We start from the raw sequence: 68,498 nt of genomic DNA, 5'->3' as shown, positions 1-68,498 counted from the left end.
ACTTTTTATAGTCTGAAATTTTACTGGCCATTGATGATTCCTCTGACTCTGGAGTGCAACTAGCAATTAGTACTTTCACATTGAGGCACTTCAGACCTATTTAGTGGTTGCCATTCCATATTTTTCTTACCTGTCAATGCATCGATTTGTTCCAAAACCTCTTCAGTTTGAGATTGACCTTCATCTGGGGCTCCCTGACCTTATTCTTAATGAACTGTAGCCATGCCGTATTTTTCCTATGGCTTATCTTTGCTGAGTTCTAACTCTTCACTGTCTCACTTGAAGTTGCACTGAATTTCCGATAGGCATTATGTTTTGGATGTGTATGAAAGTGTTTTTTTTTTTTTTATTAGCAATTTACCTCTTGAGCTGGTATTTGATCCAGCTCACTGGAGATTTACTTCTCATATGACAGAGACCATATTTTCTGGTTTGCTCATTTGAACATGACTGCTGTCAAATTTTAGTAGTTCCCCTCACTGGCTTTTTTAATTGAGCTGTGTTTTTGTGTGTGTATGTGTGTTTTTGTTTGCTTTTTTATTTGTTTTGCGAGGATTTTCAGCAGGACAGCAGGCAGTTTTCAGTGTTTGATAAGGTATCTCAAAAAGTGTCTTTGTGGCTTATAAGTTTTCAATCTTTTTTTTTTTTTTTTTTTTTTTTTTTTTTTTTTTTTTTTTCGTTTTTGGTGTCTACATTTGAGGAATTCTCCCTTTTGAAGTTCAGCTTGATTGAAGTGGACTTCCAGGGCCTTTTTCCTTCCTGGCTGGATATTAAATTTCAGTACATGCAACTGCTATATCCTTTTCACCACTAACCTCTTCACTTTCCACACAGGGTATAAATTACCCATCTCTCTCTTTCTTTTGCAAGATATGTTCTTAACATTTCTCTCCTTTAATTTCTCAGTATCTAGCCACCTTTTCCTTCATGTACTGCAGCTCCTATGTATCTAACTGAACATTCAGCAATTGCTTTGAACTTCATGGAATCTACTTCAAACATGAACAAAAGGGCTTTCAGATGAAAGCTTGTTAGTTCTTTCCCCAAAATTTATTAGATTGGGCTACTATAGCACAGGGCCTTTATCCAAAAACCTTGTCTTGTACTGTTATTGAAGGGATGTTGGGGCACTGCAGGCCTCCCTGGGGCCAGCATGCCAAGGCCTCAGCTGCCAGAAGCCAGGCCCCATGGCATTCAGCTCACCAAGGGAAACATGGGAGCTCTGGCTTTGCTCGAGTGCAGACCCTGAAACAGATCCTTGTTTATGCCTTCACTCGTTGGTACCTCCAATGCCAGGAGAGCAGCACTGGCTGTAATGTAGGTGGTATCCTGATGCCACCAGTGACTGTGTCACACTAGCTCCAGGCCATAGGTCAGTCTCTGTGCTTGACAACCCCCTCAAAGGCTGGGCAGTGATATCTCTGCCTACTGTAGTTATAGGCTCTCCATACACCATATGAAGATCTAATTTGTAGTCCCCTCAGAGGTGGCTCCCTACAACAGGTTGGCTTGTTTTGGGGGTACTGGTGAGGTGGACCATGTGGAGATGGTGAATTTGGAGCATAGCCTGTCACATCCTCCACAGGGGTGATCAAAAGGCTGGAGCACCTCTCATATGAAGACAGGCTGAGGGAGTTGGGGTTGTTCAGCCTGGAGAAGAGAAGGCTCCAGGGAGACCTTATAGCGGCCTCCCAGTACCGAAAGGGGCCTACAGGAAAGCTGGGGAGGGACTCTTAGTCAGGGAGTGTAGTGATGGGTCAAGGGGGAATGGCTTTAAACTAAAAAAGGGTAGGTTTAGATCAGATATTAGGATGAAATTCCTCACTCTGATGGTGGTGAGGCACGGGAACAGGTTGCCCAGAGAAGCTGTGGATGCCCCATCCCTGGAGATGTTCAAGGCCAGGCTGGATGGGGCTTTGAGCAACCTGGTCTGGTGGGAGGTGTCCCTGCCCATGGCAGGGGTATGGAATTAGATGATCTTTAAGGTCCCTTCCAACACAAACCATTTATGACTCTATGGTTCCATGGTTCTACAATTCTATGATCTCAACTCCATGTGCTGCTACCCTTCTACACAGTGGGAGTGAGGTGCCTTGTGCTTGGTAGAGCACTGAGGCATCATGTCTGTAACTCAGTCTGCAACACTTTGCTCAGGAACTGCAAGGCTCTCCTTAGCTCCTCCACAAACATCACAGACTTCTGCAGAAAGAATAGTAGTAAACAGTAATATGGTAGCTTCAGAATATGTGCTAAATGCAGTGTAAATTGAGAGGCTATATCTGGAGACAAAAAGAGGCATAAAAATGGAAGAAAAACATTTACAGATCTACTGCTTTTGCATCTGACTTTAATTCCTTGGCTGAGCACAAAGAACCATGTATATTAGATATTTTGCTCTTGCAGGATATTGAAGGCTGAGGCATGAATTTATTTTTCAAAGGGAGGTGAGTAACACCTCCACCTGATATCCCACATCATCAGCCACCAGTTGGAGAGATGCACTTCGAACTTTGAGATTTGTTGACATTAATGCGGGTAAAAGTCTACATGAATAAATTCTGCAGGGTTTATTTGCCTGCAGTCTGAACTGAGCTCCCTGGAGCTGTTGAGGGGGTGAGAAGGAGACAGCAGCAATCTGATCAGAGGAGGAGGAAGTTCTACAGGACCTAGATAAGACAGGTTGGTATAGGCTTGGATATAGGTGGCTTGGAAAACCACTATTTTATCTTAAGTTTATGCATGAGACAAAGCAAAATACTTGGCTGGCCTTCTACCTTTGTTCAATTTCCTTTCCAGGTACACAAAGCAATTTCAAATAGAGGATTTGCTTTTCAACTCTCAAATATTATTTCTGCTCATCCAAGAAGACCTTCCCCAAATGCACCATATATCACCAGGGACCTGCTCCACACTCCAAATGTTTTTTTCATGTAATAAATACTTGACATTTAGAAAAATTGCTTCTAAATTTACAGAGTGCAGTGCTCACAGTTTGAGATTACCCTCTAAACACCCTGAAGTGCCAGCCGCATAAATAAATATCTTTGCAAATAGATTCTCATTTATTAGTTTTGCAAGTGTATTTTCACTTCTTGGAGATGGATGATTACTATAGGAGGAAAGAAAGAGCTCTGGTTTAAATTACATAGTAAGAAAGTGCAGGAGAAAGGGTGATCAAAAAAGTTAAATCCTCTCCTTGTTCTTTTTGATTTGTTTTCTCTTTGTAATTCAAGTTTCATAAGAATGGCATGATACATCCAAACTGTTCAACTGTGCTTTATGTCATGGTCCAACCAAACATAGATCAAGCTGTGAAACAGCAGCAAGAGAAAAACTACAGTTTTAAGAGAGATGGAAAGCCGTCTATCTTCAGTTCATGCATAGTCTCCATCACAGAGAACACAAATAGGTCTCAAGATGTGGTGTGTATACCCCAGTGACACTACTGGGAGAGGACCAAGCATCACTTTTCTCATTTAGAAGGGGACTAAGTACTCTTACGGGACAAAGTGCTTGGCCATAGAGAAATCAAGATACTGCTTACTAATATCACTACATAGAAATTAAAAATTAAAGATCCCTACAGAGGCACCCTTCCCTCTGAACTGCAAAGGCATGCCTCATTTCCACGGGGGTGTGTGGGAAGGAAAGAGAGAAAAGGTCTGATGGCCACAAACTGGCTAGCATCCCATCCCTTCTCACTATTGCAAAAGGCCTGTGGAGGGTGCCTATGTTGCAGAGGGTGGAGTATCGATGCAGTTAATAGTGTCATGCAAGGATACAACCTTAATCAACACACAAGGTGATCCTTTTGTCTGCTTTATCTGTCAAAAAGTTAACCCTCTTGTTCAAGTTGGCTTTCTGTTGTCAGTGGAGGCACATCGGCACCATGGTGATTGGGTCAAAGGGCCTGTTTCCAGTAGTGACTACTGTTTTCCATTAGTGACTGCTGATGAAGGCTAGGTGAACCCTGACTTCTAGCCTTTCTGAGGGCAAACTCCACTGGCCAGTCTCCTCTTCAGTACAGGCTGAGCCTCAGCAGCCAAAAATACAGGCGCCCAGAGATCCTTGAACACGAGCTCTGAGCCTATGAGCTGAGGGCCTCCAGGTCAGGAACTGCCTTGTGTTTTGACCCATAGAGTCTGAGCCAGTAACCATGATGGTCATGGCAATTACAGACTTCTCTTTTGGTTTGGATGTGTCAAAATGATGTTTCTTGGCTAAATCACCACAACACTTCAAACCAGTTTGCTGCTTTTTCTGGCAAACGATAAACAAAGCTATGTGGAGTGGACAGAGGATGGAGGTCCTTGTTAGCACAGAATCATGCTTTTGTTGCAGCTTACCTCTTTCTCTGAGCATAGATAACCAGATTCAAGGAATATGCTGCCCAATCAAGCTTCACGACACCCTCTTCATTAATTAATTACACTGAGAACTGGCTCCTACCTACCTCTGGTTTTGGTTCTCTTGAGAAGGTCTAGCCCATGGCTCACAAAGCTCCTCAGACATAGTCAGTTTACGTCTTTCTAATAAATTTATTCAAGTCAGGCTGTGAGAATCCCTAAGTAAAAGCAGTTTTACTTGCACTGCTAGATTGCTGAACTAAGCTAAAGCCAATGTAAAATGGGATTAAACTATTTTTAATATATCTATTGAGGGCTGCTCAACAGTTTAACTGCACAAATCCAACACTGATTTCAACAATGAACATTTCATAAAGAGCTTTTACATTCTTACTAACTTCTCGTGACTGTGAAAATTGCTTGGAAGATCAAGGAAATTAAGTTCACTCTGTTTGTTATCGAAAAAGGTACGTCTTCCAGAGAATCCTTATCAACTTGATCCCGTTGTATGCTATCTTTAAGTAATGTTATACAGTCTGCTACTTAGCTACTGTTTCCATGGCCATGAAGTCTGATGCCACAGGTGTGACGATTGGGCCATAGATAAGCCCATGACTCTGTAGAGATCAGGCAGATGGTAGCTCAGTCTGGGCTTGTACCTGCACTTCACCAACACTGTGGGCCCTGAGAGTAGAGCATCTAACTGCAGAAAATATGCCCAAGCTTTACAAACCACGGAGTCTAGGGCATAATTTATCACACCCTAATGTAGATATCTAAAATAAACTAGAGGAATTATGCTCCAATTATTATATGCTCCAATTATGCTCCAATATGGTCAAGCTCTATGGAGCTTGACCATAGTCACACAAAGACCACGCTTGGTGTCAAAATGCATCTGCTGCAAATCTATAGGCACCAAACTCCCACTCTGGGACTCATTCTCCTCTCCTCTTTTTCTTTTCCCCTGGTCTGAGGTCACTTTGCAGTGATCTTTCATCTCAGCTGATCTCTTGCTGTCTGGCTTTTGAAATTAATATCCTCAGCAAATCACTCAGCTCCTGCAGAGCACATACAACACAATCAGTATAATTACTTCACGTCACACCTCAGTTGTCACTTCACTTTAATGGACTGCAAGTAAGATGAACTTGAAAAGTGCTCTAAGTTAATGTTCTTAGAGTTTCTATTTTAGACTCTTATGAAAGACGTTAAATATATTCGGAAAAAGAGATTTCATCCCAGAAATTATTATCCACATTATAGCACAGTGAACAGGGCCAACAGAGGTCAGGGCTCTGTAATTAAGAGACTGTTAAAAAACATTCAGTGTAGACAGGAAAAGGGTAGGACAGGAATGATGGGACTCATCTGGTAAGTGTAGGTGTTTCTGATGTAGAAATTTATATATCAAGTGTATACTCTGTCTATGAAGTAGCATCCAGTCATTATGGACCACAGAGCTTAGCAGACAAATCAGCCTTCTTTGAATCGGAGTTGGTGAGATTAACCTCAGGCTATTTGCTTCTACCACCTCATTCAGCTTTAAAGAGACATGAGGTGCCCAAAGACAGCCAGCAGACCTGTGTCACGGCTCCTAAATCTGTCTCCTACTCTCACCACCCAGGACTTCAGCATGTTTGGCTCTTTGAAATGAAGTAATTCTGCATTAGCATTTGAAGAACAGTGTATTTAATATCAGAGTAGCATAATCTCTCATTTTAGGTCATTGCCTGTGTCACTTAATAATCACACACCCTTCCTCCTTCCTTTGTCACATTTCTCCCCATTGTGTTGTGCATGAGCATATCCAGAGGATATGAAATCTCATCTCTTGTACTTCTATTCCAATGCCTCAGAGAATATTTTTGTCTTTTCTGCAACTAGCTCTGTAGCCATTCCTGAGAAGGTAACAACTCCGTATGTTTGGAGACTAGATCTGGCTCATTTAAAATCCAGCTAGGATAAGACTCCTTTGTTCCTCTTTTATACCATAGTCCACTTTTAGGACATCTACCAAGGCAGCATGTCATCCAGCCCAACTCCTTCCTCTCCTCCAGGTGACTCAGATTTGCAATTTCTGCCTTTCTGGAAGGACCCTTAGGCACCTAGCTGCTGACCAGCCTGGGCAGGAGCAGGTAAGAGCCCTGGGGCAGAAGCTGGGCCCATGCAATGAGAGGTGGCACAGAAAGCACCGGGCTGCAGCCCACCCCTGGGTTCACCCCTGGCTGGGCTCACAGCAAGCTTTTGCATGATGTATATCGTTCGTGGTGAAGTATCAGTTACAGAGAGGCAGCTCGAGTTGACAGACCATTACTGAGTGTTTTTACTCTGCTAAAGCTCATACATAGTACAAGAGCAATTTTCTTCCGTATAAAGGAGATTAAAAGCTAAACAAAAAGAACTAATGCCCCTGCAGGTTTGGATTTACACAAGCAGCACTGCTTTTAGAATTCAGCCAAATTATTTTTGCCCTTAAAGTCTCTCAAAATGCCTAATAAAGTAATTTGGAAGATGAAAGTTTTTCCATTTCTAATACTTTTATCTTTTTCCCAGCACATCCAGCATTTCCTCCTCCAATGAGAGTGGCGGGATGTGTGCTTCTGAACTAATTCAGCTTTGATTCCCTGTGCTGCAGAAAAGAGGCAACAACTTAAATACAGTCCTTGTTGGTCTCTCTCCTTTTTCACTTACATGATAAAAGAGTTTCATCCGCATTTATATACTTAAGAGGCAGTGCTTTCATTACGGCCTCTCCATTAACCAGATGGTTCCTTCTATCGCTCCCCACAGGCTGTGAGACCCCCCCGCTCCTATTCACTATTAGCTGGCTCTGGCCACAGGGTGAGGATGGCACAGATCCTTCATACAGGATGGAAGAAGGAAGCTAAATCTTGTATGTACCTCAAAACCCAGGCACATTCAGATACCCAAAGAAGGGAATAGCAGGATCCTTCAGGAGGAGGTGATCTCTCCTCTCTTTTAAAAATGCTGCTGGTCTTCCTCAGCCATATGCATACTTTTCCAGCTGCTGGCTGTGGTGTGGCCATGATCCCTGCTAGCCCACTGCCATGACTTTCATCTTGTGGCCTAGATTTTAGCCGTTTTCTTCTCCTCAGCCAACCCATTGAACGTAAGTGCCTTCATGTTGCAACAACTTTACGTGACACTTTTTGCCTAACAGTATTTTGAGAGAGGAGAAAAACCTAACCTGGTCTTGACCAGTCTTGCTGCTCCGAGAAAAAATCCTTTTGAGTCCTTCTACCACCAGTGACCACGTGTTCCCCGTCGCAGAAGAGCCTTCACGTGAGAGGTTCTGTCCATAGGATGGTTTCTGCTTGCCATGATCCAGAGGCACTACAGCTGTTTGACAGGGAAACACAGCCGCATCCCTCCCACCCTCACCTTTCCCAGCCAGCCTTTTCCAGACTGCTCCCTTTCAAGCAGGGGTTGAGGAGGAGGCAATGCTCTGTTTGGGGCACTGCTCACTTATTCGGTACCTGGACAAGCAATCCTGATCACCAGGCAGTGCTGCTCTTTCACCAATTATCTGCTCATCGGCTAAATGTTTGAGATGCCTACGCTCATCTTAAGACACTTTCCTTCCACAGCAGAAGTTGCACTTCTGCTTCAGCAACAGCTCAATTTATGAGGACACATTTGCATCTGTATCACTCACATATGCAATTCCAGCTGTTAGCATAGCAAACAAAAGAAACCCTTTGTTCCTGAAAGACTGACACTCTATGGGAAAGGGAGAGGGGACAACCACCCAGATCCTCATCATTGGGCAGAAGCCACTTCGTGGTCTCTGAGGTCCAACGAAACCTTTCAGTTCTCATCCTCTCTTCTGGCTTCAATACAAATTGGCAATTGCAGTTCAGTCCCTAGAGGGCCCTAAAGGATAATAGTCCCCGTCACAAAACAGCTGCACGTACACATTTACCCTGATTTGATGAGACAGCCAGCTTCTATTTGGAGAAGTCACAGCAAGCAGCACAGAAGCTAGATGGCCTTCTTTTGTCCCAAAGGGAGAAGTAAATGCAATGAGGGGAAATTCTTTCTCTGAAATTCATGTTTGAAGCGCACCTACTACAAGTATCTGTGTACGTGTCCTATGTCTTGTGTCCTTGAGGTCCACCAGGTATGTGTCCACTAGACATGTACTCATGGTCAGTATTTTCTATGAAAAACTTTCACATGATTGGTTTTAACATGTTTCAAATTGCTTGGTTCTTTTTAGAGATATTTTTCAAACCGTATAGCTACTTTTTAGAGAAAAAAATGCAACGTGTTTTGTTTCTTGTTTGGTTCCTTTTCTTGATTGATTTTTCTTCGATTCATTTGCTGAAATAAAAAACATATTTCAAGTCGATAGAATTAACAAAAGCAGATGGAGAACTGTGTTGCCATACAGGAATGGAGAAATGAAATGACATGAAAGAATTATTTAAGGTATATATCTTTATGGAGGCACCAATGCACAGCCCATACCTGTTTTCAAGCACAGCTTGCTTTCTTCCCTGTTCATTTTTAATGAACTGTTCATATTTGTACTAACAGTGGCTAACACTGCTGTGGAGAAATCAGACTAATGCATTGTCTACACTGCTGTGCCTCAGAAGATGTCTTTTTAATTGCTAAGGCTCAGGAATTAAACAAGAAAATAAATCACAATTATGGCTAATAAGTCTTTATTTCCAAACAGAAACCACAAAAAAAAATGTTCTATTACAGAACAGGTAACAAGTGCAGAATTCTAAGTATGCAGTGTAACAGAAACCATTGCCTCCTTGACAAAAAATCATTAGGCACTTAAAACATGAAAACAAAGTATAAATTAGGTCAGCTAACAGATGACTCAACAATACAACTTCATCTCGGTTTTCTGTAATAAAAGCACACACACGCTTGAGGGGCTTTCCTTGCCTCCTCCTAAATCCTGCGCAGACACGTCTATGGGAGGCTGCACACGTGCTACTCATGTGCGGACAGACAACATCGAGTTCACATCTGAAGACATAAATAAGTTCAGCACTGAGAGAATTTGAGGGAACCTTTTTGGAAAGAGCAGCTGCAGAGCAGCTTCACGCAGAGTTTGGCCCTCGCGGAACACAACCACACCAGCTCCAGGGACGGGAAAGCTCTGCTTGGACCACACTGCATTGAGAACACAGGGCCAGAAGTGAGCACAACGCACCTTTGGAGAGATCATGAAACCTCTGGGCACAAGCTATTGGGGAAACTTTGTGAAATTACATCTTGACAAATGGAACAGTCTCTGAAAAGAAGAAAATGTGCATTTGGCATCCCTTAGCAAAAGTCCCAAGCAGAACCTCTCCATCCATCTATTTTCTTGTATTTCTTGACCTAAACCAGCAGCAGAGGTGGCCTCTTAGCCCTGCCTTAGAAAGGCAAATCCATGAAGCAGCTGTCCCCAAAATTCCCTTCTAGAAATCAGTCAGATACCCTCAGAAATGACTTTGGGTTGTATCACTGTTATTTTAGGTGGCATTATGCAACTTTCCCTGTAGCTTACTCTGGTAGAATAAAACACAATGAATATTTTAAAATAATTTTAATTCAATACCTGAAGAAAAGAACATTACGAATATCAACATAAAGAACACATCTGAAGCTGCTATATAAAACGTGCATATAAAACAAGCAGAAATTTCACCTACTACACTTCAGTTTCACAACAGTCTAAGACCGATTCTGTACCATAAGCTCTAAAAATAAATGCACTAAGAAGTAGAAAGAGGATTTTTAGGGAATCACCTCACCACTAAGCCTAGAGCTGAGAAACCTAGCAGGCTGCTGAACCACAGGCTTGCTGTGAAGGATCTCCTCTTGTCGAGGACTAAAGTGAATGGTGAGGAATTAGAAACCCGTAATCTTGTCTTACACTAGGATATCCCGTCCCAACCATTAGCATTACTCATTCTGATAGCCTCTTGCCATAGTACCATGAATTGATGGTGGGATGATGAAAATACTTCCATTACTCAGCTTTCTGAGCTGTCTCCCGCTGTGGAGAAAAGCAGGATGAGAGAAATAAAAGACAAAACAGCACTAGGTGCAGCAATTTATGTGGCACGCTGTATTGCTGGTGCTACCTCAAAATTTAGCAAAAGACAGGCTTGACTAGTTACTGGAAGGCAATGTGAGGATGCCATTCCTCCTTGGATTTAATAAGGAAAGAGAAGTTCCAGCAGTTCTACTATTTGAATTAAGAAACACATTCAGAGTGTTTTCATCCTTAGATGGGTATTTGCCAACACTGGCCACTGAAGGGCAGTTATTTCTCGCCCACAAAAGGACGTTAATTCAGTAAATTCTCAAACATCACAATAATTTTAGCTCACTTCCCTCGTGATGGGGTCCACGGGACAGGAAGCTGCTCTGAAAGGTGATGTTACAGAGACCACTAAATAACCACACCAGTTCCTCTGCTTAGTGGTATGCTGCAGATCTTCTAATGCTCTGCTTGACACATTATTGTAATTTAGAGCCAATTAAGAAATACTTAATATGAGCCTCATGAAGATCCAGAACGAAGCTTAGCAGTAATAAATTTGCCCACTCATTGTGCCCTGTAGCTGAAAGCCTCAAATGATTCCTTCAGAGTATCCCAAGAGAGCAGCCCGTGAAACTCTGGCTGTCCAGAAATGTGGAGAAGGAGGATTTTCCAGCCTAAAATGAGAGAATCTGAAACTAAGAGAGCCAGGCTTGACGTGGTAATAACACAACCCTTTGTCACAACTCTGGGCGAGCAGACCCAGAGAGGAGAGAGAGACTGGCTGCAGGAATATCGCAAGATAAAGGATTACCTGGCTGTCAATACTTCCAGCTAAGGTATACCTAACCAGCCAGCTCATGTGGAAGAAGTTTACTGCTTCAAAGTACTACAGCACCCTGCTCTCTGCAGGTGTTGTATGAGACACTGGGCTGAGCAGAGGCTGAGAGCCCAGGTGTGCTGAATTGCATGCAAGTTTGTGCAAGCTTACCAGTGAAGTGAGAATACTATTTCCAGTCAAAGCCTTCACTTACAGTTATCATTTCTGAACCCAGTGACGGTGGGCAGCTTGTTAAAATGACTGAACTGGGAAAGGGAGAAAAGGGCAGCAACAATCACAGAATCACGGAATCATCTAGGTTGGAAGAGACCTCCAAGATCACCGAGCCCAACCTCTGACCTGACACTAACAAGTCCTCCACTAAACCATATCCCTAATCAACAAGTGCAGGTACCCAGAGCCCTCAAGCCCCCCTGTCCCTGGGAGCAGAGACGGGCCCCAGCCCTGCCCCTGAGGTCCCCAGCGGTGTCACCTCCCCAACTTGACGTAGGCTTCGTCAGGCAGCTGGGCCCATCCAAGAGCCATCAGATACCAGAAGGGCATTGCTGCATCCCTACATTCCCACCTGCCTGGTCTCACCCCTCCTTTGCTGTGGCTGAAATTCCCCTGGCTCTGTTGGCATGAGCCAGTTTTCTCCTTTTGGCGCCACGTTATATTTTTGCCATCTCGGTGTGCCGCATGGGTCAGTGTGGGAGCAGACAGGCACCACAGACAGCACGAAGGAAGGGGACTCGACCCCACTGCCAGCCACCACAGCTGAAGTCACCGCGGAGCTACAGCCCAAATTTAGCACCTCAGTGTGAACATTGCTGCCTTCCTGGTGACTGCACACCAAGCCATCTTAGGTGTGTTTTACTATGTTGCAAGCACAGCAGCATTTGATTCACAGCCACACAGGCTCAGTGACAGACACCAAACAGAACCACGTAACGCCCCCAAGGAAAAAGAAGTAACTAACTCCGGGCAGCGCCGGATCCTACAAGAAAATGCAGCACTAAAGATTCGGAGGAGAAAAGGGAACAAAAGGAGACGAGCGGGCTTTAATCTAAGGATGCCGTGACCCAGTCATGTGCAAGGACACTGTCAGCCCCTGCAAAGGTACAGTGGAAGTATTAGCACATTGTCAGGGCTTCTATCTTTAGAAAACTATTTAATCTCTGTATTCGCTCCGCAGCGTGTGACAGCACTGGAGGCCCACAAACCCGAGGAATGATTACTCCTCATACAAAGCAGAGGGAGCTGAGAGGCCCTTCCTAACCTCTGGTCAAGAGTCCTTAATCAAAACTGCACTTGGCTTGGTCTTGCAAAAGCATCATAAACATTCCCAGCCAGGTACCAAATCCATTTACTCATCGTTAACCTGGCACAGATGTGCACTAAACGAGAAATAATTTATTCAGCTGTCAGAGAAAGCATCCTTTACCACAGTGACTGTAATTCGGTGAGTCTTGATTAATCTGACTGCACTCTGCCACCCAGAAATGCTGCTATTAGCTCGCCTGGCCTCTGCACAAATTAAGCTGGACCAGCCACAAAGCACATGGCAGCAGCAGCGGCACCAAAACCGAGGGCGAGCACTGCGCTCCGGTGATGTGGAGTGGATGCGACCAACATCACGTAATGGCCTCGTGTCTGGAGCACAGCCTGAGAAAGCTACATTAAAGATAATGTCTTAATCTAGAGTCTAACAGACTGCATTTTTATACTGCGGGGGAGTTAAGAGTGTTTGCAGGAAAGGGTAGGAAAGGTTAACAATCCCTCCACACATTTCTTGTCAGTCTTGTGCTCCACATAAATGGCTGAGAGCTCTGAGAGTATCAAGGAGCAGGTCTTCAGGTCAGTGGCAAGTGCAGACTTCCCTGAAGGCACTAAAAAGTCAAAGTGTCTGTCTGTGTTACAGAACTTTGCCCCCATTTGTGCTGATCCATTAAACCCTTCAGTTTAGCCCTGTTTTGTCAAGGAAACTAGAACGGTTTTCTTCTTTTCAGCTACAATTCTCTTAAAATATATTCCAATAAACTTTCTCGTTACTAATATACGTGTGTTATAAATAACATAGCTGCATAGAAATAGCCCAGACACATGGTAACTTCAGCTCTGTGGTGTGTCATAGCACACAGCACACATTTATTCACTGACATCAGGTAATACGGTGCTATCCAACACAGGAAGTTGCTTCTCTACTTCTCTACTTACACAAAACCACAAAACCAGGCTTTGCACTTTACTCATGCTGGCTACAGGGCTGAGTGGGCTTGCAGCCCCTCTCCTGCCATGCTGGGTACTGCTTCTACTCCCATGCAAAGCGCAGGGAGAGTCTAGGGCCATAGAGACTGGTCTGGGGTCTACTGCGACTGCCTAGCTGCACTCACGACAGCCACACGACTAAACCGGGGCTCTAACAGGTGCTGCTTACAGCTTGCATAAAAATTTCATGCCATGCAGCTACAGGTGTCAACCAGCAGATCTCAAAGGAAATGGAGCTCTTACCTGGGCACAAGGTCTGCACTGGTAAATGCGGCAAGAAAGTCTCGAGGACTGAGGCCAGCTGTACATCTGTGGTAGCAAACCCTCCTTGCCTTGAAACAGAACAGTAATTTCAACCCCAAAACTCTTTGTAGGGACAGTCCAATCCCAAACCCTGTTGCACACATGACACTGATCTCTCCCTGCACTGTGCTCAGAGGTGGAGCCAGCCAGGATGGAAGAAAATAAGGGGAGGGAATAAATATCACCTGTGGAGCCTTTTGAGATAATGATCCACAGGCTGAACAGAACTCAGCAAGAAGGAGGAAAAGCTACACAGCCAAGATCATCTCATTGCTCTGCACTAGCTGGGGGTAAGCTACAGTCCATGCCTGAACACTGGTATGTCTTTGACTCCTGGAGGAAATACGAGGTGGCTCTCAACCAAGTCTATTTGCATCACGCAAAGCACATCACTTTGCACAGCTCCAGTTACCAACACTCAGGTAGAGTCCACACGAGTGATTTATGGCAAAGAGGAGTTCTTGGAGAAAACTGGTCTTTTATTTGTCTTCTCCAGATTTTGTCTTGGAGCAAATTTGGATGGAGCAAATTTGTCTTTTACCTCTTAATTGGGGTCTTGCAGTAGGCAATCATCCACCACACTTGTAAAGTGGATGCGAGGTCTTACAGCAGCCAGCTCTCTGCACAAGTGACAGATGCCTGTGGCCAGAAACTGGCACAAATTTAACTGCTACTGAGGACAGAATGTGGACGTGTAGTGCTGGAACCGTAACAGATCACAGTGAATCAAACCCTTGTGCTCGCCTTTTTCAGTCACCAGCTGGTAACACAGCTGTACCAGCGACTCAATTATGACATCTTTGTTTCTGCTAAAAGCCCTACTGATATTCAGAGGTCCACTTGTGTATTAGTGGGGTACCATTAGATTCTGATAGCATTTTTTTGGAAATGGATCAAAATGCTGGATATTTCTCAGCTAGCAGAACTGGAACAATAACGATTGATTCTAATGCTTTTAGGATTATTTCTGTGATTATAAAACTGCTGCAAGGTAAGCTTTCAAATATTGCATCAATATAGAAATGCTCTGATAAGGTATCAGCCTAAAAATATATTCTATAAGGTTCAATACATTTAAGTAGTTTTTTGTTTGTTTGTTTGTTTGTTTGTTTTGTGGGGGAGAGAAATAATCCTCAATGAGTGGAAAATTGAATGCTCTGTAAACTATCAGTTGATTGGGGATTTAGTGCTACTGTGGTAAAATGAGTTTTTTTTTTAGTAAAGAAAATACCTGACGGTATCCAACTGTAAAAGGATAGGAAGGACACTTTATCTTTGAACTGATCATTGAGTCTCAAAAAAAACACTGAAACTCTTCCTTTTTTTTTTTTTTTTTTTTTTTTTTTTTTTTTTTTTTTACTGCAGTAAAAAATATAAGCAGAAATATACAAGCTGCTACAGCTAGGGAAACAATTGCTTGTTGTAGTGCCCATAAATGTTAATGTGATCCTTTATTTCACTTTTGCTTTTCGCAGGATGTTGCTCCACTGGACCATATGGAAACTTTAAGCACAAGAACTGCACGGGGTTTGAATTAAATAACCGTAATTTTCTTTCTTATATGTCCTGGTACAGGAGTTGACTCTAAAGGGAACATTCTTCTAATAATGCTCAATGCAGTTTCTTTATCTGTGGTCACATAGAGAAAGGTGTTATGCTAGGTGGAAAAAAACAGGAAAACTGCTGGGGTTGGTACAGAACATTTTTCTCGTGAAAGGTCCATCTCGTGTGTCAGCAGAGATAGAGATCTGGGATTGCAGGAGTGTGTGCAAAGTCATGCCCTAGCAGGACTCTGGGGACTGCAGCATGAAACCTGGTTTATTGTCCTCATTTGGAGCTGAGCTGGACCTTAGACAGGAACAGGAGCAGGAAGAGGGGTTTGAAAATAATTACACATCTCTGGTCCTTCACACAGTTGTTCACAAAATTAACATAATTCACATGAGCGATCCCATTAAACCCACAGCATTATCTACTGGCCACAAAATTAAAGCACATAAACTATTTGACTATCTCTAACCGGAGGAACTTTTTAAATTTGTGCTCCCAGGGACAAACTAAGACTGACTTAGCTCTGAATTAAGTACTCCACCATTGCTCTTCTCATCACCTTTGTCATGTAGACAAATGCTAGCCTTTATAGGATCATGTTCTTAATTGCAAGTGTTCACTGCCAACTCACGGAGCTACCATACAGAGACTGTTGCCTGTATTATGGGATAGTAACAAAATCGGAGATCTTACATCAAAATATTTTAATAATGCTTTAAGAAGCAAAACATGATGAACGTCACATATTGCCACCATCCTGAGATTGTGCTTTGCTACAATTAAAACAATAGGAAGGAGTTTCATAATTTACCAGATAAATGCTATTTTGCATTAAAAAAAAGATTACTCAAGATTCAGAAATGTAGCAGTCAATGTGTGGAAAAATCACTTTCTTTTCTCCCTAAGTGTAAAATATTTCTCTATTGTAATAATGCAGTTTAATGCTCACGAAATCACATCGGATCAAATCCAACACCAAGCTGCTGAGATACACAAATTGTCTCCTTAGCATCATCACCCTGGAATTAAAACAATAAAACATGTTACTGGTACAGTAGGAAAATCACTTGTTATATTCCAAATCAACCGATAGTTTGGTCCTCTGTGCGTATGCATTTCACCTCCTGCATGTGCTTTTTCAGCCTTATTTCAAGCTGGAAGTTGGTGACATTTATTATACAGTCCTACAGGCTCACAGAATTCTCCTGGGTAAGCTGGGCTCTTAGTGCCTGACCTAGCCTGAGCATCTGCTCTCTGTAAAGGGGGACTGCTTCGTTTTAATACCCCCAAAACTGCTCCCACTTACCCCACCTGTACTGCCCTCTTCAGCCTTCCTAAGCCGAACAAGGCTGGGCGTAAACACATCCACTGCAAATCTGAATATGGGTGAATTAAATTAGCTTAATCATATTTTGCAATAGCTAGAGAATGAAATTATTCTGTTTCTTCAACAGGCTAGTTCTGCTGTGGAAAAACAAAACAAATCCCTCATAAATCTGTAAAGATTTTTTTTTTTCATTTGATTTAAAACCTAATTTAAATTCTAATCTGATTTAACCTAAATTTTTCTATTCTGGTGGGTTTTAACTGAACAGAAGCAACTTATCTCCACTGGTTTCACTGCTGACATTATTCTTAACACTTAAACTTAGCTCAGTGGCTGAACACAAGAGCCAAGTGTGTACTTCACAGCTATACCGCATGGCTACTAAAGCAGAAGATCTTTCTTTCAACATTGCACACATCTCATAATTTCACGCTGGATAATATTTTCCCAAGTCAAGGATAGGCTGAAATTCGGCTGCCTGACAGGAATCCAAAGGGGTCCTTATTTTCAAAACGTGCTATCATTTTCCTCACAGTAATTAGAAGTACATTGTGATGTAGCTCATATTGCTCCAGCTACACTGAGACACCACAAGGATAACAGAATTCCAGTAGAATTTAAGCTCGTGTAGGTATCCTACCATTATAAATAGGTTATTTATAACAATTATATTTATAAATAGGTCATTTGTAGCAGTATTTATAACTTATTTGGATTTCCAGCAGCTTTCAGTATTAAAAACCCATCACATGCTGGCAGTTTGGAACAACATGACTCGCTTTGATGGGAAGAGAATCACAAGAAAATGAAGAGGCAGCAGCCCCCTGCTCTACTTGATGCGGCCCAGCCAGCTCCACCTGGACTGGAAGGCTGCACTGCTTCTCCCTCTGTCAAAAATAGACAGCTTTTAATCATCTGCTTGGAATGGAAAAGCCTAGAGCCAATTTTTACTTTCCAGGTAACATGCACTCACTCAGCAGTTCTTACTCTAACCTCCAGCTCCTCTCGGCTCAACCTTTCCTCCCTCAGCGCCTTCTGCTTGGACGACTGAGCGCTGTTCTCTTCCCCAGGCTCAGGGAGTCTCAGTTTCATTCTTACTTGCTGTGGGTTTTTTTTTTCTGTTGATTGACTCCTCTGAGCAGCTGCTTAATGCTGCTGTGCTGTATGTCAAAGCAACACATACTCTCCTTCCCTGCTGTCTCTTTCGAGCATGAGGAAAAACTGATGGTTCCTTGGTCAGACAGTATTTGCATTTTAACCAGGCTTCTGAGCAATCAGGTTTTTTGCCAGTCTGATTAATTTATCATCTCACAATTTTTCTAATCAGATTTTTCTCTCTATTTTTAAATAGGAATCGGGCCAATTCCCCTCCTTGAGCCTATGTTTACTTGAAGCTAATAACACACCCTTCAGGCTTATCAGGTTAAAGCAGTGAACAAACAAGACTTCCTTCAGCTGCAGGGCCACAGCAAAAATGATTTTATAATTTAATACAAAATAATCAAGTTCATTATTTTAATTACATTTTGAGATTTTGCTGATGTCTCCTTTCCCAGCTTACCATGTGTGATAGGTAGGCATCTGCTTTAGTGAAGATGGGCATATCTGTTAAGTATAATCATAATGGTGCAGGAGTGGATAATGTAAGGCTGATGGAGTTTCCACAATGATCTACAGGACTCACAATCCCCTCTACCCAACAAAGTTCACCTCTGCAATGGCAAGGGTGGCGTTTAGGAGCGACAGGGCTGAAATGGTTCATTGGGATGCAGGTATGCTCTGCTCTCCGGTAGTGTTCCGGCACCTGCTCCCTGCTTGGGACACAAAACAGCTTCACTCACTTCTTGTTTAGAGCAGCAGACTTGTGCTCCGGGAATGTGTGAGGGAAATTCTGCTGGAGACTTTTGGGGACACCCGGTGATATAGGGAACCTTCAGCTACCCGCTAACAGGGAAGAGCGGGGAGCAGGGAGAAGAACGTTAAAGGGAAATTGAAAAGAGAAATGAGATTGTTCAATTTTTAGAAAAGGTCATCTCTGGCAAAACATACTCATTAGAGAATTTCAATTATCTCTAATAGTTGATAATAGCAGCAGAATGGTAGCTCATACTAAAAGCATTTAAATTCTATTTTTTTTAGGGACTAACTTTTCTCTTTGTAAATAGAAGTGATTAACGTAGTGGAGAAAAAAATTAGGGCAGTACAACGTATCCTTCTGGTTGCTTTTTTCCTTTACAGTTTATTTCATAAATTTGGCTGCAGAAGTCATTTTCAGCCTGCAAAGCGTGGACAGCATTTAATTAACCAATACAGATGCTTAAACATTTTTGTGGCTGCTAGCTGCTTTTCTCTAGATGAAAAATTCATAAGGAGCTGCCTTCCATTTTCTTAGCTGGTGTAGTTACTACAATTAAAATTACATGGTATGTCTCCAGCGATTTATACGATTTATACTGTATGAAGAATAAATACAATGCAGGAATATAAACAGCTTGGCCACTACGAAAAATACATTATGTATTTCTTAAACTACATAATGCTGCAACTTTTGACAAGCGAAAAAGCTTACCTTAGCAGCATGAAGCTGCATACACACACACCTCCTTTTAGGTAACCTCCTGCCATGGGCTACTAATGAGAATGGATTCACTAGACAGCTTCTAGGTCCCTTCTAGCCTGCTTTATATTATGCTAATAATACATGAAAGCAGTTTGTTTTTCTATTTCTTTGAAGAAATTGAATAAGATTGTGCCTTCTTGGTGTTAGCTATCTGTTAGCTTAAAACTTAGCAGCCTCTGACTATGAACCAACTGTGAATGCATCTTGGACAGCATATTTTCTAAAGAGCACAAAGGGTACCTTAAAATACATTTCATAAGTTAGTCAGAAGAAAGCCCTTAGCTTTCAAACTTAAAATTTCTGGCTTAAGCAATCTGCTACTTTAATTTATTTAATTAGAAATACAGTCGTAAGATTACATCACTCCGAATAAAACATATCGCATACAGCGGTAGTTCTGCTGTACAGTTTCCTTACTGCTATATTAGCTTGGGTTCAAGTTAAAAAAAAAAAAAAAGAAGTTAAGTTAAAAAAAATTTGGTTGTATGGAAGGCAAATCTGACAACAGCATTCTGAGCTGGGGAATTTCTCAGTTAGCTAAGAGGATGAAGAAGTACAGGCACTGGCTGTCCAGGGCAGTGGTCACAGCCCCACACCTGCCAGAGTTCAAGAAGTGTTTGGACAACACTCTCAGACATACGGTCCGGTTTTTGGGTGGTCCTTGCTGTGTGGAGTCAGGAGTAGGACTCGGTGATCCTTTAGGGTCCCTTCCAAATTGGGAGATTTTATGTTCTATTCTAAGTATCTGTACAAATGGGTCTTCTTTTGTCAACAGGGCAAATTAAGATTGAAAACATGCAGACAAATCTTTTCAAAGTCATCTGTAATCTGTATGCAGTAAATTGGCTGAAGGTCAGGGGCCAGACTGTGTGCGGCATTTCTTTAAGGCAATACACAGAAGGTAGAGGTCCAAGGGGGATGGGACAGTTAGAAAGAACAGAAAGGGAATGACACTTCATCCTATATTTATAACTCCCAGATTTGGAGCTGCCTCAAGGTAAAATGCTCAGCAGGATCTGCTACAGTGCATGGCAGCCTCTTCGCTGCTGTCCACAAGCTGTTCTGCAGCCCAGGGCTGACAGCACACTGCTCTCAACATCTCCTTCCCTAACAAGAGGGAACCAGAGTGCATATGCATGCTACTCCTTCATTGTAATCCTTATTTTGTCCTCTGTATAGACCTGGGAAGGCTGTGTTTGGATTAGGCATCTTCTCTTGTAGAGTATTGTATGTGACTGCCTTAAATAAAGCGATTCACAACAGAGGCTGGTTCACTGATACCGAACCAAACAGGTTGGTGGAGACATGTATCTGACATGAGGAGACACTACTGATTGGCTGTGAATTGTGGTGACAATGTGTATTTAGTTATGCTCATAATCTAAAGTTCACTATTAGGAAGCATTTCTCAACTCTGCAATATATTACATGTATGCAGGAAATTCCAGTCTTCCTCTTATTTATGAACACAGCATCCATGGACGACTGTAAGGTGTCTTTAAGGAAGGATAGACCCAAACCGTTTGCAAAACAGGTTTTCCTTTGACTCAGTGCTTAAATAAGGACATTTTATGTGGTAAGAATGTGACCTACCTTTTTAGTCTGATTCACATTTACCAAACTGCAACTTCAAAATGCCTTTGCCATGAAGCTGAAGGATCTGGTTGTATTCTTTGGGCATTGCATGGAAACCTGGTTTAGGCAGCTGGTTGTCGTAATAGTGGTGGCTGATTGGCATCTTCTCTGTGGATTTTGAGAAAGGCCAGAAGCCATAAAGCTTCACATTCTCACACAGCTCAACAGCAGCACTAGTGATCATAAAACCAGATGACAAACGATAGGCTTTCACACCCTTAGTTCTCCAGAACTGGGCAAGACTTTTCAGATAGGTGGGGTGAAAAAATATTGCCCTTTGGGTTGCTTTGAACTCTTGCAGAGTGTGATAGACTTTAAAAGAAGTGGCTGTGTTGCTTCTGAAGGAAAAGGCTGGTAATAAGAGGAAAGCATCTCCATAGACCGCGATGTTCTCCACAAATTCTGTCTTCTTTTCATTTAGTTTGTTGTATCTGCCAAGTACAACGTTTTAGGAAAAGAGTGAATGGAATGTACTGCCATAAATACATTACAGAACAAGACAGTACAACAGTACTTGCATATATGAGCTGTGAACTCTGCTGCACCAGTTAAGCCTGTCTACATTGCAGATTTATACCAACCTGTTAGATGTCGTCATACGTGCTGTTATGAAAATCTGGCTTTATTGTATAATAAAAGTGCATTTCGTAGGATTGATTTGGCAACACAGGAGTTACTGGAGAAAATCAAATTTACTGTTAATGTGACCAGGACCTGTTTATAGAAATGATTTATTCAAGAAATTTCAAAGGAGAATGGAAAAAAGAAATAGTATTTATACTTTCTCTGTGTAAGAATACAGGCACGATGGTATCTACTGCATGTATTTGTGAAAAATGTTTCTGCCATCAACATGCATAAAATAACCCCTCTTCAAATCCTGGCTGTCTGCCCTTTGTGGAAATACAATTATGCATGTAGGCAGTCTTGGAGCATTAAAGGTTTGTGTGTGCTCAAGTTTTGCTGGGTCTTAGCTGCTTGTGATATGCTTTTAAAATAGCTGAAAATATAGGCATATCTGTCTCCTTTGACAACAAAGGGAACACACATGGGGTTCTGTAAAGACTTAGAGGTCTAACTTCGTAAATGAAGAGGATTTATACTCAGTTGCTTCAGTTCCCCAACAGCCAGCAAAGAAACTTATTTCTCGCCGTTGGATAATGCAGTGTTCCCAAATATCGAATAGGGAACTTTACAGCGTGAAACAACACACAAGGGAGTCACTCAGTTCATTTCCTTTGTAGATCTTAGTTGTCTGAATGCCCTGAACATATGGCATTTGCGCCCCCCTTGGGATTCAAAGCACTGAGTCCTCTTTTGTTGGTGGCTGATCACCTGAGCAGTGTGCTTTCACCTTTTTTTTTTTTTTTTGGCTACCAGAACCCACTGTTCACAAATGGCTCCAGCAGAAAATGGAAAACCTGGTTTCATTTCTCTTTGCAACTTGAGCAGGTTCAAACCCTATTCTCATGCAGCACTTCAAGACAGAGGACAGCAGCCACTGCCATTTCCATTCAAAACTCTCCCTGTTGGAGTAGTTATCAGGTGCCTCTGGCACAACTGAACTCATGCAAGTAGTGACACACCCCCTCTCAGTCTGAAGGGCTTTAAGCTTCTGATTCCCAGAAAAGTGCCATTACCACCAGGCTCTGAAACAGAATGAATGAGAGACTCTCAGCCCCTCCTCTTGAACCTGGGGCCCTGTGAATCCAAGAGGCACAGAGAGAAAGCAAGCAAATCCTGAGCTACAGATAGGCAGTCCTATAGCTAGGAAAAGTGGCCAAAGGTAAACTTCTGCCCTCTACTACCATAATCATCTTTGCTTCTACTCAGTGTAAAATGCATAAAAGACCTTCAGGACAGAATCTAGATGTCTGTTCCTCCTGCTTAGCTAAAAGCCTGAACAACCCAACCCGATCTTGTCTTGCTTTCCCTTCAAGCTCTGCTCTGGTAAGGTGCAGCACAGCCCGGCTCTGTTAGGACACATAAGAATTGTGCTCTTTCCTCCAAGAGAGTCTCTGTCTGTATCGTAAACTCTGGCAGACACCATTCATAAGGTGATCACCTTAACAGTAGTAACATCAGATTAACCCAGCACCCAAACACAGCATTAGAAATTAAAGTGAATGAAGTTACTTCCCTCTCCTCTTTCAAAAGCATTCAGTCTTCTCTGAATATTTAAATAATTATTCTTTACAAACCCTAAAGTCTTCCCCTAATCTCATTTCATCCTCAAACAGGTTTAATTCCTATTACTTTCAGTGTAAGTGGTATCAGTTCTGGTGTGGTTTAATTTGGCTAACACTGAGTGTAGCTATGGCAGGGCACTATGATCAAGCCCAGAGAAATCATGCATCATGCCAGCAGTCACCAGTGAAGCTAAGTCACTGCACAAAGTTTTCCTTTCTCTTATTCTTGTGCATGCCCAATAACATCAATGAGCTATATCTATTATAGGGGAAGCAAAAATCCATCTTCATTTAAATTTAAATTCTGCTTTGGGTAAGCATCAAAGCAGTTAGTACTCATTACAAAAAATCAAGTTCTGTCCTAAATCAATGACAAATGCCTGTTAGTCATTTCTATGCTTACTATGCTTACTGTACCTTTCCTTCTGGCTTTTAAGGAAAAAAAAAATCTTTGCCTGATGTTGTCTATTTGACAAATACAGATATGACAGACAATAAGATAAAGTAAGATCAGTAAGGAGTAAATAACATGCCAAAGTAGTCCTTTTCATAGATAAGCTGCAGCTTCAGACTGCTGAAGATGCCAGATTAGTCAGCCTGGTCTTATTAGGTTTTCTTTTCATCAAGGAGGTAAAAAAATATTTTCTGAGAAAAAAAGGTGCGACCAGCTTTTATACAAAGAAAAAAAAAAAAGAGAAGGAGAGAAAACAGATTAGAGAAATTGGGTCTCTGTTTAGGAAATACCCTTAATCAGAACAGCCCCTTAGAACATTAACTAGTAACGTGTTTACAGTCCAACTGATAGAGTTGGGCACACATTTCCAAGCTCTCCTGATTTATGATTCCAGTTTCTTTCTTATGCTGGGGTCATGAGGGCCTTGGTGGGGAGGTGGGGAAAGGAAGAGGCTCAGGCTTGCAATCATCAGTTTTACTCTGTCATAAAGTATAGATTGATGCCAATCAAAAACCTTGCTAAACTGGGGATATTGCTGGCTTCTTTCTACTACAAAAGGCCAGGTTTTACAGATTTCCATTTAGAATGGTGCATATTTTACATGAGAACTAAAGCTCATTAATGGAGTAATCTGTATGCACTGCTCTCTGTGAAGGTATCCCAATGGATTTTTAACAAAAACTAAATCATGTCAAACAATTACGCGATATTGCACAGAATCAGAATTACAGTATTACTTACTTCTGAGCTATGATACTTGGATTAACAGTCACAAGGTTTGTTTTATTGCCAACATCTTTGCTAATGCTTCCTGTAGTTGGAGGGAGGTTACACCTGAAATTGAGAAACACTTATTTAAACAGATGCCCACCAGAAATGCTTTGCAGTAGTTACTTGCAAATTCTTCTCTTGTGCAATGACACTTTCATGTCAGCTCTCAGGGATCTCTAAGCACTTTACAAATATTAAATAAGGCTTAGAGCACTTCTGGTAAAAATATTTAATCTACTGTACAGATGGTTAAAATAGGGCACAGAGAGCTCATTTTCATAAATCACCTCGCAAATCAGAGGCGAAGTCAAAATCCCGTAAGGAGCCAGTCTGTGAATGCCCTATGTTAGCTGCTAGAAAACATTGCACTTCTTGCCTAAACAATGCATTTCATCTGAAAAGTCTTCTATTATTTCCTGTTTAAAAAGATTGATTGATACCAACCCCTCAGTCATCAACACTGATGGCTGTTTCATGAGACAACAGCAGCGTAACTCACCCAACTGCAGAAACAGTGGTTTCTGTTATAAGGTAAAGAAGGTATTTTTTTAAAGCCAGGTATTTAGGTTTAGCATCTTAGTATGCAGATTTTAATACAAATCCCCATTTGTATTAAAATCAGTTATCTAATTAGATTTTTTTTATTATTATTTGAAAAACCCATATATGACTCAAAGACAGGAAAATGAACAATATCCGGGAGACCATGTGATTGGACATCACTGAGTGATGAAACTTCACTTGGTTAATCTCCGTACTTGCAGAGGCAACAACCCATGACTTGCACTGAAAGAGTGGGTCAAGTTATGCTCTGAGTGTGCCTATTTATCACCACACTCTATAGAGGGACTGGAAAAAAATACTTAAATTAGACGTCTAATATTTTAGATTGATAACAGAAGGTGAGACAATACTGGGGCAGTTAAATAACTGCATTAGTGAGACAACCTAAGGCTAAGTAAACCTATTGAAAGCCCAGGGGCAAAAGTGAACATGATATTTAACACCAGTCTTTCTTGTTTCAATTTCAGTTTTTTTTCATTCTCTTCTCCTGATTAAAAAAAAAAAAAAAAAAAAAAGAGAGAGAGAGAAAAAGAGTTCTCTGTCCCTAAGGGTGTTAAATGAAAAGAAATTTCAGTTTCTCAGATAATGAAATTTCACATCACTGGCAAGGTATCTTTATAATCATGGATTATACATCTATCCACATAGTCCCTTCTTCACTTAGGAAGCAGAGTCCTGAAATCTACAAAGCAGAAAGAGTATCTTTTGAGAGGCAGAAGATCTTTCCTCCTTGATACAAACTGGCATTGGCATGCTTCTAAGCCTGCCAAGCTTGTAGAAATGTTCAACAGTCTTCAGTGAGATGAAGCAGCTCTTACCTAAACACAAAGTCAGAACGATCGATTTCAGCTCCACAGCTGGAATTTTTCAGAATGCCTCCATTTCCAACCACTGCGCAGTTCTTGAAGGGATAAACCGAGAGAGGAGGAGACTGCAAACAAATATAAAGACACAGCATATGCTTTATAAATCTTTTATTTCTTTGAATCTTCAGTCATTTGTCCTTGCAGGCTTAATCCCGTAAATCCCAGTGAAAGCATTCACCATTTAGCAGACGTTGTTGCCTGGCACGGACAGCCAAGAGCCAAAAATAGGCCCCAACAGACTGAGGACTGTTACTTCTGTCTTCAGTATTTTGAGAGTAATATTGGATGAATACGTTTTAAATTTGCAAAATGAAAAAATATCTAGTAGTGGAGTGAATTCTTGACAAGCTGAAGAACTAACTCTTACTGCAGATAGTTTAAACTCACCCCTTTTCCTTTGCACTGCACCAGGCTGAGTTGTCACAGAGTCACTGACTGTGTCAGCTTACAGAAAATAACTTTGTGAATACTCATTACTCCGTTATAGCTCAATTATATTTGAGGTAAAATAATGAAGACAGGGGAACCTGAAGATGCTGCAAGGGATAGGCATGTGCCCTGGCTTAGCTCATGGTGAATCTGGTAACTGAAGTAGTTACTGCCTCTCTGGCTGTTCACCTTCTCTCTTCCTCTTCTTGTTAGAGGTTGCTGTCTTGCAGTGGGGAAGCTAAATGGGAGCGAAGTACGTCCACTTGTGAACCAGCACAGATCATAACCTAGCAAATTAATGAAACTTGTTGGCTGTTTCAGTTGACAATATAGTTGGCTCTTATCCCAGGGTCTCAGAAACATCTCATACATCTCATTCAGTCTCTCCTGCTGTGGGAGCACTGGCATTCAACAGAGAGGCCAACAGCTGGGCTACTTCAGCTGCAGAAACTGAACCTCCCTGTAAAACTGAGTCAAAACTTGCTTACAGAAATCATTATCCTTCCTCATTTTCTCATCAGCTTGCTCAAAGAAAAGCAGGAGGGAGCACCATTATGAACAACGAAAAAAAGAGTGAGGAAAGTGACAGATGTCATGCTACCCACCAATGTATCACAAAACAACATGTTCAAATACTTTGTTCAGCTCTGAAAAGACACCAGGAGAACACACAGGCCAGATACCTCTGGTTAGCCTAGCAAGTAAATATACGCACAAAAAAAACCCCTACATTTTCTTTCCTTCATTGTAAGTTTGGAACCACTGTAACTTTCTGCTTTGCAATGAAGATTTTAGTGATTCAGAGCAGCATAAGAAAGGACTAGGCTCATCTCACAAATCAAGAATGCCAAAAAGGGGTAAGAGGGCTCCCATGCACTCATATTGAGAAATTAAGTACAACTTTGTGCCCCTCTTTGCCTGGTCTCCAGAGCTTGTATGTCTGTTAAAAGTCCCCAGCTGCAAAATCTGATTGCTTTGCTCAACCTGTGTTTCTGGCTGCAAAGGCCCCACACCACTATCAGGTTTATCCCCCAAATAGCTTTCATCTATGATGTGCTGTCCATGCCTCCACCACCGCAGAAGAAAGCTTTAAAAAAAAGAAAAAAAGGTCTTGCAAGGTGAATGAAGAGGCACATACAGGGGCTGAAGGGGCTCTACCATATGAATGAAACGAAGCAGCTCTATTACTAAACCACAATATAGGTGATACTGCAAGTATAATAACAGGCTAGGCTACAGTTCTTACCACAGGCAGCATCCTATAAATGTCCTCTGTAATAAGGATGGTCTTTTTACTGTCCACTTCATAACTCATGTTACTTCCCAGTGGGGTGTTGTTTTGAGAAGCAATAAAATTGTGAGCTGCATCACAGCAGGAAGCCAACTCTGACCTGCAAAAACAAACAAACAAACAAACAAACAAAACTTGCTCAAAGACAGGCAAATAAGCAGAAAAGAGGTGGTACAGAACTAGCTGAATGAAAACCAGCTCTAATTAACTAAGCACCAGAAGTTTGTATGAACCCTCTACAATACTGTTATTTGCCTTGACTTGCTTTGTAGAGAAAGCCCATTTTCACAGCAAATGTTCAGGCGCGGATCAGTTCAAGAACTCCTTCCCTTGGCCTGTTTTGCTCTCTTGGTCTCCCTTTGCCATGCAGAAAAAGTCATAATCAGGCTTCTCCTTATTATTAACTGCTAAGATTATTGCAGAAACACTGAGAGACTTCATTTCCCCAAAGAGTTAACAATGGGATTTCCATCAACCTAGAACAAGTGATTGTAAGAAAGTAGAAAGCCGAAGAAAGAACCACGCAGATGAAAAGAATGGTGATGAGAAGTACTGGGTATAGTACTCAGGGAACAAATAGGCGGTTGCAAGTCATTTAATTAATAATTCATTTTTGCAACTGTTCAGCACAGTTTTCTTGTGCACAATATATCACAAATGTTAAATAAATTATATCACAATTTTTAAATAAGAGGACAAACATCCTCTCTGTAGAGGCAGTCTAGTTGTGCCCCAGAATACCTAGCAGAAGTCCTTAAATATGTAAGAGCGCAAGGGACTCACTCAAACTTCATGTTGGAGTGAAGTCTCTATCACTCATCTTACAAATCCTGCTACCTCCAAATTTATAAAGACATATAGGTATGTAAACAACCTATTTCGTTAACTGTGAAATGCAATGGCAAGCCCCAGCAGAAGTTTGAGATCAGACCTGAAACTCTGTAATGCATTTGGTTCAGGGAACGATGATCTCTGCAGCACTGGATCCGATTTTCAGATTGTGAAGCTGAACCATTCGTGGCCAGCCATTACCTATCAATTGAAAGGACATAGCTATCTCGTGAAGTGTGATACAAAGGGAAATACCAACCACTCAGAGAGGGAAATTCACTGATAACAGAGTTGCTTGGAATTTTGAAAAAAATAACAGAGCAGGGAAAAGATAATAATTCCTGTCCAAACATGGAAGGTTAATTGTGAAGATAAAGAATAAACACATTTACAGGAAGAGCCAGAGAAACAGGAACGTTTTATCTCAAACTTTTCCTTTGCTAAGGTAAAACAAACTTTGAAAAAATTAAACAATACAGGCCAAATTCTGTCTGAAAGTAAGCTGATTTTAATAGGGTAAGATGGGTAAGAGAAGTTGCTAAATCTGATTTTATCAACATCGTACGCAGAGCGCATATTCTAATAATAATATAATTTTATTTCTGATGGAGATGGGAGATGCTTTAGCATGTGGAAGAACCCAAGGACTGTATTTCCTGGAAGACAAGGGAAGAGAACGATTAGGTGGCAATTGCCAACCTACACTTCTCTTGAAATAATGGTCAAAATGGTGTGTGCAGAGGTAGAGAGGAAGAGTTTGGTAAGTAATCGGTTTGATTCATAAATGAAAGAGCAAGAATACCATTTCAATTGGCACACTGCTTACTGGTACATATTAACCCGTTTTAAATACTGGTATCTGAAACTCCTCAAAGACAAAGTTTCCAGATGTGTGAGGAACACTGGGAATGATTGTGTTCTGGGATGGAACAGATCTGAAATAACTGTACTGGGAGAGTTAGCAGGAAATGTTACTGGGAAATAATTACTCCTGAGAGAGTAAACAGTAGGGTTTGGATTTGCACAAGCCACATTCCAGTCCTGTCCCTACACACAGTGATTCCCATTGCCTTGCTTGAAGCCTTAAGGTTGGGTTTGCAGTCATCCAAAAACTGTTAGGTAGAGGTGGGGATGGAACTAAGACTATGCTCTTGTGGGTCAGGAGCTGCTTACACAGTGAAAATAATTACTCTGTGCATATAGTGTCCTATTTTAAACACATGGAAAAACACAAATTGAGCCATGAGGCAGGAAAGTAAAATAAGTAAGTCCAGGAATATTGAATGTTATTCCACCGGTGGTGACTGACTGGTCATACCTGTCCCATTTCAGCCCCCATTTCAGTCCAGCTTCCCCACAGCCCTGCCCTGCTGGCCAGGTTACTGCTCTGGGACCCCACTCTCTGTCCCTTAGAGAGCAGCCAGCCCTCGTTGCTCCCTGGCAATCACATGGAGACAAGCAATAACAAAAATGGTAATTTTGATATTCTTGAATGTTTTTCTTAAAAGTAAACCAAGCAAGCCTAGGTATTTTCTGTGCCAACCACAGGACACTTGGAGTAGAAGGAATAACACCAGCATACTCTTGCCCAGCTCTCATAAAGCAGAAGCGTGTGATGGCTACCAGAATCTGAGAAAGCAAACTGATGATAGATAACATTCATTAATAAAGATGATGCATTTTTGCTTTTTATTACTCATCCACGGGAATGAATGCCTCAATAAAAGCAGAAACAGTCGGGGAGAAAAGCAGATATCAGAATTAATAAGAAAGTAATCGCTTAAATTAATATTATGGGTTCACTGAAGAAGTAAAACAGAGCCAGACTAGTTCAGAAATGCAGCGAGAATACACATTGATTGATGATATATATTCTTATATTACCTTACAGCATACATGCTAAGACATAACAATAAAAACCTAGCACCTAGATCAAATCAGGACAGACTTCCACAGTGCCCATGCATCCACGTACAAAGCTGGAAAGTGTGTAGCTGCAGACAGCAATGCTCAGGGGTAGCATACTCAGCAGTCTGTTCATATAAGACTTTTACAAGCTGGGACATGGGGCACCTCTACAGTACAAAGAATGAAAGGGGTACAGACCGGGCAGTACAGGTAACCTGTTAGCATCGCTGTCATCCTAAATTAATGTCATTCATGGTCTCTGTCATGAGCTAACAACACCCTGAAGTGCTTATATATAAGACTGTGACATGTATTGCACGAGTTGTTTCTTCAACAGGTATGATACGTTAGGTGGTATAAAGACAAGACAAAACTTTAACAAGTGTATCATGCCACCTGAGGAGAGAGAAATTAGTAAAATCTACAAGACGAGACAATTTCTAAACAGATGGTGGGATAAGAGAGAGAGATCAGAATCATAACAGCATCAAATGATACTACCTGAAAGCCAAACTCTACATTTCCCTTGGAAGGATAGAAACAGATCCATGTTGTCTGTTCAGACCAAGAAAAATGCTGACATGGGGACAGCCCTTGGAAGCTGGGATGTTGCTATCCCAGGTTGTGCATCCACCCCATATACATGTAAGAACACGGGTACATCTTACAGTGAGGTTTACGTGCCAATTGTTATCAGAGCTGCTACACCATTTGAACTGATAATACATATCTCATAAACCTGAGGAAGTACAGTCATGATAGCCTTAATCAATAACCTTACCAGAGCGGTGTGCTGCATTTGTCTCTGAAGATTTGTTTGTATTAGAAAACAGAGTCACTGTTGAACTGAATAACGCTTTTTATTGATCGTCAGATGCTTTTGCTGAATTTCTTCCTTTGTGGACCAGCAACACTGGAACCAGTTCTGTACTGAGGTCAACTGAGATGGGATTCTGAGCCCACACAGCATCTAGATAGTTTATTCTGCTTTGCAGGCACTGAGAACTTAAGACAATCCTGTTTTCTGAAGGAAGTCTTCAAAGTATTGAGACAAGCCAAAGGAATGATGTTTTCCAACTCCTATGCAGTTAGTCCATATTGAACTGTGGGCAGTATACAGGACTGCTGCATTGACTGCACCTGCATCAAAAATGCTCTGCGTAACACAAACCCACCACACAAATGCTATACTTTATTTAGTGAACTGGAAGTCAGATGTCTACGTATCTGCGGGATCTAAACATGCTGATGCAGTTTCTTCACAGCTTCTGTAGTAGCTGTGTAGCCAGAAAACTCAGCCAGAACTACTGTATCCCTCCCAGCTGCAAAATTAATTAGCTCAGCCTGGTTCTGCGCAAATATATGTCTCTGAGCTGGTTCGGTGCTTGGGCACAGCCCGCAGATGCCTGCTGACAAGACACAGCATGTGCACATCCTGAAGAGACTGCAAATGTCTCGACACTTTCCTTCCAAAAACTCATTTTGAACCAGCCATAAAGTTCAAAGCAGTTGGTTAACCAAGGGCTAGCAGAGTTTCTCAGCAGATCCAAAAGCCAGCTTTGTCCTTATCCTGAGTGGAATGGGAAGAATGTAACAGTTAATCACGGTGAAATCTGTCTTCATGCAAACAGATTCTGCAGAGTTTAAAAGATCCTGACTCCTCCACATTACTCATATAAGCAGCAAGAGGATCCTTGCTTCATCCTCCTGCAGAAAGCATGATGGTTTTTATTCAGAATGCTTTCTTTCATCAGAGATGCTTAGCTAAAGTCATTTTGTTCTATATTTTTCAAAAACGTATATTCAGATAAATACCTGCAGGCATTTGCTTCTGCACAAAAACCTTACTCACCCTAATAATTTGTGGCACAAAAAAGAAGATACCACTGGAACAGTCTGCTCCAATCTAGAGCCAGACCACTGGCCAACACAGTTAACTGTTATCCTCAAGGGGTTACTGTACCCGCCATGGCACGTGAGTTGGCAGAATCTGACACAACTCTGTGAACTTCATAGGATTTATTTTCCGTAGGTAACACTTCAGCGTGACACCAGTGCCTGGAGACAGGAGGCCAGAGGGCATTCTTCACCACTGAGGACAGCAGTGTGAAATACATCACAGTGATTATACATTGGACTAAATTGAGGTGGGAGAAGGGAAAAGTGGATGTGGAGTAAAACATTGCTCTAAAAGGTAGATGCTCAACTGTCCACTAAGGCCACTGGGGGAAGGGTGAGGAGACATCATCTTAATTTGCACAAAAGAAAGCTTAAATTCACTATTAGGAAGCACGCTGAAACAGGTTGCTTGGATAAGCCGCAGAATCTCGACAACTGGAGATAGTTGATAGATATATGGCCAAACGTCTTTCAGTAATGTTCCAAACACATTGGATTCTGTCTAAGTCAAGATGGACTACAAAGATAGTCCAGAAACCAGATAGTCTTGAGATCCCTTCAAGCTCTGTATTTCTACAGACTGAAATCTCTTCAATTCATCTTTCATAAATATCTGTGTAAGTGAATGCTTGTTTTCAAAAAGCTTGTCCTGTCACTCTTATTGGCACACTATCCACACCAGCAATGCTTACTGCCATATCTCTTTGTGGCTCTTCAGTTACTCAGTCAGGAACTGAAACACCACATAAAATAGATAACCACACACAAAGTAAGAATGGCAATTATTTAAAGCTGTAACTCCTCTGAGCCTGGTGCTAAGTGTATTTCACAACATGTTTTTTAATATCATTTGAATAAAAGACAAAGTATTCAAAGTAATGTCTGTGGAATACTAACAACCAGAGAAAATCTGCATTTTCCCAATAGCTTTTTTTAGTTTTTCACTTAGCTTGGGTATTTGCAACCATCAGTTCATGCAAGCTATTGTACTGTACGTGTGCAGATGACAAGGACTTTGAGGATTCACATTGAAGAGACAATACCAAGAACCCATAAAAAATTCCTCAGTGTAGCAGCAAAATGTAAAAGGTGCAATCACAGACAGTGAGAGGACCTCTCATCTATGGCCACTCCTGTAATCTTTCACAATGAGCAAACAATTATCTTACTGTAGTGCACTGGGGATGCTAGACCATGTTACTGCTTTCTCCAGGCTTTTGTCAATCCAAGTCAATAGCATCAAAGTGCAATGAGGCATATTATGACATATTCCAATCTTTTAAAAAAGCGTGGTTAAATATATCTGGAACAGAATATGCTGAAGGGATATGCTACACTGACAGCCCTTGAACTGTTTATAAATGAAGTAACATCATTTATGTCTAAGACAATGAAATCCAACAAGGTTGAACTTGAAACCAAGGCTGAATACATAACAAATGCAATAAAATTTTCAAACCAAAGACTATGTAAAGAGTCAACCATAAAACATAACTAAATCTGTTTCAAAATCAGTCTTCCCTTACAGGAATCCTCTAACATTTAGGAAAGTATAAAGGCTGCAAAGCAATTTAAATATTCATCCATTTCTCCAAACTGTCACCACTTCCTCTGTCTTGACCCAACCTTTTTCTCTTCTGAAATGGAAATATGTCTCTGAATATATACTTCTGATTTTACATATGGTCTATTAAACCCACAGCAAATGTATGCTTAAATCACACCGTAATCTCTGAGTTATTTCTTGTATACTGGAATGGAAGACTTCAGAGAGTACAGTGGAATTATTGATCTGTTTAGTGTTAGGAAAGCTATTGATTATGTGGTGGTGTGATCTTATGTAAGCATAAATTGACCTTGCAGGGTATTTTATTTGTGTTTCAACTGTTTCACTGCAGTACACAGCTGTGTTAAGCAATACTGTTATATATGCTAGAGTGTAACGTACTACAAATTAATCCTTCTGAGAAGCAGTGGGATTATATAATCTGCAGCAATGTTTATCACACTTTTCAGAGGAGATATTAAAGTGGAAAAAGAGTAATAGAAATTGACTGGAATAAAAAGCAGAAGAGTAAATAACAGGGCTAGGAAAATGGGTTGGTCTCAAGTATCTCTTTTCAAGATCTAGGGTTCTTTCCTAAAGTAGTAATGTTTCCCTAAAAAATAAAAGGTTACAAATATTTTGGTAGCTGCAAAGCGGTCTGCTGGCTAAACTGTGGTGTAATATCAGGATTTTTAGAACTGTATTTTACATCTAGGAGTTTCCTTTCCTCTTCATTATCAAGTGCAAATAAGATTTTCAGGAATGGTATTTACAGAGGGAGGGGAGCCAGAGTCCACAGCTCACGCGGGGCTATCACAGTACAACACTGCTCCTGAAGAACTGCTGTATCACTTTGCCAGGCTCCAAGCTCAGCAAGGTACCCCAGAAATACAGTGCCCAGAGGCTTCTTTGAAACACAGCATCTGCTCAGCCCTTCTCCATATCCCCCCCCCATCCTCCTCCCCAGCCATTTTGAGGGCTTTTTTTTTAGCTATTTGCTAGCTTCCAGCAAAAACAGGAGTTGCAACAATTTGGAGGAACTGCAGATTATTTGCCACAGTGGGAGCATAGCCCAAATGAGAATACATCAAGCTTAAAAGTCTGTAAAGCAAAGGGATGTGGAGGTGTAAAAACCAATTACAGCTTCCACCCAATTGGGTTCTGTAATTTGTTGCACTAATGAAACATTTCTTTTAAGTGGAAAACCTTTGAAGAATACTAATATAATAATTAATATTCAGGTTACCTAGGGAACCTAAGACTCTACCGACTGTAGCTAGAAGAGCCTTTGCAGAGGAAGCTACCCAACACTGCTTTTTTTCTAGAGCTTTAAGAACGATGCTTCCAGGCAGCACTGAGATTATGTCACCTCTCTTTCCCAGTTTGCATCAATCCTCTCTAATAACTACGAAATCCGAGGACTTGCTTTGTCTAAAACAAGTTAGAGCTGATGTAAATCTGAAAAAGGAGGAAGAAACCAGGTGAGTGTAGTGGCAAAAGGATTATGTGAAGAAGCTAGATGATTGTAGAGCCATAAAGAACAAGAGAAATAATAATAATAATAAAAAAAAAGAATAAGAGAAGCACAACTGAATTGTATAAAGGAAATGTCTGAATAAAAACTTTAATATTTCTCTATTTGTCAGTAGCATATACATAAGTGTTGGTGAAGAGTTTCCCTGAATTGCTTTTAGTAGGATGCCATTTATACCAGCAAATTAACAGCATTGCTAGGTCTTCTGCTATATGTATATCGCCTTTGCAAGCATCAAGTGCTAAGGAACTCCTTAGCAGGGGCTGACAAACAATTACATGGGGCACTGCAAATCTTAACTAGATTGCTGGAGCAATGAACCAAGTGCTTGCACAAGTTTCTCCAAGGTTAGCCTCAATCTAGCAGTGCTGATGTCAGCATTACAGATACTGAATTAAACGAAGCTCTAAGAGCCTGACTGGGGCTGCACAAAAATCCACCACAGAAGAGAGACTGTGGGTATGGGAGGTATTAAAGAGGACATCATGGCTCACCCTTGCCTCATGATTCTTTTTGACTTTGAGAAATGCACGGGTAAATACCACTTGATTGTTAAGAACCACAGACCACTGCCAGACAGATATGTAGTCTAGCGGATGTGAGCACACACGCTGCAGCAGCTTTAGAAGACAACATTTGGAAAGGGAAAGGGGCAGCTCTCTGACAATGAAGGGACTCAGTTCACACAGCTGCATGGCAAAGCTGAGCTAGGTCAACCTGGAATCCTGCTCTCTGCTTTTTGTACAATGCCTTGGCACTAGCACTGTGGTTTGTGCAAACCAGGGCTGTCTGCTGTAGCCCTTTTGCCAATACACGAAGACAAGTATTTCTTTCCTGTATTGCAGTTCTAATTCTTTCTCTTTTTTTTTTTTTTTTTCTTTTTTTTTTTTTTTTTTGGCTTTGATCTGCCGGGAGTTTGGCTTACAAGGAAAAATGATGTGTACTCATTGGCACACAGTGCTGTCTTCTAGGAACTCGAGAGTTATTGGATTGGATCACATATTCATTCACCCCACTACCAGAATGAGAGTAGCCAACAGCAAAAGCTGCAAAGGAAAATATAAGAAAGCTTCTTTGAGAAATTCGCTACCCCTGGGGAAGCTTCTGTTGAACCTTATTAATTAGAGGTTAGTTTACGCCCCGGAGCATAAGACATTAAATCCCTTATAAATATGTATGTTCGTTCTTCAGAACTTCGGAATAATACAGAGATGTTGTACAACTGACACCATGCCTGAGAAGCATGTAAGTGTTCGCTCCGTTTAATAGATGGGCAAACAGGGAAAGAAGTCAAGCAGCTCCTCTGCAGTCCAGTCAGCGGGCAGACTTCTGGTGGCACTGGCAGGTGAATAATGCGACAGGCAGTTTCAAGCTCTCCTCCTGAAGGTGGCTAGCTGTATTACCTAATTCCTGTTGCACGGCCCCTCCGAGATTAATTTCCTCTCCTGCAAAATGGGTGTGTTTATCTACCCACTTAATGAGATTTTTAGAACTGAATAATATTTATATTACACAATTATTATGCATTACTGATACTACACAATGTTAGAAGAAGGAAGAGATGCGCTGCCAAGGGATTATTAAATCATTAATTTCACCACATTTCTAGAAGCTCTGTTCCCCATAGAGCTCTGTCAATGCGTCTCTTCTCAGCTAGAGCATCCTTTCAAAATAGTTCCAGGCTCTCGTGCTTAAGTCTAATAAACAAGGCTGGGAGTGCATTAAGCACGCAGTGTATACTGCTTTAGACAGCAAATTTTATACTGAATTTTTCTCTCTTTTTTTTAAATTTTCCTTTAAAAGTCCGTTTTGACCAGCTACTAAGAAACTGGGAGCCTTGAAAATCTCCAATATGGTCTGGGAGCAAGGATAACTGTAAAATTTTAATATCCTGTTTCCAGAAAAGAACATAGAAAATGACTCTGAAAGAAAAAAAAAAAAAAAAAAAAAAAAAAAAAGAAAAGATTTATGCAAGAGCACACAGCTTTTGTAAGATAATCATCAGCAATGCCTCAAACCAGAGAACCAGCCCTTGGTCATATCGATAGAACTTTTGGATGATATCAATGCAGGTCAAATTTCATACAGAGGGAAGAATACAGAATGCTGTCTTCAGAACTGCAATTACAGCACAGGTTGTGCTATGTGAACTAGCCAGGATCCCAGCCAGTTTGGATGTTAAAAAGCATTGAAACCCTAACAGCAGAGTTCTTGAATGTCAACGGAGTATCAGAGCTTATCCAGCCTGTGCTGAACCATGGGTTGCAAAAGATTTTTTTCACCTGGTATTAGGGCTAAGTAAAAGCTGGCAAGCTCACCTCAGTGTAAATACAATCCACATGTTCTTTATGCACCCCACAGTTTGCTCTTTTGTATATTTCCAGTCTGATCACTGGTTTTATAACCCACTTTGAGCACTTATTACTCCCTGTCCTTGCCAGAAGGCAAAAAGATAGCATATGGAAGAGTAAGCGTCTCATCCTTAAAGTCCAACACCCTTATGTGAGGGTTTAGATAGAAGGTGTCATGCTCCATTCGCACAGGCCTGGAAGATGTAGAAGTTGGCTCAATGGAAGGTAGATTGTGGAAGCAATAAATAGCAAAGAAAGAAGTGAAGCTGGAACAGGGAGCCGTTACTCTGACTTGTGCACCTAGCACAGCAGAAATGGAAAATTGCTGTGAAGTGGTGGCTGAAGGAAGGAAGGAAGAGAGGTTCAGAAGGAAGAGAAGTTAAAAAAATAAAAAGGGAAGCAAAAACTCTAACTGTAGTAGTGTGAACAGCAAATGAGAGTAGTTTTATCTTTTGTCAACTCTACGAAACACCCACCTGTTCTGAACCAGAACTGACTGCTTCAACATTTCCTTATCATGCTCTCATATCTCTGTGCATAGCTAAAGCCTGCCTGAGTTAATTGAAAGTTTCTTAGACCTTAACTCTCTGTAATATAGTACCTCGGCTTCAGGAAATGCTATTAATCAGTTATGATACATACCAAACCCAGTAATTTATGTTGCACAAAAAGCCTTTCTTCCTCCTCCCCACCCCCACCAACAAACTATTTCTTACAGTAACATCAAGCTGAGCTTGTGGATATTAAGTTTTCAGTGCTAGTCAGTTCCAAGGAGTTGGAAGGTAGGACAGTTTAATTATTTTTAATGATCTTGATAGAATCTTTAATTCTGATGCATGTAATAATGGAATTCAAGAGAGTATTTGCCCCTGAGAAAAACAAAATTGGCAGAGGGAAGCTGTTCTGTAAACACAGCATGATGCATTTCCAAATGAATGTGGAAGCTTTTCAGGGATCTCTGTCCCTACTGAGCAAGTACTTATGTGCCATCCTGAACAAGGACAGATGTAGCCATGTGTTTATATGCATGGAGGCCGTGACAGAGCCAAACCTAATGAGTGCCTAGGGTGCTGCTGCAATAGAAGCAATAGTCTTGGGGTAAGACAGAAACTGCTTCACTACAATCTTTACCAGGGTGCCAGTTCAGACGGATAACATCACATTACTCGTTTTCTTTAATACTGTAGGTTTTGTGTCAGGAATATTTTTAATCCATTCCAGATCAGTTAGTTAACTATTCATTATAGAGGAGATAGGTGAAATCACTTCATTCGTGTAGTTCTTTTATCTTACTCAGTTTGCACAGTTCAGTTCAAATAAACAAGTAGAGTCCCGGCAGCAAAAGCATAATACAAATGTATTGCTGAAAATTAAGTCTGAAAGCAATACAAAATTATCTTTTCAAAACGGAAGATCTAAATTTATGGCTTGTTAGACAAGTCTAGGGTAAACAGTTTTTCTAAATGAGCCAAAATTACCTGAATTTTGCGGATTCTTCTGGTCTCCTTATCCACGTGCAGTTCTGTAGCTTTTTGACTATGTGAAGATAATAATCTTCTGAATATCTAAAAAAAGAAACAACATCAAACACTTGAATATATATATATTTAGAAACAGTCTCTAAAACATTCAAATGATGCATGTATTAATAATAATGTGCATGGTGCATATATAATAGTTTGCTTTTAGAACTCCATGACCTATTTTATTTCCATAATCTGTAACTGTACTGTCCTCATTTAATTAGCATGACCTATTAAACATTGGTTCTTAATAATGACGTCCTAATGAACTTTTCTTTTCAGAAACTTTCAAATTACTCTGGTTTCAAACGTAAGTATTCAACCATAAATATCTTGAAGTTATTAGATGCCTCAAAAATTATCTCTAGTACAAAAGTCCAAAATAATACAACCCCCCTGTTTCTTGTTTTTGGTGTTTTAAACTTCAAAACTGTTTTGACATGTGTCTCGTGGAAGCAAAAACTAAAATTACACTTTTTATGCCGTTTCCTTCATTCACCTTATCCAGTCCCCAAAGCTCAATTCAGTCATCTAAGACTATAAACCAACATTTACAGATATAAGGTTTCCTTCAGACTATCTTTTAAATAATAAAAAAAAAAGTGTTTTACATCAACCAGAACTAAGCACCAGAGGGGTACATGTACCCAAAGAGTTTTATGCACTTTTTATGGTTTGTTTCAAGAGATTTAAATTTGTCCATATGTGAAATACTGCAGACAGTGTAACCAAAAAGAATTGAGACATGTCTTCCCTGGTTCAATGTTAACTCTCCCATTTGTGCTTGGTTCCTACTAGAAGGTTTTTAAAAACTAGGACTCCGACTTAAAAGGAGGACTGGGCAGATGGAATAAGAGATGACGTGGATGTCAAGGCTACAAATTCTATGTGACTCATATCTCCAGCAAATATCTACCTTGTACCATTCTAGCAAAAATGGCTCAGTGTTGGCCCAAAACCAAATGATCATGAGTTTATTTAACCTGGAACTTAGAAGTGTGTATTTCAAACAACCTTAAAACAAACGTGGGAAGGCACGAAACCTCACTTGTTTTTAAATGGAGCATGAGAACTGATAAAAAGGAAAACGAAAAGGCAATGATGGCTTGCAACAGAAGAGCACTCAACAACCCGAAAGCTTCCTTCTCTCTCCATGTTCAACATGTTTTTAGTACCACAGCTTTATGGTAAACATTTGAAAAAGCAGAACCCTTTTCTTTTTGTTTGCTTGCTTCATAAAAGTACTGCTATGGCTAGAGTAACCTGCTTTGTCTACCCCAGAGTAAAATTACGTTGCATTTCCACATGGCAAAAGAAATGAAAATTACCTAGAGGAATTCTGCACCGGAATTGGTTTTTGCCTCAAGTTTGCACCTGTGACAACATGCATGATGTTCACTCTCTACGCACAGACACAGGAAGCATTACCAGACACAGAAAACACCTAAGAAACCAAATCATTGTAACCAAACTGATTTTACTGAGTCCCTTGCACAAGTATAAGAGAGCAGGAAGAAATGGGCTGAAGTGGGAGCAGCATGCAACTGGTTTCATTGCAGCTGTGGCCATCCTGACCTGCTGCAGTACCTTCCTCCTCCTTCCAGTCCAACTCCATGTCTGCTCTCCCCCCTTGTGCCATGGCTGGTACTGACTCGACACCACCTCTGTTGTGTTTTTACCAGCTTTTGCCCTGGGCAAATGTCTCCCTAGGCCACTTTTAGTCACTACCATGTAAAAAAAAATAATAAAAAAAAAAAGTAATATAGAAGTAAATAAAAAAAAATAATAATAATAAAGCATATATATTTTCTTCTGCTTTAGTGTCTTCAGCTGCATCAGGAAAGACCCCATCACACACCATTACCAGTATAAGAAGTGACAGGAGTGGAGAAACTGGAAACGAGGCCTTCCTACTTTGGCAGCTGCCTGCTGGTACATTGTGCTAGCAGCCTTGCAACTGCAGTCACAGACCATGGAACTAGTTTCTTGCTGAAGCAGCCACCCAAACTGGCTCGTCTGTGGGGTCAGAGGAGCGCCAGCAGCAGCACAGGGCAGCACAGGCAGCGTGTGAGCAGGAGAGGGTGGGAGAGATGCAGAGGATCTGAACAGCCTATGCTAACGTTGAATCACTCGTCTAGTTTTGTTACTTAAGGCTAAACAATAAATAAATCTTAGATGTTGGGACTTAAGGTAAAAAAAAAAAAATCAAAAAATTAATAGGATAACAGAGTGTGAAAATTTACTTAGGCTATCATTATCTAGGAGAAAAAATATAGGGAAGGGAAAGCAAGTTCTAGCCTGAAGACATCTATAAGATGAAAATAAGAGTCAGAAACAAATAGGAAAATTACCAGGAAGAAATGGCATGGACTGACAAGTTATTAGCAAGTTACAGGGAAACATTTCATGTGGATTAAAATCAAAGCATCATCCACAGCGCTAGTATTAAGGCCTCATGAGAAACACAGGCCTGTCAGAAACTGTGAGGGCCTCCTGGTAGGTGTAACAGAAGCTGTAAAGCTGCACCTAAGGTAAAAACACCTATCACAGTGCAAGGACACCACTGCCTTTCCACTGCTCTGTGCTGGATGGAAATCACTTGCCCAGAGGTGTCCCAGGGCTCACCAAGAAGCCACCGTTCTCAGGTCCGTATGGGATGGAGCAACGCCTCCTGTTCACCCTGTGCACCCAGTTCTGCTCCTCCTGTGACTTACAGAGACACCACGGCCTGTCAGACCTCATCTTTGCCCGTGCTGGCACAGAACCACAAGCATCAGAGATATCTCAGCAGCAAATCCCTGGGGACAGGAGTTCTGCGAGGCAGCTGCCACATCTGCCCGCAGCAGCGTAAGGCGTCTGTGCCGGTCAGTTCCGTGAAATGAACTTCACTTGAACGCAGACAATATTCCCATAGATTAATTATTTTTTTTTAAGACTCAAAACGAAGCTCTGGGATTTGCTGCAGCTGGGTTTACAGCCCAGAAAGCTTTGTTTTCCTCTCAGAAAGCCTATTTTAGCATTTCCTGCTCTAAAGGAGCCTCAGGGACATGCTCGAATGGAATCAGTCCAGGAAGGCCATCAAGATATTATTTCATGGCTCTGCTGTAACCTAGACAGTCCTTTTCTCCACTGTTTCATTTTAAAGAGCTGGAACAATACGTGTATTTCCACTGGCACCTGAAAACTTAGAGTACGTGTTCGATGATGCTAAAATATCTTTATTATTAAGTTAAATTGAACTCTAACAATATGTGGATGAGCCAGTAATTACAGTGCTGAGAATAGCGAAAGAAACATGTTCGGTCCAAGTTTTGTCTGCCACCTGCATCCTAGCCATTACAGAAATTTGCTCTTGTAGGAAACTCGCTTACACTGTTTGAGTCTTGCTGTCAAATAACACCTGGAAGGGGTTGGTTTTGCCTAGTACTCATCAAGTACGCATTGTCCTTCTAATTTAAACGCCGATGTTAACGCGGGACTATTACACATAGTTGAGGCACTGACAAAGTGCCTTCTAATTTTTGGCAGCTATCTAAAAGAAAACAGCAGGGACAGCATTGCTGAGATAGTAGGGGCACAACAGGTAAAACGTCAGAGCAGACAGACAGATGCAGCCCCACTGGTTACTCGCTAGAACTAACACCTACTTGGAAAAAAAAAAAAAAAAAAAAGCTATTTGATTAGCAGGAAAATTGAGCAGCAGACGTGAAAAAGGGAGAACTTCCTATTTGGCAGCTTACATTCAAGAAAGAAACAAAACCAAAAAGAAACACATCAGAAGGAAAAGCAAGAGAAATGGAGGATCTCTTGTGCCTTTGGAGACTTTAATACTATAAAAACAACTACTGGTTTTTAAAGCCCTCAGGAGACTGTGCACAGAGCTTGCTCTAGAATGAAAATGGAAAGCTGCCAGCAGAACACAGCATTTCAAGCTCTTTATCACCACCAGCACCTACCTGTTATAATAATACTTCCCACTTACATAGCATTTTTTACTATCAAATCATCTGACAAGCTCTAAACTAGGAAATTTTTCCAGTCTCTGCCAGCTCGAGAGGCCAGAGAGTCCAGAACATCCCTGAAAGTCTCAGGCTGCAATGTAAAGCATTTCTACACCATGCCCGTGGGTCACACATTGAAAACGCAGCCAACATCCAGCAGCTCCTCCCAGTGAAGGGCAATGAGCTGCACTATTCATGGCGCAAAGCAATGCTCTGCTCTTTTGTTCCAAATACCAGTTGCTCTTCCCACCTGCCCATTAGAAGATGGCTCACCTCCTTTTTCTTTAGCCACAAAATAAAGGTCCGGTACTTCCTCACGTTTCACCTACAAACTCAGCTTCAAAATGTTCTGGATGTAAAAAGAAAGTCTGCATTCCTACAGCCTCTACAGCTTTGTAATACACAGGATAACAGGACCTATACCACCAGAGCTGGATTTGGGAGCCAATATAGTGACTGCTTGTGCTTCTCTCGGCATTGAACAGGCACTTCAATTATATTCTTTGCCCTCTGTTTGCCCACCTCTGTTTCAGCTCTCACTAGCAGTGGAATGGTTGCATAGTACTATAGTACCACCTCTCAAAAGAGTAAAACTTCAATGGTAATGTTGATGATGAGATGGAACAGTGGCGGGAGAAGAGGTTATAGAAGAGGAAAAAAGAACTGAAATAGTAAAGGCAAAATGCTGGTAATATAGTGACTTAAAATGGGTGGAAGATCTTAAAATGCAAAGAGAAATTGAAGAGGGGGCAGAAAGCACAGGAGAACATTTAAAATTATGATTCAGTGGTTCTTTATTTTTTGTGTTAAGGAAAATTTTGACTTCCCCAGTCCTTTGAATTGGGAAAAGCTCATAATTATTTTTAGCAGAGTTTTTGTTTCTCATTCCATTCCACTTCTCTTCACAAATGAAGAAGAAGGAAAAAAAAAAAAAGAAAAAAAAAAAAAAAAGCTTCCAATTTTAAAGACACCATAGCACATAATTAATTTTAAGCTGGCACTTGGTCCTAATAGAACACTCTTCTTACTCGCAATGTTTTATTTATTGCTGTATCCTTATTGGCACCATGTTACATGTCAAAAGTAATGGGCTGCTTTTCCTACCTCCACTTTAGCAAGTGGGAAGGAATTTGAGCAGGGCTGATAGCAAGGATTTTTTTCCATGTCAGGGAAAGGCAGAACAGCAAGTGGAAACCAGAAATGGAATTGTGTTTGTTTTGATGTATCTAAGATTGAATAATTAGTTTCCTATGCACTAGTTATTATAATAATGAGAGCAATTAAGAAGTTTTTATACTAGTACATTTCTATACTTAATCTAGTGAATATGCTGAAAAGAACTACTAACTAAGGTTGCTCATAGCGGGAGTGTTCACCAATCAGGAAGAAGACATTCAAGAATGAAATGATGCCTCACAGATTCTGGTCTACCTTTTTGCAAATACCTTGTAAAAGATGAGAATAAGAAATCTTGTTGACTTACGCTGTGAATTAAAAAAGAAAATTCAACCTAGAATAAATATAACTTGTCAAAGAAAAAATGCAAGCAAACATTGGTTGAACAATTTCAGTTTCCTGTTGTGCTCTTCCACATTAATATCATCAAGAATTATGTGAAAGAGGAGGACAATATTTTAGGCTTTTATTTAAAACAAACAAAGCAGAAAGCACAGCAAACACCTACCTTTTCTTCTTGATTGATGATGATAAAATATTGTCCTGAATCGCCTTACACTTCGCAGCCTGTTCAAACTGGTAAATTCCATTTTTATTAGCAGTTGTTCTGTTAAAAAAGTGGGGTGGGAGAAAAAGCAACATACTTTAAAAGAAAGAGCATATTCTGACAGACCCATTGCATTTACTTTGCTGTGACACTAAGATTAATAACTGTTAATTTAGCTGAAAACATTACCAAAGCAATCTTATTCACCTCTATTGTGGGGCTCTTGTATAAAATGAGAGTTTGCTGCTAGTGACTATAACATATTAGATTCCTTAAAGAAACTCTATTTCATAGTCTGAATTATATTTTCTGCTTTACACTGTAATCAGAAAAATGTAATTAAGAACTAAATGAAACAGGAAGCCTCTTGAACATTATGAAGATATTTAAAATATTTGTCATTAAAATATTCCAGCAGACGTGATTTCCTAAAGCTGTTGATGAAATGCAATATTCAGAGCCAATATAATACGTATAGGAAACACCACAGGTGAAGTGGATCATTTTACTTGGGCCTTAACTTATTGACTCGAGCTTAATACTTCCTTCCTTGTTTATTCTTTATTTACACAGTGAGAATAAATATTTGTAAAAGGCAAGTGCCAGACAGTGATCTTTAACTCCTGTTGCCTTATTTTCACCAAAATCCTGTGTGGTCCTCTTGCTTTGGCAGTCCTGCCAGCCTGAGCTGTAAATTAGTAAATGCCTGAAATACCATGGTCTTATTTCATTCACCTCAGTTCACCATGTACCCAGGTTTAATCTCATACAATCACCCTCCTCCTTCAACCTTCTGCTCTCCGTATTATCACTTATCATGATGTTCCTTCCTCCATCATTTTTATTTTCGCCGTTCCTCACCATCTTTCCACCTGCCTCATTCCTCTTGGTTTCCTTCCACTGACTCACTACTTACGGAGCACTTGGACACTGCAGCCTATTTACCCAAACCAAAATTAGAAATATGGGAGACACAGATGCTGTGTCATTCATTCCTGGCTGGGAGCTGCAGCAGTGAACAGACCCCATGCTGTTCCTAGAAGCACAAGGGTCTTCGTGCTTCATACACATCGCAGTCTGCTTCTGCATCATCATTCTTTACTAACATGGACCAAAACTATTTTGGCTTCACCGGTTAAAAAACTGAGGCCAGAGCTGGTTGTCCTGTACCATGTCCAGGTAGCTTTTGAAGATCTCCAAGGAGAGAAACGCCACAGCCTCTCATGGTGCCAGTGCTTTGTCACCTACACAGCACAGGAGCGCTTCCTGATGCTAACAGAACCTCCTGTGCTCCATCTTCTGTACACCCTCCTTTCAGGTAGTTGTACACATTGAGATATCCCTGAGCTTCCCCTTCTTAAACAAAATCCTAAACAAACATCGGCAGTGTACCCAGGTGGCCAAGAAGGCCACAACGGCATCCTGGCTTGTACCAGGAATAGTGCAGCCAGCAGGAGCAGGGAGGTGATTGTCCCCCTGTGCTCTGCTCTGGTGAGGCTGTACCTCTAGTGCTGTGTTCAGCTTTGGACCCCTCACTACAAGAAGGACATCGAGGCCCTGGAGCATGTCCAGAGAAGGGCTACAAAGCTGGTGAAGAGACTGGAGCACAAGGCCTGTGAGGAGCAGCTGAGGGAACTGGGGTTGTTTAGTTTGGAGGAGGCTCAGGGGAGACCTCATTGCTCTCTACAACTACGTGAAAGGAAGGTGTGGAGAGCAGGGGGTTGGCCTCTTCTCACAGGTAACTAGTGACAGGACTACAGGGAATGGCTTCAAGTTGTGCCATTTAGGTTGGGACATTTAGGTTGAAAATGAGGAGAAATTTCTTCTCCGAAAGAGCAGTCAGGCCTTGGGACGGGTTGCCCAGTGAAGCAGTGGTGTCACCCACCCTGGGGGCGTTCAAGGAAAGGAATAAAGCACCTTTTTTTCTTCTTTCCGTTGCCCATAAATTTGCCCCCCAAGGAAGTGTGCCCCTTGTTGAAGGCAATGGTAAGACCACACAGTGTAAACCTCTGCCCTTTGAGTTCTGCAGTGACTTTAATGTGTAGTAACAGCTGGCACTACCCACCGAGAGCTCCATGGCTGACTTTGCACACAGCTTTTTATCTAATTCTTTTTCAAGGAGTGACACACAAGGGCGAGGGCAGAAGGCTCTCAAAGCACACAGTTCAGGGGGTCAAGCACACAACTCTACCAATCATACATGGTAAGTGACAGCAAGTATTCTGCTTACAACGTTTGGGTACACAGGTTTATTGCAGCTTGGTTTGAGTGGTTCTGTGTACACAGAAGAACCAGGTGGGCTGCCCCTTCCTTTCATAGAATAAGCCAATGCGTGTTCCCAAACAACTTTGTTTAGTGCTAATTCATATTTCCTCTCCTTTGCTTCTTTTAACTCAGCAGGCTGGAAACGATCCTTCTAAAGCTGCAGCTTCAAGAAAGAGAAATGGCTACAGGCAAAGCTTAGCTGCATAAACAATACCTAAAAAAAAAAAAAGAACTATTGTTATCATAAACCAAGCGCATGTTACTGCTGCCAATTGTCTCTAATTACAGCTGAAAATCAAGACGTTGGGCGCTGCCTTGAGAAGTGGCCCTTGCCCTTCTGAACCTCAGCTGGCCAGAGGAGATCACCTTCACCATGAAGCCTGCCAGGAAGACCACGTCGGGAGCTGGCTTGCAGGTTTGATCAGGTCGCTGCTGGGTGCATTTGCAGGCATCACTGGAGAAGTAACATCCTTTCACAAGCAAGATTCAACCGTGTGCAGAGAAGGGCCTTACAGCTTCCTGATAATTTATGTCCCGAGGTCAGTGGAGGCAGTGAATAACATTCTCTCAACCAAATAAAAGCTTTATTCAACAGACTTTTAGCATTTTAAATTCATAGCGCTAAGATCAACTGAAGCGCGTTGCCTTGTTTTTTTTCATACATAATTGTTTTTTATGCACACATTTACAAGAATTGAAAAATTCAAAAAGGAAGAATTCAGATAAAAAAGAATGAGCAAAATAAATTGCTGTTCCATTTTGTCATTAAACCCTGACAATCACTTTTATAGCCACCAGTGGAGGGAAAAGGAATAAGGAATCTTCCCTTCCCTTTCCATGATCCATATAGAGACTGGTGAAAATGGCACAGCTGTAGGGAAAACCAAACATACTTTTTAATCCACACTCTTTATCCATACAATGCAGACACAAGACAGATCACCAAAATATTTCTGCTGTGGTTTTTTTTTTTTTTCCCCCCCCATACAAATTTGACTCAATGAAAAAAGACACACAAATAAAGCAACTTATTTGCAAGGCATGCAAAACAATGACTTCTTCCAGTAAAGGTTAAACTTTTGAATTCCTCTTTCACCATTAGAGTGGCCTCTGCTTCACATGAGCAGAAGATTTTTGCATTCAAATAAAAAGGGGTGTGCAAGGGGCATTCCAGACTTCCACTGCATTATTCATCGCAGAGTGGTGCAGACACCACACTCAGATTAGATTTCTGATCACTTCGGACAGTCATGCCAGGCAACATTTATCACTGCATGAATTTATATGGCCAGTGGATGACAGTTTTTGTTCAGTGCTTGGAACGGCATGGAAACTTTTTCAATGAAATCAGATAACATATCTAACAACGCAGACATCAGGCTACATGCAACTGACTTTGTAAACTCCAGCTAGATGAGAACTTGAAGGGGAAACCATGCCAACCAATCTGTTGGCTCAAACATATAAAACAGATGAAAGGTCCGTTTCTGATAAAATTCCTTTAAAGTTTTAGATGTTCTCAAAGCCTATCTTACTCGCCCAAATCTGAAAGAAGGGTGGTTTTGTGTTGTTTTTTTTTTTTTTTAAATTGTGTATGAACAGCTTGAGGGCTACATCCTTCCTATGGTAATTCTAGAAACTCAGAAAGTACACCATCTGTACTTTAATAAAGCCACAGTACATTAAGATCATGTACCATATTTATCAGTATGCTGTTATGCTATATGTTACTCACAGAAAGACAGAATACAGCATTTCCTCAAACTGTAAAAGCCTTTAAGACACGGATTGCACCCACTTCCATGTAGTACTATGGACTTCACATGGGGTCTAGGTCCTGAGAGTCAACGGACAAAACTAAAATGTAAATTCTAAAAAATAATAATAATAATAAAAAAAAATCAATGGAAATTAATTGACCACAGCAAATACACTGTTAGTTTGTGTGTCCAGCTCAGGAACTACATGTTTTCTCTCAGGAGGATGGTGCTAACAAATGAAAGGTAACCAGAAATAGGGAGGGAAAAAAGTGTGTTACTGTTTGTAATCATGTACCAGCAACTGGGCTGGAGAGACAGGTTGCTCCAGAATACCCTTTTAAATTGAGAAACTGTATAGGAAATGCAAGGCCCCTTTTGCTGTACCTATAGCATTCAGTCCTGGGACTGTAAGGGGCCTTGGTGCAGGGAGTCACGAGACAGACAGGTACCTCTGGTAACACGGAGTTCTAGGGAAGCAGTGGTATGGCAACGGAAAGAAAAGGGAAGCCCCTTAAAAAACAAACAGACACAATTCCCCTAAAAATGATGAGAGTAGGGAAGTGGATGCATATAGAATGGACAAAAAGAAAAAACGATGTATGGCAGGAAAAAAATATGGAAAGGAAATATAGCGCTGCGACCTATACCATAACAGAGATATGCCAAGGGCTGAAAGACCAGTCCTCCAGAATTCCCACAAAAACAGCTGGAAACTATTAAAGAATTTGGGATGAGATCTTTGAAAGATCTTGGGACTCAGCTGCCTCGCAGCACCACAACAAACAATAGCTTCACTCCTAATTTCCGAAGGAGTTAAGCCCACAGTGAACATCGGAGAAAAATCCCACTCTTTGGCTTTATTTATTTACTCACTGTACAGCAAAACTAGTTGCATTTTTTCCTGTGTCTTCCTGTTCTTGTCTCCCTGATGTAGCACAAAACCTGTGAACTCTGTTCCGGCTGAGCATCTCCAGCTAGGCAGGTTAACTTCTGCATGCAAAACTACACACTCACATCCTTCTGGTTCTATACAGATCATGGATACCTTCTAGCTTAATCTCTCCCTTGAAGTGATTCATTTATATTTGAATCTCATACTCTACCAGTTGAATACTAGTTGTTAAAAACCTGTAATCCTTACTTCCCTGGGAAGCGTGCTCTTCAGAGCTGTCTTTGACACCACTTCAAAATGAATTGGATGAGAAGAATATAGTGATGTTTTTAAGGTTCACAACACCTTGATTAATAAGGCAATACACAATTTAAATGCTTGGTGAAATGGACTATGAAAATGGCTTTATCAAGCCATATTTGTAAGGAATAAGAATTTGTCTTTTAAAATTAATCACAGTAACTGTGAAAGAGACTGATCCTACTATCCTTGTTCAAGTTCCCATGGAGCTTTTGCTTATCTAAGGAATGCTAAATCAGGTCTTTAAGGCAAGCTGCGTTTTGAAATTATTTGGTAGACCTTCCAGTGCATTCACAAACATTATACATGACATCAGATACTTTTTATTTATAAAATCCATTAACCGCATGGCATACAACATGGAAAACAGTATTCAGAGTCTCACAGTGGGTAAAGTGAAAAAAATAAGGTACTTACACTAAAATGATGTTACAATCATACATGATAGACAGAATGACAGAGCAGTTTCACTTGGACCAAGTAAACAGAAAGGGGAACTGAAAGAGGCTGGGAAACCTTTCACCACTGTCAGAACATGAATGTGTCCAGGCAGCAGATTTCTGCTGAACACCTATTCATTTACACGGAACTAATACACGAGGCATGCCTTAGAAATGTGCTTTTAAGATATGTCTGCATGCATCACTTGGGAATGAAGGGAAAGAATACTAAAACAGCAGTAAAATTAGTGAAGTGGTCACCAATGCTGACTAATCTAAACTGTAGCAAATTATTTGTGCAATAAACTAAGCTACTGTTTATAATCTTGGTAATAACCCATCTCTTCTTCCCTTTCTGTCTGCCAGGATGCAATATTTTGACAGGAGACTGAACGTACAGGTCTCTGTAGCATAGTTAATTAAGTATAGTTGTTTATTCCCTAGGCCTGCATAAAGATCTACTGCTGAGGGAGGAATTGGGGAAAGGAGAACTATGAAACCCTGTATCAATACTAACTTGTTTACTCTTAGCTCCTCAATCACTTCCTCCCACTGTTCAATTACCCCAACAGCCTCTACGCTGTGCTTGCCTTCAACCTGCAAGGACAGAGAGTAAATTAGGAAAATAGTAAGAGTGCCCTAAAATAGGCAATGCACACAGAATAAAAGAACAGCGGTGGTCAGTTCTTCAGGGTACTGCTGCCTTGTTAGTGCTCGTATATAAAATGTACATACATAGTGCTTGAAAAGGCTATTTTCACCTTCCTGGTAGGAGCTGGAGTTATTTATCTGCTCAATATGCCACAGTGCAAAAGGAGCTGGATTTCCTGCTCAACCTTAACGTAGCACACTCATGGCAGCTCCATGATGAGGGAAAGGCTACCTAGGTCCTCTCAATATAGACATCCTCCCGTGATGAGCACTAGCACAAACACAAGCAGGGAGGGAGAACTGAGTGTCTAAAGGTGGGACAAGCGCAGGATTACTTTTTTGGTTGCACTGTTGGCCTAGGCAAGTTTAAGCTGTACCTGCAGTTACAGCTTAAAACATGAGGGGATGGTATGAGGCACAGACATGAGGATTTGCTAGAGAACAATCCCATTGCAGTAGAAATGATACCAGTTACATGAAAAAAAATATTGGGGAACTACTAGAGAAGTCTTGCTAGCAATGGTTGTGTTTTCACTAAGAAACCCTTCTAACAGATAGAGGCTGTGAAGTAAATCCAAGGCAAAAACTGGAAATCACACTGCAGAGGCAGTCACATTGTTTGAGATTTCTAACATTTAACAAGGAAAAGCGGTATGAAATGTCTTGTAAGAGACAAAAACACATCTTCAAGGTTATCATGATCTTCAGAGAACTTCAGGTGCCCAGTCACTGTCTAATTAAACACTGCTGCACATAGTAGCTGCCTAGATATCTAAGACAGTCTGAACCAAGCTCCTTTCATCTTTCAGTTTCATCCTTTTGAAAAAGAATTACTCAAAGTGAAAGAGCAGATTAGCTTCCATTATTGCAAGGCAACAGAATAATAGGGTCTTAGAGATTCTTCAGGAGATGTTTGATTACAAATATGCATCCAACAGCAAAGGAAATCACAATAAGAGCAAAGGTTAGCTTGCGGTTCTAAAGATCACCTAAGCTACTAATTCTGATTGGAGTTCAATAAGGAAAGTGGCCTTTTTTTTCCTTTTTTTTCACCCTCACTGAAGTTGGTGACAAAAATATTAGCTTGCCAGAGAAATGCGTCAAACTGATGAAGAGATCAGAGTCTAACCTAACACCTATGCACACCCTCTTATTCTTACACAGGGGAGGACGTTGCTGTCAGCAACGCAGCACGGCTGCTCAAACCTTCAGGGTACTTTTGGTGCAGCCTTCCCAAAGTGTAGTTCTCCTAAAGATTGTTCCTACTTTTATGCATCAACATACTAACTGTGTCTCATCTGATTCAAAAATCCACTAATCCCTACACAAACTTTCAGCCATGGACTCTTCTGTGCTTTTGCCATACTCATGGAGACTGCAACAAAATCCCACCAAAAACTGGAGTCTAATTCCTACTGCCCACATCATCCATCTCCATCACTGAGGGATTGGTCTGAATCTCCTGAACGAGTCCAGATGCTCTCTGGATCACATCTCTCCAGCATGGCCCTCAGCCAGGCCCAGTCCAGCTGCTGTCTGGATGAAATCCCTACAGCATGGCTCCCTGCCCACTCCAGCTGCTCTCTGGATTAAATCGTGGCTCCTGGTCAGTCCCGCAGCTCACTCTCTCCTTCCTCAGATGCCAAACATGTGCCACAAACTCCTGTAAGGACAGCCTACCAAGCACAGTCACTCAGGTGAGAAAGAACATCCCCTTTCGGACTCAGCCAGCAAGCCATCCCTCCACTCTACAGCTATTGGAGCTACAGTGAAGTGAAGCTTTTTGGAAGAATAATTCACTTATTGTACTTTTGCAGTCACTTAGTCACTAAAATATATGATTTCAGGTTGAGGGAAACTGGCTCCACTTTGGTGTCAGAATCCTTCAAGTAGTTTAATGAAAAACATGTATTTAGAACCTCACGCTCGCTTGCCTTGTTACAGAGATTAACAACTGACCCATGCACACGGTGAATTTTCAACCCTCTCTGGTATGTGTTGCTTCCACTTTCTTTGCTCCAGTTGTGTGTGTACTAATAGCAGATGGGAAGTGGCTAGATTCTGCTCTCTGAAGTGCTCTCTGCCAGCAGCATTTCTAGTCAATTTGACTCCATGGTTTAGCACACAGAGCTGAGTGGCAGGAGACTGCAGCTCAGAAACAAGCAGGGAAAGGCAGAGTATGAGAAGACGGTTGCAGGGGGGAACCACAGACATAACACAAAACAGAGTGGAAATGAGAATGGAGAGACAGCTAGAAAAAAAAATAAAAAGAAAAAAAAAGCAGAACAGAGCACATACTGCAAAGCCAATAAACTGTAAGGAGTGGAAAAGAAGGGAAAAAGGCAGAAAGGGAAAAATGAACAAGGAAAGAGAAGCAGGCTAGAAGAACATAATAGCAGCTCGAAGTCTGCAAATGCTCCTGTTCTTTCCTTTCACTCTGATTTTGAACAATGTTACAAACTTATGGAAGTTCAAAATATTGAGGTATGGAGTACAGGGGTCTCTCACTGGAAACGTGTAATAGACCTACTGTTGGGGTACGTTGCAAGGGTTATTAAGACTACTGTCACTTGCATTCACTTAAGGAGAGCATATGCTGTTTCAGCCTCAAATTTCAGTTAAAATAGATGAAATGCTGGCCTCAGAAAGGTTGCCTGCAGTGTCACCACTGACTTCAGTATAGCCAGGACATCGCAGCTTCAGTTAAAGACTCAGCTCCCATGTTCTTTCTGTGTTTTTTTCTCCCCCCATTGGAACTGCAATGCTAACGTGGTCATATAACGTAAAAGACAATATTTGCAAAAATATTTGCAAACTACTTCTTAGATGGCAGCATCTCACGTGGGGATGCACCATCCCCTTCTGCACTATTAGTTTTCCTACAGTGCGCAAAGACTTGAGGACAAAAACATCGGTGTTACCGCTGATACCTGCACGTACGGCACAACTTGTTTCACAGCTGATTTAACCAGGCATTTTCTTATCAAACTTCCAGTGTAAATTAGCAGGCTGTAAAGCAAAGATTTAGGGTGATGCAAAAGACCGAGGCATGGGATCGGACTAAAGGACTCCTGAGAAGATGCTCCGCGAAATGGCAAAGGCTTTGCACAGCTGGCTTAGGATTTTGGAGGAGCAATGTGTGTTTTTAGCAGAACACACATTAAAACGTGGTCACAGCACTACCCAGCCCCAGCCCCACCTTGGTGGCAAGGCGGATAAAGGCACCTGGAAGGTGTCTGCCAGGACTTTTTGCACCGGCTGTAACCAAGCTGCCACCCGCAACATTTCCCCGGGCTCAGAACCAGCACCCGAGTGCCAGCCGGCACCACACGGCCCCACCAGCGGACCCATGCACCCCAGGCAAAGTGGATTTGCACCTTCTCAGCCCCATGGGCTCGCCCCGATGAGGATGCTAAGATGCCCACCCCCGACAGAAAGGCTGAAGGAGTGGGAGCAGGGGCAGGTGAGCGCTCCCGCAGACCCTGAGTAACGCAGCCACCTCCAGCAAGCAGCCGGGCAGCCCCTACCTGTTCCCGCTGCGAGGAAGGGGCGGCGGGGGGGCTCTGAGGGCTCGCACCACTTTCGGCGTGCCGGGCGCTCCTTCTGCCTCCTCCTCCCAGCCCCTGACGGCAAAACAAAGTTGACAACACCGCTGCCCGAGCCCCCACCGCCCGCCAGCCGCGCCGCTCCCTGCCCCACGAAGCAGCTCCGGGGGCTGCCGAGCCCAGCCCAGCCCAGCCCAGCCCAGCCCAGCCCCGTCCCGCTCCGCTCCTTCTCCCCTCGCCCTTTACCTGGCTCGGAGCGGCCGCTCGCCGCCCAGGCGCAGGAGGCAGGCGGCCAGCAGCAGGCTGCCCAGAGCCGCGGCCAAGGCGATGACAGCCCGCATGGTGCGCTCGGCGGCGGCTCCCGCCGCAGCGGCGGCCGCCCCATAGTATTTAAGGCGGGCGGCGGGCAGGGGGAGGCGGCCATGGCAGCACAGGGGCGCCGCGCCCCGCCCCTCGCCCTGCGCCGCCGCCATCAGCCCCCCTCCTGCCTCAGCGCCGTGCCGCCCAACTTTCCCCTCAGGAGGAGGCCGCCTTGTGGGGTTGGAGCCCTATGGGGCCGCCTCCTCGGCTGCCCCGCTGTGGGGTCGGGGGGCTCCCGTGTGGGGAGCGGCTCCTCCACCGCGGTGGTGGCGGAGGGGGGCTCCTGGAGGGGAGCGGTACCCTCAGGTCGCCGCGCTTTGGTGTCTGTGTCTTACTCTAGTTACACACTCAGCCTGTTTTTTTTTTTTGTATAAAATGTGTTGTCATTGCCCTCGGTGAATAAATCTGTGGTAAAGCTTGCAGTTCTTTTCTTCTTAATTCTGTCATTAGTGGTGTCTGCGCGGAGCCAAGCGCTGCTGTGAGAAATGAAGTCAAATGACAAGGCACCTTTAATTAGGCACCCTTTATTAAGAGAACTGGTAATAGAGATGCTACATCTTAAAGCAGCCGGTCAGTCAGAGCCAGCACGCTGACAACTTACATCTGCAGATTTTTTCTGTATCCTTCCTGTTTTCTGTATTTGTTAGCATCTGAGCTTCCCTTCTTGCTCTGCTGTACATCAGTGGCTGAGAAGTCTCAGAAATGAGAGCCCTGTTGTAGTTACGTAAATGGAATAACGAGGGACTCGGTAATTTGACTGGTAAGTGGTTAGATATTGCAATAAGCCACAGCATGCCTATGGTGCATCAAAGGAACTGCACAGCACCAGCTGTGAGGCTCTACGCCAGGAAATATCTCATTATTTGTTCCAGGGCACTTGCTAAGGCAGCGGAGAGCAGCACCATGGGTGCTGGCAGCAGCTGGGGGCTGGCATGGCGAGGGGCAGCAGGTATTGCCTGGGCTCACTGAGCCCCTCAGAGGCTGCCCAGCCTCCCTCCTGGCTTCAAAGTACATAGTCATAACGCAGAAGTCAGCATTAAGGCTTCTGGAGTCCCAGAAAGGTTTGCTGGTTTGAGTCTGTCATAAATCGTGAACATCTTGGGGGAAAAAAAAATAAAATAAAAATAAAAATCACCTTTTCTGGGAAATTGATTTCCTTTTCAGGCCTGTGGTATAAACCCAGTTGGCACTGTATGTGAACATGGGCAAACTGTCAAGCTTTTCAAGGTAAATGTGTGTTTGTTGGTTAGTAGATGATAGAAACTTCAGTTCCACTGTTACCTCTGAAAAATGCAAAGATTTCTGCTTATCTTAGTAAATACTAGCAAACTATTTTGCAATTTCCCCTAAATACTATGTAAACCAATAAATCTTCCATTTTAGAAAGTCTAATGATATTCTATAGCAGATGTGAAGGAAGGACAACTAAGAATTACAGTCCAGAAAATAAATCTGTTTTTTTTCCACTCAGTGTTACTTCCTTCTGAAGTAGTTTTCCCATGAGTTCTGAAGTATCTTTGTCAGCTAATCCATGGGAAAATTAGTGATGTAAGGACATTGTATTTCAAGCTACAGGTCTGCTGCCAACACCAGTCTAATACCAGCAGGTTGTTTTTTTTCCCCAGATCAAAAGGTTAATCTTTGCATCATATTGAAGTTCTTGCAAAGAAAAGGGGAAGATAATAAACAATATCTGTTTAAATTAGGCTTAGCAATTGTTTACAAACAACTTTACAAATGCCTATTGATTGATTGTCACAGTATCTGTAGGTGTTAACAGCCTTAATTCTCTGACAGAGCAGCTTAGTGGAGAAGTTTAATGACCTAACTAAAGGATGAGTCAAGAATCGATGGTAAATCAGAATTTGAATTTAGGAATGCTGGATTCAACTATTGTATGTGTCTCTTCCATTGTGTTGTCACATCAGGAGCAACAGTTTCTCATAACCTAGCATAGAGGTCAAAAAGATAAAGGCACAGGTGCCCAAGAAGCCCTGCAGAAGAGGACCGTGTCCCATCCCATCCCCTTCCTGACAGCTGGAAGCTGCTGCATCTTGGCAGTGGCCCCCAGCTTCTGATTCCCATTAGCTTCTGGAGTCGGTGAGAACTGCTAATTGCTGGCTTGCACAGAAGGAAGAGATCACTAATCAGCCAGGTGGTGTCATGATGACTTTGCCACCGCGTTCCTACAACCCTACTTAGCTGCTAATTTGGAAAAATAAAATACGGCCCTGGGTATCATCTGTGAAGGTCTGTTCCCCTCAGGCTGATGGGATTGCATCTCAAAAGAAGCCTGGTGATGCCTGTAGGGCTGCCTGGTCACATGGTGCTGCTACAGCCACCTTATTTCCAGCGGCTAAATCATATTAAGAAGCAATTAATGTTCATTAAACGCTTCCCTAATGCTGCCTTCTTATCTAAGCAGTGGCTGTCACAGGGATATTAGCTATTCCAAACAGGAGGGGAGGGGAGTTGGTACAATTAGGAAGAGGACCAAGGTACCAAAGGTATTCGGTGAAACTGGAGTCCCACATTGTGGTAAAACATGGAAGTATTCAGAGTGAGGTGTAGGTGTGAGCCTACTGTTCTTAGTTTAGGCATCAGTGGAAGTAGATGCTGTTAGCAATAAAATAAAAATGCATTTCAAACTGGGAGGAAGTCATTGGTTCATTGAATTTCACAACTTTTTATTTCTTTCTACCTGTAGTTCCAGGCAGCATGGTTTAAATAGTCATAAGCAGCAAAAACAGTGTTGCTGTCTGCCAAACTCCAAGATCAAAATATCCAGGCAAGAGACAAGTACCCCCATTTAAAACAAACACACACACAAAAAAAAAAAAAAAAAAAAAAAAAAAAAAAAAAAGATAAATTCAAAACTAGTGAGTACTTCATGTTGGTGCTATGCTTTTCTTCAGTCATTCCTTAATATTCTTCAGTATATTTTTTTTTCAGATCTTACAAGTTCGGCTTTACTAAAATAATAACCTAATAACAACATTCAGCCAGCATACAGCGTGTCAAGGTCTAGACAAAAGAAGCTGAAGTATCACGTGTTTCAAAGCAGTTACAGGTACCCCAGTTTTGAGATAGTCATCAAGAACGCTGGTGACAGCTCATCCCGTAAGGCACTGTTCGCTCTCTGCAGTCAAGATGAAAAGAGGGCACATGGAGAACTCCTCAAGATGTTGAGTGTCTCATAAGATGTCACACTGATGGTAGGACTGGCCTCCCGTGCAGAAAACGAATATGGTATTTGCTGTTGCAAACTGCATGTGATTTCTCTGTCAGAGGAATGCATTGCTCGTGCTCCTCCACATTCCTGTCTCTAGTTTATGCAGGTAAGCAGCTTGCACTGTTCAGTAACGGTGATCCCGCCTGACAGCAGACAAACGTTCATTGTCTAAAATGCCCCTCGTAGCAGGAGCAAACTGGAGGCCAGCAACTACACTGAGAATCAGTGCTCTATTGCCAGCAACCATGCAAGACTTCATCCAATTAAGGGCACGGCTGGTGTTGATATGCCCATGATTGTAGCACAATCCGATGTGTATGTTCTTCCGAAGGAAGCTAATGGGCAGAAGAGGATCTGAATACTAATTAGATACAAAGGAGGATTTTAATGCAGAATTCCTGACAACTTGCAAGTTGTTAACCTGAAGGTAAAGACTTCTTTTTTCTGCTCTCACTTCTTCCTAAATGCACTCAGTGTGACTTCTTAACGTGACACTATAAGAAAGGCTGCAGTGGGTCAGGTGAGAACAGCATGTTCTTCAGGCAGCACTCAGCAGCAGACTCCTGGGGAAGAGGCATGCAACGATCCATCCCTAGATCCTTTCTCAGCTTCCAGCAATCAATAGATCAGCTATCTGTGGGTTTGGTTGCCTTTCATAGATTTTTCTTCCATAATTGTGTCTAATTGCTTCTGAAACCGTGTAAACTTTTGTCATCGACAGCAGCTTGTGTCAATGATTTCCATCCAATTTGAAATCCTTCCCATTACAGTTACCCCAGGAACAATTTTCTGAGAAAAAATTACATTGTTATTTGGAAACTCTGGTTTCCTATGCTAAAGGACATGAAGTGCTAAATATTCTTTTGTAAAGAATTTTGCTACACATTGCACAAATTAGCACTGTTGTTAATACAAATGCACAGCATCCATTGCTCGAATCAAGGGTGAGTTATTACAGAGCATACTGTGAATGCAAATTAAAAATAATGCACAGCACTCAAACAAATCCTAATGGACCAACAGCACAATGTCAAATACATCAGGAGCAAAGACTTTTAATACTATTATTAAAGCCCCAAACAAACAAACAAAGCAAGTAAATCAACGCTGACAAAAACTGTTTGAGCAACATTTACTCGTCAGAGATCAGCGTGCAGGCGAATGGTTCAGCTCCCAGCTGTTCTGAAAATGTCTGCATGGCAGAAGAAGGGATGTCACGTAGCACAAGGCTTCTCATCGGGCAGGATGGTCAACGGTTGAGGTAATTATGTCCAGCTAAACATTTCCTTCCATCGGTGAGTATGGATGATGTGTCCAGCTACTTATCTGCAGAAAAATCTAATTTGGGATCACGTTTGTTGAAGTGTGCAAAGAAAATACTCAGCAATAAGAGTGAGAGACCATGGTGGAGTCAGAGTCATCCTTAATACAAGTGATGGGCTGCAGGGGTCAGTCAGCGTCGCTTATGCTTATGGGAAATCAGAGCCACAGTTTACAAAAATAAATAAATGGATGATGTAAGTATGCAGAGAGCAGGGATTACTGGGAAGGAGAAAAGAGAGGGATGGCCGTGTGAGGCCTAATCTTGGGATGGGAAGATTAGCTCTTGAGTTTCCTCCAAGACAGTGGCCTGATGGCCCATCTCCAAGCTGTTTTGGGGGGGGGGGGGGGTCATAGAGCACTGAAAAAAGCTGGAGCCCTTTTTTCCCCATTCTTACATTTCTTTTGTAGAAATTCACATTGAGTATAATAAATAAAAAAAAATAAGGACACATTATGTGCTGATATATGGGGATAGATTATTTTGCTGGTCCTGGATAAAGCAGCAGATGTGATACAGAGCACCGTAAACTCATGGGTGTAAAGGAACCTGGAACGGGGATGACAGGACCTCTGTCTTTAAACTGAGCAAAAGCCATTAACCTCATTAAGCAGAATTAAAAATATAACTGCCCAGAATGCAACCTAAACCTATTTTTCACATAAGACTGATTCTCCCATTCTATTCTGCAGTAAAAAAAATGTTGAATACTCCATAGAAACATCACTGCTGCAGATCCTGGATTCCCCGTTTTCCATTACCATGTCCTTCTGAAGCTGTTTGCAGAGCAGGTGCCCAGCTGGGAGCAGACCTGGGGCAGAACCCACATCCCACAGGTCACGTTGGAGGTGAGGACACTGTCCTGAGGGAGCTGGAGGGCCTGGCAAAATCCTTTAGACTTGGCTTTAGACACATGAATATCTCTGTTAAACTGGAGCCAGTCTCCTGCTTCTAGTTAAGCACAAATCGTCTAAAAGGTCAGTATGTCTCCACGAGGAAACATCAGCACAAAACGTCCAGGTGGGGGCATACCCATGCAGAGACAGGGAAAAGCAAGGCGGTAACAACTGTCCGAGCACACCCTGGGAAGAGAAGTGACACAGGAAAACAAACCATGCGATAAAATACCTCTTGGCATCGGGGCTGCCTTCCTCTTTCGGGAACCTCAAGGAAACCAAGCCCAGGAAAGAAAAAAGCCCAGGCAATTCTGCATTTCTGTTTGTTGAGTAACACCCTGAGACATTTCTGAACTGGAACTGAAAGCCTTTACCTCCAAACAGAAATACATCCAGGCAACTTCAATGGCTGACAAGACCTGCAGGCATTTGGGAAGGATACCAGCGGCTGGCAGCCTGCAGTCCCCAATGGGTCACCACGGGAGCAGTGGGATTTGTGGCAGTGCTGGTGTATGGTCAGGGTAACGCCGTGATGCTGGGGCTGGGAAGGTGGTGGGGGAACCAGGGCTGGGAGTCAGAAACCACGGTCTGTGCCTTGGCCAGGGCAGGTGAGGCTACGGGAAGGAGCTGGGGCTTGTCCCTTCATCCTGCAAACCATCCTTTGTGCTGAGCTGTCTCTGTCCTCTCAGCTCGTGGCGCTATGTACAGCGCTGCATCCCCACAGCCAGATCCATCCGTATGTAAATACCATCTCCTCTGTGATTCACGCAATAATAATAGAGAAAATCCAAATAATTTAAATGTTACCTTCTCCGCCTCGGTAAATGCACTGGTGTGCTGTGCCTCGGAGACAGACCCCGCTGATCGTGTTACGCTCCTGACTCGCTTTCATTAGGCTCTGCACATACACTGTAATTCTCACTAAATCCATGTGCTGGGTAAGCCAGAATCTCTCTTATGGTTCTCAGATAGCCAATTATGTATTTGTCTCCCTCTCAATTCCTGTACTTCCAGAGAAATTACATTTTTGTTTATTATTATCCAGTGCTTTCAGTGTCCTGATAGGATTAAGGTCTGGCGAAGGGGAAAACCAAATGTAGCCCAGAAAAACGGGTGCCATCTCAACAGAGGGATCAATAAATACTCTTATATTTAGCATTATTTTCCAAAACAGGCATTTAGTACCTGGCTACCAGGTGAGACTTGTGTAGTCCGTGCTCGTTTTCTTTGTGGATACTTACAGATTGATCCACTTTCTTTTTAACCTTGAGGGCTCTGACAGCCACAGTACTTGTTTGGAGCCGCACTATGTTAGGTGCCATTAGGACCGTCCATGAGTTAACAAGTCTGCCTAATGGACTAAGTTCATTAGGTGTATGGTTTACATACAACATTTCTGAGTCATTTTTATTCAATAATATTGGCATAACCATCAGCTCAGAGAGACTAAAAGCGAATCAGTGTTTGGGAGGAGGACCCAAAGGGGAGAGTGAGAGTAAGAGGGGGGTGGGAAGCTGGTGAAGGGATGCTGGGGGGGCCGTGGGGGCTTGGTGTGGGGAAGAGCTCGGCGGTACCCCAGGGTCTGTGGGGCCCCAAGGGCAGAAGGGAGCAGTGGGGAGAGGGAGGAAGGCATTTCCATCAGAGAGAATGCTGATGCTTGAAGTCCCATTATCATGCTGCTGGGGAGATGTGCATTTTAAGTACCCACGTTTAAAATCCTTCGCTTTTAATTTTGGGTTTGCATATTGCATGAGTGTGCATTTGACCGAATAGCTGACTATGTGTAAAAGGCGATTCTAAAGCAAGGAATCATCACTTGAAACCTACAGCTGGAGAAAATTTATTCAGGCTTTCCCAGATGTGCTCAGGCTCAGTGTGGCTGTGGATAAGAGCAAACTGGGAATTTAACAAGCAGGCAGTATGTGCTTTTATTGATAGCTCATGGGTGTGGTCACGAAAACCTGGACGAGTGCTGCTGGCAGCTGACAGGGCTAGGGCGGGCAGCAGCAAAGCAGCACAGCAGCCCCTCTCCGTACTGCCCCAAACCGCTCTGCCCGCATTTTCCTCAGGAACAGGTTCAGCCCCTGCACCACTCCTTCCCTCCTTCTGCAGCCCAGTCTTCAGTACTGCCCACGGTGCAATAGTCTTGTGAAGAATTGATCTTTTCACCAGGAACGCCATTGAGACCAGAGATTGAGTCCAGATAGGAGGAACTGGAACGAGGTTCCTTTCTCAGACTCGGTGAACTAAATTACAGTTTTCAGTTCCGTGGCACATTGGCTTCTAGCGAAGGATGACTAACACGTAGTGGCAGGTACCCGAAAGAGCTGCTGTGAACGTAGCGCACCGAGCCCTGCAAGACAGGAGCTGGTGGTCGTCATGGGGCTCGTTGCGTGTCTGCCCGTGATGCATGTCAGGATCCGAAGAAAGATGAGCTCTGGAAATTAAAAGGTGCCAAGGAATTCAAAATTGTGACATATCGATTTCTTTGTACAGACACCATATTATCTGTAAAGCTGCAACACGGCACTATAGCTCAATGTTTTTTCGCTTTAATGATTGCTTAGCAGCCCAGTTATAAATACCATTTTCCTATTTACTGACATTTTACATTTATTGAGCATATATTTTATCTAGACTCATAAAGCTAGTGCAGGATTTTTTTAATAAAGGTAAAGCTTGGGGCTGATGTGAAAAGGGTGGTGGTCCTTAAAGGTGTCCACTCCTTTTGCCCTACAGAAGGCATCATCTGACCACGTCCTGCAGCACATATTGGAGGGGACAGCAGGGGTGGGAGCCCTCTTTTGCCCAGCCACTGGGTGAAGAAACCCTGGGAAGGCAAAATGCTCTGTGGGGTAGGCACACTGCAATCAAATCACTCTTGGTCTTTTCCAGCTGTAGCAAGTAGGAATTATTTTTTTCCAACTATGGCATCTGCACTCACGGGTCAAGGCAGTGTAACAAAAAGGTGACAGAACTCCTACTTTGATTGTACCAATCTATTCTAGAATCATAAGGTTAAGACTGTATTATTTGGAAATCTATGTTAGATTCCTGATTCCACATTTAGTCACCTCTCTGATATTTACACACACAGTGTTTTGGGGAATTAAGTAAGTTATTAAATATAGGCTTAGAAAACTAACCTCCCATCCACATTTTATTTCTAAACAGCCTACAGATACTGTTTTCTCCTAGGGAGGATAAAATGTAAGATGAATTAACGATGTACAAACAAGCTGGTTTTGCCAATTATAGGTACAAAAACTTGTAAGGACCTCTGCTTTTAAAGGAAATCTCAAATAACGCATTTTTCAGGCAAGTATCAACCTCATTAGATCTAGTTATTTAAAAGATCTTGAAAACAAGAGATATGAATGTCAACCTTTATGGGCACAACTGAGATACATGGCTGGGTTTCATATGATCAGATAACAGTCATTTAAACTGTTATCTGATCATATGTGGTTTAAATTTAAACATTTAAACCACATCTACATCTGAATCCTTCTCCCTGGCTCCACTTATATTTAAAGGAAAGACATTCACTTCTGGGGAGAAATTTACCTCATCCAAATGTGAACATATTCAAGCTCAGGTTTCTTACCATGAAAACAAACAAACAAACAAACAAACAAACAAACAAAAAACCAAAAAAAAAAACAGAGAGAGAGAGAGAGAGAGACAGAGAGACAGAGAGAGAGAGAACTGTTTGGCTATTAGTCTTTAAGTGAGATAAAGGATAAAGCCCTCCTTCCTGACCTCCTGCCTGACAGTGAGAGCGATTTATGGGAATTAAAAGCATTCCTGTCCTCATCTGAAAATGCAGATTGTTTCTTTTATTCAAATGTTTTGTGCCATGAGACAGGTACAGACTTTTAAGCATTTCTTACATAGCTTGGTACATAACTTCTACTGAAGACGTGATTGAGTCAATTCCCATCTTGAAGTCCTTTTCCAGCCTCAGTGATTCTCTGATTTAGCATGGACTAGGCTCATCAATTCTGGGTTTTAATAGCACTTGCATATTTAATTACTTGGGAAAAATTATTCACAGAGACTTGGTACAGTACATGAACTTCATGGATATATTTCTACAAGTTAATTTTCCAAACCAAGCACTGTGCATCCCTGCAAAACCCAAACCCAGAGATCCATTCTTCATCCCATTTCAACTTCTAATTTAAGGCCATTTAATCTACACAGTTTGGCCTGATACAGTTTGAAATAGTGTTATTCATAACGAAGGGGCTACTGCTGCACTTCAGGGCCACTGCTGCACTAATGTCCCAGAAAGGAGTTACGGCTCCCCGTGTTTTCTCAGTAACTGTGGGTCAGATTTGGTCAGGCTATGGAGTTTGGGCTTTCAATTTACATGATATTTCATGTAAGACTAAAGGATGCAACATGAGAGCACAAAGTATTGAGTTTTATTAGAAGCAGGATTTCAGGCATTGCCATCTGTTTGCTAATAGCAGCATGCTCCCTGTTTTTATATTATTTACTCTCATAAATATTCTTATTGACATGAGTTATCCTGTCAGTAAGTGCATGTGGTGCATTTCCTTGGCCTACTTCAGTTTCCTCTGAAATTAGCACAGAAATTTGCCTTTATCTTCCCTTCCCTCTTCCTGTAGAAAATGGCCACCGTCATCCTCTGGGCTACAGCAGGGTGGGAGTTTATCACCACTTGCCATGGAAATCAAAGGGGATATGGCTGCTAAATTTCATAGAGAGCAGAATTAGTTGGCAGGGAGCACTCAGGAAAATCCTTCCCCCACCAGAGGAACTCATCCCTTGCCTGGGAAGGACTCTGGTCCTCTGAATCTGGGAGGTGTTGGGGTGCGTGCGGAGCTCTACCAGGCTGACTGGTGGCAGTGCTTGTGTTAAGGTCACACAATACGCACTTGCTGTGCTGCTGGGGTTACAGAGAGCCCATTCTCCTCTAAGTTATTTTTTTCCCTGGTTATCAGAGGCTTGGAAAGAATACTGGGTTTAAATTTTCTTTTACACGAGAAAGAAAATATTTAATGAGCGGCTACGTGCTGTAATGTGCCAGAAAGCTGAGAGCAAAGCAGTGAAATCCCCTATTCTGTCAAGCTGAGCATGCTCCTTCAAGAAAATAAGCTGCCAGCGGTTTCATTGTGCTGAGCCACAAATGTGCAAGGTGATTACAGCTGATAAAGCCCCCGAACGGAGCTTGCGGAGCCAGGCACGCAGCGCGCAGAAACCTCGGTGGTGTGAGCAGCAGGCCCGCGGCCTGGCCGCACGCGAGGCCTCTGGAAGGGCTCCGCACCCAAACAAATTGGAGCTAAACTCCTTAAAACAAAGCTTGGCAGCACTGTAACAACAACCCTTATGCTGCAAGAAAAAAAAAAAAAGAAGGAGAGACTTCTGGAAACTGGCAGTCGAATTGAAGCCCTGCATGAAAGCTGTGCCTAAAACCTTCCTGTCAATTTGCTTCAGGAACTTTGCTATGCTGCATTTGAGTCATTGTATTCAGCTAAAGAAGCAGAAGTGTTTAAAGAATTTCCACCATGGAAAACATTCAAAGCTGTTTTAATTTATTAAGTTCCTCTTTACTAAGCAACTTTTCTATGGAAGGGGAGCTGTTAATTAGTGTAGATGGTTCTGTCTCAGAAAACAGGGAGCTTGGCTCCGAGAAGAGTTCACGCTTCTTCAGCCACTCCAGCCACACTTCTTCACCTTTTCTCAAAAAATATCTACCGGGGAGCCATGATAGTTTGAAATAATAGTTATCGTAGGATTTCTTCAACACGTGCTATTTTTAGTTTGGACAAAATAGACAATCTTTGATAAGCTGTCTGGTACTTTTTAGTGTGCTTTTTATGTGAATACACCTTTATTTTTATACCTGAGCTGGAATCAGTAATTAGCCCATGATATAGCAATAGATTATAGTGCCACAGAATTAGAGATGCAAATGGTTTGGTCATGAGTTGGCTTCACTGCACGCCCTAAACTAAATTGGATTAGGGGTGATTGCCTTTCCCTGCCCAGGATTAAAACGATAGCTGGTTTTGAGATCAGAAAAATACTCCCAGGACAAAATCTCAAGAAACTGAAGGATGCCTAGGATTTAATTATTCATCTTGTGATATTTAGTGTTTTTCCCACTGCTCAGTCACTGGAGTCACGAGATCCTGAGAAGCTGAGCTTTTTCTTTCAAAACTAAATTCTCAGCCCTTAAAATTGAAAAAAAAAAAAAAAAAAGGAAAGAAAGAAAAGAAAGAAAAGAAAGAAAGGAAAGAACCTCTGGAGTGTGGAGTGTTAAAGAAATCCAAGAGAAAAAAGATCAAATGTTTTGGAAGAATTGCTGTGTTCCTATGCAGTTTTTGAAAATTTGTGCTTGACAATATCAGTCATTTCTTCTGTCTTCAGCAGTGGCAAGCTGCTAATATTCTCAAGAGATTTGGGTAGTTCATGGGGATAGTTTTTAACCCATTTTTTGCCATCTGATCCTTAGACCCAAACCCATCAGGATGAGGCAGAGCAGAGGATAAAGCAGAGCAGAGGATAAGGCACATTCTCCTCTGCAGCAAGCCACACACGGGCCAGGTGGGAGCTCTCTGACACGTCTGGAGCTGGTGCCTCCTGACAGTGGCTGATATTTACAGTGCTGACAACCCGGTGGCAACTACCCTCAGTCAACAGCAGTATTAATTCCGTATTCAGGGAGCAGATTTTTAAGCCAGGCTGTTATGAAAGCGAGCAGATCAGTGTTAACACACACACACACTGTCCTGACAGCTGGGTCTTTGCCTCCAGAATGACAGCTGGACAACAGCTGTCACACATTTAAGGCCATAACAACAGCCACCGTGACTTAGGGTAGCCTAATGCCTTTGTCCGACCATGTCCAAGAGGAGAAATACAAGGAACAGGGGATACAGAGAGCAGGCTTTCTCTTTGTGCAACTCCTCAGCTTGCGGCAGTCAGAGCACTGTGGAATCTCTGAGTTACTGGTGATTTCCAGGCTGTCGTGTTAAAAAAAAATACGGGATTTGTCTTCCATGAATTTGTCTAAACTCCTTTTGCCACGTGGAATTGAATCCCACACTTTGGTTGGGCATTGTGTGAAAACAAACAAACAAACAAACAAACAACAACAAAAAAAAACAACAGTCTGCTACTTTGTTTGGATTAAATCTGTGGTAGTTTCACCACATGATCTTCACAGCGTGAAAACGGTGACTAACATTTTCTCATTTATCATCCTCATACCAGCCATTGATTTAAATATCTTTGTCTTAATACTTCTAAGCTGATGAGCTATTTTCTATTCTATTCCTTTGCATCTGGAAGCAATCCTCAAAAAGGCTGAAAAAAAAAAAGTAGGAACACAATTTACAAAGATATCAAAGGTTTCCAATATCTGTCTTTAGGACATTCTTTCATTGTCTTTGGTAATTAATTTGCCAATACTACAGGCCACATTTCTAACAAGGTCTTTTTGCACAAATTCAGGATACGATACCAAGGTGGTGACTATCTTTCACCTGTGGCTGAATGAAAACACTGAAAAATAGCCAAAGAAAATGTCAGGATAAATAGATCAGAAAGCCAAAAACACTGTTGTGGGAAAAAAATGTAAGAAATATCACTTCAAGGTTTTGTGGAAGAATCCAATTTGAAGGAACTATTTATAGGTGCTGCATATTATGTTAATTTAGCATCTCCTGACATACAAAGGCTTCCTTTGAGAGCCTTTGTAGAAAAAGAAGGAAGACAAGGAAGACTGCAAGAAAGAGAAAGCCTTACAAACAGAGTTATGATAAAAGCTGCTGCCACTGTAACAGATCATCAGAAAGAGAATGAAATGGTGAGATGCCATTCATCACTTTGAGAAATGCTGATGAACAGCTTGTGGTTAGGTGGGACTACCTACAATATTTATGAAGAGGGCTATGTTATCAGAAGAATGCAATTTTTCCTCTTTGTGGGCTGTTTACAAACCCGTCCTGATTTCCACCAGTCTATTTGTTATTTGCAAGAATTCATTCATATACCTCGCTCAAAACAGGAAGAAAAAACTCATTTCGATTT

The 68,498-nt window shown here is 42.0% G+C and overlaps 1 protein-coding gene across 3 annotated transcripts; it reads right to left on the bottom strand.

Moving 5' to 3' along the window:
* Positions 1–9,101: 9,101 nt before the first annotated feature.
* ST8SIA6 (ST8 alpha-N-acetyl-neuraminide alpha-2,8-sialyltransferase 6) lies at positions 9,102–54,963 on the bottom strand (the record flags this gene model as incomplete). 3 transcript variants are annotated; one of them, XR_014317058.1, is made up of 10 exons in its annotated part: positions 9,102–9,506; positions 16,257–16,326; positions 20,848–21,320; positions 24,274–24,366; positions 25,686–25,798; positions 27,409–27,553; positions 39,001–39,087; positions 44,731–44,829; positions 54,605–54,700; positions 54,869–54,963. XR_014317058.1 is itself a non-coding variant. In XM_082755162.1 (9 exons), 8 exons carry the CDS (start codon positions 54,961–54,963, stop codon positions 20,852–20,854), a joined length of 1,197 nt encoding a protein of 398 aa, XP_082611288.1. In that variant the 3' UTR covers positions 9,497–9,506; positions 20,848–20,851. The 3 variants fall into 3 exon arrangements, 2 of the variants coding, with proteins under 2 accessions (XP_082611288.1, XP_082611287.1); XM_082755162.1 differs by lacking the exon at positions 16,257–16,326 and having other exon boundaries at positions 9,497–9,506; XM_082755161.1 differs by lacking the exon at positions 9,102–9,506 and having other exon boundaries at positions 15,100–16,326.
* Positions 54,964–68,498: the final 13,535 nt, after the last annotated feature.

This window comes from Aythya marila (genome assembly GCF_965140915.1).
Source record: "Aythya marila genome assembly, chromosome: 2".
Lineage (NCBI taxonomy): Eukaryota > Metazoa > Chordata > Aves > Anseriformes > Anatidae > Aythya > Aythya marila.
Note: the sequence above shows the minus strand (reverse complement) of the source record. Positions and strands in the feature narration are given on the sequence as shown.